Here is a 72,089-nt window from a genome sequence, read left to right as displayed (position 1 = left end):
ATTGTTTATAAACAATAATTGAAATACAATGTTTTTAAATTCATATCATCTCATTACACAGAAATTTTAATTTAAGATTATTTATTAATTTAATCAATAGATAAAGATCAATTTTATTACTTTCAATGGAAAAAATATTTCATTCTAAAAGAAATATATTATTTTAGATAAATTATTTAAAAAATTAATCCCGTATATATATCATTTGTAAACAGTAAATCAAATATAAAATGAATTCTTTGCAACGTATGTTCGTAAATCAGAATTATTTTTAATTCCTAGTAACGGTTTATCTAATATTGTATACTGAAGAAATAAATAAACTTTGATAATGATAATAAAAGTTTGAATATATGTTTCAAATAAACAAAAAAACAACAAAAAAATAATAAATTTTTTTGTCAAATTTCGCTGATTGCAAAAAGAAAATAACATTCTCATTATATACATATGTTCATATATATAAATTAAATATCATTTTTTCACTCGTTAAATTTAATTTCTTGAATTTTAAAATTTTTTCTAAAAAAAAATAGAATAAAAGTAATATATATATAGATATATTATGTTATATTAAAATTTAATATATATATTACCAAGAGGTTCACAACTTTTCTCCGGCTCATTTTCTTATAATTTGCTTTGTCTTTCCATATTGTTTAGGAACTCTTCAGTTTCAGATATGCTCATTCCATATATATTTTTTCTCTCGTCTAGAGTTATAGGCGGGATTTCATTCAGACTGTTCAGTGATCCTTCCTCTACCAATTCTTTACTTGGTGTTCTTGAAATACGTCTTTCTAAATTGGAATTATCTTTCTTGAAGCGTTTATACCACACACCAAATGTACTTAAAGATATAATATCTATTCTATGTATATATATATATATATAAACTAAATATCATTATTCCATTCTTTAAATTTCATTTTTTATTTTTAGAATTTAAAAAAAAAAGAAGAAACATTAAAATATATATATATATATATTCATTATATTATAGTAATACTTAATATATTATATTACTTTTAAGCATAGAACTTGGCTCCAGCCCTTTTTCTTTTAATTTGTTTTGTCTTTCCATATTGTTTAAGACCTCTTCAGTTTCAGATATGCTCATTTCATATATACTTCTTCTCTCGTCTGCAGTTATAGGCGGGATTTCATTCCGACTATTCAGTGATTCTTCCTCTTCCAATTCTGTATGTTGTCTTTTTAAAGTAGTTCTTTCTAAGTTAAAATAAACCGATTTGTAGCGTTTATATTATCCACAAAATTTACTTAAGGATTTCATATCCTATATATATTTGAGTGGGTCAAAAAAATCAAATATTTTTCTTTTACTAAATTAGATGCTGAAAATCGGTTGATGAATATTTTTTAATCGCTTAACTTAATCGCCAAAAAATAATGAACTATTTTTATAGAACAGTTAATTTCCTACAAAAATTTGAATTGTGCACTTTTTAATAGTCATTTATTGTCGAGTTTTAAAATTCATAAACAAAAATGAAATTTGTCTTAAGATAATTCAAATTAAATCTTCAATATCATTCAAATGGTGCGATTTACGGAAAAGTTATAAGATATTTTCTTTGTAGAGCATTAAATTTTCTAAAAGATTCCTTTAAAACATTTTTCTGTACAATTAATTAATGATAAGGTATAAATTTTAATCTATTGGACTGAAAAAAAATAAAAATCTGCGATGCGGAGGATTTTTCCATTAAAATTAAGAGCTCATATCTGGTGAGAAATTTTTTAAGGTGTCTAGCAACCAATTTTTCAGTGTTTCTTGTAAAAAAAAAAATAATTGATATTTTGGACCCACCCTAATTTATATATATAAAATAAATTTAATTTTTTTAATTTTACAATTTTTTCTGAAAAATAAATAGAAGACAAAATATATATGTATTGTATTTTGTTAAAATTTTATATATTACCATGAGGTATAGAACTTTGGTCCTGCTGTAGTTTTTTTAACTCGTTTTGATATTCCTGACTTTTTTCGAATCGGCAAACTGTCACATTACTTGTTCCAACTTTTGCTGCCATCATTCTTTGAGACATACTCGGGTCTTCAAGTCTCAAACGCACTAATTCTTTAATTATACGTTCTTTATTTAGGTTTCTTGTAGTACGTTTGTGAATATTGAAATCACCTTTCTCGAAGCTTTTATACCAATTCCGACATGTTTTATAGGATATAATATCGTTGCCATAAGCGTGTACGAGCATTCGGTGAGCATCAGAAGCGGATTCGTAACTATTAAAATAATAAAGTAACACTTCTCGCAAATGACGGATTGTTGGCTCATAAACTGACATTTTCAATTTGAAATAACTTTATGATATAAAACCCAATAACCTACTGATACTACCAGCTTATCTTCACAAAATGGTAAACAATATTTCAAGCTGTCTTATATGTATGTATTCAACATCTACTTGTCGCTAATGCCATCTACAAAAAGCTTTATATCAACCATTTATTTTGAAAGTGTTTTAAGTCTAGTTTCTCTTGTTTCGAGAAAATTAAAGACTTGCATATCAAAGAATACGCATTTTTCTTTACCGACCACATTTATATTGTACAAAACATATGGCCTTTATATGAAATTAAATATTAACTACTAATATATAAAAAGTTGACATTAAAATAAATAACGTTATATCTTTTTTTTTTTTTTTAAATGGACATACACAACTTTCTAAAGAAACGTTCCATATATATGTGTATACATAATATATATTACTACTATATTTATATAATATATAGGTGAGTTTACGAAACGTTGAACAGCACCAAGCTACTGCTAATCGTATATTTTAAAAAATAATAATAAAAAACGGTTAATGGTAGTGCAGGGTCATACGAACTAATTAATCCAGTAAAACTAAAGACAACATCAGGAGCGGTCGATTTCTGTTTTCAGCAGGAAAACCCTGCATCGTCAAAGATTTAAATAAGTGTTAAAGCCACATTACTGTGCTTAGGTCAATGTGGTATTTGTTCATCTAAAAAAGGCTCAATTATTATTTGTTGCATATTAATTTTTCTGCTAATTTAGAAAACGGATTAGGTATTGATCACGTAATGTTTTTATTATCCTGTCCCATTGTACAAAACAGAAATACTCCTTTACGCTGTACAGTCAAATCTAAATTCAAAATAGGGAAAGAAAAAAAAAAAGATAAATATTTATATACACAATGAGTAACAGAATTTTCTGTATATCATTACTGATAAAGTTTATAAACAATAATCGATACCCAATGTTTTCAAATTCAAATTCATTTCAAACTTATATCATTTTAATAAACGGAAAATCTATTTTAAATTTATTTATTCTTTAATGAATAAATTCAGATCAGTTTCATTACTTTCAAAAAAAAATTTATTCTAGAAGAAAAATATTATTTCAGATAAATGATAAAAATGAAGTATTTATGTATATTGTATAATTTGTATAAAGAACGTCAAATTTAAAATGAATTCTATGGAACGAATATTCGTAAATAAATATTATTTGTTATACCTAGTATTACGGTTTATGAAATATTATATACTGAAGAAATAAATCATAAATAAACTTTAATAATGATCATAAAAGCTTTAAAATATTTTTCAAACAAACAAACAAAAAAACGAGAAAATAATAAAATTTTTTTTTATATTCCTCCGATTTCAAAAACAAAGTAATATTTTTATTATATATCTATATTACTATTAGATATAGAACTTTGCTTACGTCTTTTTACTTTTTATTTGTTTAATTTTTTCATACAGTTTATGAACGTTTGAGCTATAGATATGCTTAATTTACTTTCTTCTGCTAACTCGTCTGGAGTTAGATGCGGGAATTTATCTATATTATGCACTAATTCTTCATTTTCCGACTCTGTGCCTGGTGTTCTTGAAATACGCCTTTCTAAGTTGAAATTACATCATTTGAAGCGTTTATACTATACACAACATATACTTAAGGACTTAATATATATATATATATATATATATATATATATATATATCAATAATATATTTTTTTCTCAATCGTTAAATTTAATTTCTTGAATTTTACAATTTTTTCAAAAAAGAAAAAAATAGAAGAAAAAAAATATATATATACATTATATTATAGTAATATTTATTTTATTATATTACTTTTAGGTATAGTACTTGGCTCCAACCCTTTTTCTTTTAAGTCGTTTTGTATTTCCTGAGTGTTCACGCCTTTTAACACTAGATTTACGAATTGAGCCAATTTGACTCATTGAACATTTGATTATTTTATATATTTATAAAATTTAAATACTATTTTTTGAAAACTTATTGGTTTTTAGTTACGTAATGAAATATACGTAAATATTAGTTCAATTCCTTTACTCAATCCTTTATTCAAACAATGTTATTACGTCATTAAAAAATAATGAACAAAACATCCGTAAATCTAGTGTTAAAGCTGTAGGTAGGCTCATTTCCAATTGCTTTGCTAACTTATCTTTACTCATGCGAGGGTTTTCAGGAATCAAACGAACCAATTTTTCATGTTCCAATTCTCTATGTTGTCTTTTTAAAGTAGTTCTTTCTGAGTAAAAATAACCCGACTTGTAGCGTTTATACCATGCACAATATATACTTAAGGATATAATATCTATTCTATATATATGTATACATAAACTAAATATATTTTTTTCGATCGTTCAATTTCATTTCTTGAATTTTACAGTTTTTTTCCGAAAAATAAATAGAAGACAAAATATATATATCGTATAATATAAAAATTTTATGTATTTATTACCATAAGGTATAGAACTTTGGTTCCGCTGTAGTTTTTTTAATTCCTTTTTATACTCCTGACTGCTTTCGTATCTGGAAACTGTGTTTTTACTTATTCCCACTTTTGCTGCCATCTCTACTCGAGTCATACACGGGTATTCAAGTTTTAAACGAACTAATTCTCCAATTACACGTTCTTTATTTATTCTTTTCCTCATAGTTCTGTTTAAGTTGAAATCACCGCTCTTGAAGCGCCCAAAATTTCTTTCACATGTAGTTATGGATATAATACCCTTGCCATAAGCGTGTACGAGCATTCGGTGAGCCTCAGAAGCGGATTTGTTACTATTAAAATAGTAAACTAATACCTCCCGCAAATGACGCATTGTTGGCTTGTAAACTGACATTTCTAATTTGAAATTAGTATAAGATGTAAACACAAGCTAACAACTGATACTACCAAGTTATCTTCACAAAATGTGAAAGAATATTCCAAGCTGTCTTATATATATGTATTCGACGTCTACTTGTCGCTAATGCCATCTACAAAAAGCTTTATATCAACCGTTTATTTTGAAATTGTTTAAAGTCTCGTTTCTTTTGTTTTAAGAAAAATATATATTTTCATATCAAAGACTAGTCATTATTCTTTGCCGACCAAATTTATATTGTACAAGACATATGCTCTTTATATGAAAATAAATATTTACTAGTAATCTATAAAAAGTTTACATTAAAATAAACATAAATTACGTTATATCTCTTTTTTAAAAAATTATTTAGGGTTATGAACAAGATATCTAATAGAACAACATTAATGTTTAAAATAATTTATATTTTGAATATATATAAAATAAAGTTTATTGATAAAACAGTCAAGAAATTACTTAAATAATATTACAATTTAGAAAATAAATTTACAATAAATATTATAAGTTTATGTTTGTCTAAAGATTTTATGATAAGCATATCTAAATCGAGGTACATTTAAATTTGCGGTTAAATTTTCTGGAACCCTGACAAATATCAAGGAATTATTTTATTATTATACGTAAAAATATTTCTACAGTAGGTGAATCTTCTTTAATTTTGATAAAATTTCTTTTATCAGCAGGAAAACACTGCATCGTCTAAGATTCAAGTAGGTTTTACAGCTACATTTCTGTGCTTAGGTCAATGTGGTATTTGCTCATTTTTAAGAAGCCCCATTATTATACGTTATATATGAATTGCTCGTTTATTTTCAAAACGGATTTGTTATATATCACGTATTGTCGATATTATCCTGTCCCCTAGTACGAAACATAAGTAGTCCTTTAAAGCTGTTCAGTGAGATCTACATTCAAAATAACAAAAGAAAAAAATAAGATAAGTATTTATATACACAATAAGTCAAAGAGTTATTTTATATTTCATTGTATATAAACAATATTTGATACACAATGTTTTCATATTTATTTACATAGTTAATCTATTTAAAAACTATTTATTCGTTTAATGAATAAATTGATGTCAATTTTATTACTTTTGAAAGAATATTTTATTCCAGAAGAAATCTATAATTTTAGATAAATAATGAAAAAAAAGAAAATAGATATATTAAATCATTTGTATAAAGTACGTCAAAAATAAGGAATTCTGCGAAACGCGAATATTTGTAAATCAATATTATTTGTACTGTCTAGTAACGGTTTCTATGATATTATATACTGAAGAAAAAAAATCATAAAAAAACTTTGACAATTATAATAAAAGTGTCAAAATAGGTTTAAAACAAACAAAAAAATTAAACTTTTTTTAAATTCCTTCCATTTTATACTGACTGATGTTCCAAAGCTGTCAATAAGAAAATAACATTTTCATTATATACGTACATATATGCATTATATAATATTAACATTTAATATATATATTACTTTTAGGTATAGAACTTTCCTCCTGCATTCTTTCTTTTAATTTGTTTTGTATTTCCGGACTGTTTATGCGAGTTGGAAGTGTAGTTTGGCTTATTCCCAATTGTATTGCCAACTCCCTGTGAGGTATATCCGGGTTTTCATAGAGCAAACGCACTAATTCTCCATCTTCCCATTCTCTACGTGATCTTCTTGAAGTAGGTCTTACTGAGATGAAATCACTTTTTTTGATACGTTTATAGAACAAAACATGTACTTAAAGATAAAAAATCCTGTATATGTATATATCTATTATATATAATTTTTCCTGTCGTTTAATATTATTTCTTAATTTTCATAATTATTTCAAACAAAAAAAAATAGAAGAAACAAAATATGGATATTATATAATATTAAAGATATATATTTATACTTTCTATTATATTATTTATGTTACTATTACATATATATTAGTTATAGAACTTAGCTTACGCCTTTTATCTTTTAATAAGCTTTGTATTTCTTGAGTGCGTACACGCTTTGAAACTGTACGTCTGCTCATTCCCAATTTTTTTGCGATGTCCCCATGAGATATACCAGGATTCTCATGGATCAAACACACTAATTCTTCATCTTCCCATTCTCTACATAGTGTTCTTGAAGTAGGTCTTTCTAAGTTTAAATTACATTTCGTGAAGCGTTTTTACCACACACAACATTTACATAAAGATATAATTTCTTATATATATATATATAATACACATGATATTATAGTAATATTTAATATTTTATATTACTTTTAGGTTGAGAACCTGACTCCAGCTTGTTTTCTACACACTTTTTGAGTCCTTCTGCTTTAGATATGCTTAATTCATGTTCTTTTGCTATCTCGTCATTAGTTATAGGCGGAATTTCATCCAGAATGTTCAGGGATTCTTCCTCTTCCAATTCTCTATGTTTTCTTTTTAAAGTAGTTCTTTCTAAGTTAAAATAAGCCGACTTATAGCGTTTATACAATCCACAAAATTTACTTAAGGATTTCATATCGTATATATATATAGTAGGTTAGGTCCAAAAAATCAATTTTTTTTTTCTACAAGTCATACTAAAAAATTTGTTGCTGTAAATCGGATGATGAATATTTTTTAAGCGCTTAACTTAATCGCCAAAAAATAATAAACCATTTTTATAGAGCAGTTAATTTCTTACAAAAATTTTTATTCCGCTTTATATAATAGTCATTTATTGTGAAGATACAAAATTCATAAACAAAAATGAAATTTGTCTTATTATAATTAAACTTAAATCTTCAATATCATTCAAAGTGTGAGATTTACGGAAAAATTATAAGATACCTTTTTGTAGAGCATTAAATTTCCAAAAGATTCTTACCAAACATTTTTCTGTACAATTAATTAATGATGAGGTATGAATTTTAATTTATTGGACTGAGAAAAAAAATAAAAATCTGCGATGCGAACGACCTTCCTATTAATATTAAGAGCTCATATGTGGTGAGAATTTTTTTAAGGTTTCTAGCAACTAATTTTTCAGTGTGTCTTGTAAAAAAAAATAATTGATTTTTCGACCAACCCTAATTTATATATATATATTATTGTACATAAATTAAATTTCATTTCATAAATTTTGTAATTTTTTCCGAAAAAAATAATAGAAGACAAAATATATATATTGTATTATATTAAAATTTTATATATATATATATTACCAGAAGGTATAGAACTTTGGTCCTGCTGTAGTTTTTTTAACTCGTTTTGATATTCCTGACTTCTTTGGTAATTGTAAACTGTTCTTGTAGTCACTCCTATTTTTGCTGCCATCTCTGCTTTAGTCATACTCGGGTTTTCAAGTCTTAAACGCACTAATTCTTCAACTGTCAGTTTTCTTTTTAGTGCGCTTGAAGTAAGTCTTTCTAAGTAGAATTCACATCTCTTGAAGCGTTTATACAACACACACATGTACTTAAAAATATAATATCCTATGTATATATAAAAATGATACATAATTGATATATATATATTACCAAGAGGTATAGAGCTTTGATCCTGCTGTAGTTTTTTTAACTCGTTTTGATATTCCTGACTTTTTTGGTAAGTGTAAACTGTCTTTATACTTTTTCCAACTTTTGTTGCCATCTCTGCTTGAGTCATACCCGGGTCTTCAAGTCTCAAACGCACTAATTCTTTAACTGTCCGTTTTCTTTTTAGTGCGCTTGAAGTAGGTCTTTCTAAGTAGAAATCACATCTCTTGAAGCGTTTATACAACACACACATGTACTTAAAAATATAATATCCTATGTATATATAAAAATGATACATAATTGATATATATATATTACCAAGAGGTATAGAGCTTTGATCCTGCTGTAGTTTTTTTAACTTGTTTTGATATTCCTGACTTTTTTGGTAAGTGTAAACTGTCTTTATACTTTTTCCAACTTTTGTTGCCATCTCTGCTTGAGTCATACTCGGGTCTTCAATTCTCAAACGCACTAATTCTTCAATTAACCGTTCTTTATCTTCTGGTTTATTAGTAGGTCTTTTTAAGTTGAAATCACCGCTCTTGAAGCGCCCAAAATTTCTTTCACATGTAGTTATGGATATAATACCCTTGCCATAAGCGTGTACGAGCATTCGGTGAGCCTCAGCAGCGGATTCTTTACTATTAAAATAGTAAAGTAATACCTCCCGCAAATGACGCATTGTTGGCTTATAAACTGTCATTTCTAATTTGAAATTAGTATAAGATGTAAACACAAGCTAACAACTGATACTACCAAGTTATCTTCACAAAATGTGAAAGAATATTCCAAGCTGTCTTATATATATGTATTCGACGTCTACTTGTCGCTAATGCCATCTACAAAAAGCTTTATATCAACCGTTTATTTTGAAATTGTTTAAAGTCTCGTTTCTTTTGTTTTAAGAAAATTATATATTTTCATATCAAAGACTAGTCATTATCCTTTACCGACCAAATTTATATTATACAAGACATGCTCTTTTTATGAAATTAAATATTTACTAGTAATCTATAAAAAGTTTACATTAAAATAAACATAAATTACGTTATATCTCTTTTTTAAAAAATTATTTAGGGTTATGAACAAGATATTTAATAGAACTACAGTAATGTTTAAAATAATTTATATTTTAGATATATATAAAATAAAGTTTATTGATAAAACAGTCAAGAAATTACTTAAATAATATTACAATTTAGAAAATAAATTTACAATAAATAATATAATATTATGTTTCTCTAAAGATTTAATGATAAGCATATTTATATTTGAGGTACATTTAAATTTGCACTTAACTTTTTTCGAAACCCTGTCAAGTATCAAGGAATTATTTTATTATTACTTGACGTAAAAATATTTCTACCGTAAGTTAATCTTCTACAATGATACTTTAACGATACGGAAACGGTTAATGTGTTCATTAGATAGGTAAAATACGGAAAACTCTTGGTACCACACATAAAAGAAATAAATCATATAATCTTTTGAGTTTTCCCCAAACTTCAACTGCACATATATCTCAAATAATAATAATCAAAAAAGGTGAAAGGGGGCAGGGTCATACAATCCAGTTTATCTAGGGACGCTGATGGTAGCATCGGTCGATTCGTTTATCAGCAGGAAAACATTGCATCGTCTATGGTTTCGGTAAGTGCTACAGCAACATTTCTGTGCTTTAGTCAATATAGTATTTGTTCATCTAAAAGAAGCCCCATATAATACGTTATATATGGATTGTTCTTTTATTTTCAAAACGGATTTTGTATATATCACGTATTGTCGATATTATCCTGTCCCCTAGGACCAAATAGATATAGACCTTTAAAGCTGTTCAGTTAGACCTACATTCAAAATAGCAAAAGAAAAAAGAATAAGATAAATATTTATATACACAATGAGTCACAGAGTTATTTTATATTTCATTGTTTATAAACAATAATTGATGTACAATATTTTCAAACTCATATATACAGTAAATCAAATTTTAAAATAATTTATTCATTTAACGAATAAATTAATATCAATTTTATTACTCTCTAAAGAATATTTTACTCTATATAAATATATTATTTCAGATAAATGATAAAATAAAAGAAATTTGGTATATTATATCATATGTATCTAGTACTTGAAATATAAAATGAATTCTTTGAAACGAATGTTCGTAAATCAGTATTATTTATAATACCTAGTAACGGCTTATATAATATTATATACAGAAGGAATAAATCATAAATATGTTTTGACAAAGATCTTAAAAGATTCAAAAAATGTTTAAAATAAAAAAAATAAATCTTTTATATAAATTTTTCTCATTTTAAACTGACCCATGAGCTCTTCAGTTTCAGATATGCTCATTCCATATATATTTTTTCTCTCGTCTGGAGTTATAGGCGGGATTTCATTCAGACTGTTCAGTGATCCTTCCTCTTCCAATTCTTTACTTGGTGTTATTAAAATACGTCTTTCTAAATTGGAATTATCTTGCTTAAAGCGTTTATACCACACACAAAATGTACTTAAAAATATAATATTTATTCTATGTATATATATATATATATATATATATATATATATATATAAACTAAATATCATTATTCCAATCTTTAAATTTCATTTTTTTATTTTTAGAATTTAAAAAAAAAAGAAGAATCCTTAAAATATATATATATATATATATTCATTATATTATAGTAATACTTAATATATTATATTACTTTTAGGCATAGAACTTGGCTCCAGCCCTTTTTCTTTTAATTTGTTTTGTCTTTCCATATTGTTTATGACCTCTTCAGTTTCAGATATGCTCATTTCATATATACTTCTTCTCTCGTCTGGAGTTATAGGCGGGATTTCATTCCGACTATTCAGTGATTCTTCCTCTTCCAATTCTGTATGTTGTCTTTTTAAAGTAGTTCTTTCTAAGTTAAAATAAACCGATTTGTAGCGTTTATATTATCCACAAAATTTACTTAAGGATTTCATATCCTATATATATTTGAGTGGGTCAAAAAAATCAAATATTTTTTTTCTACTAAATTCGATGCTGAAAATCAGATGATCAATATTATTTAATCGCTTAACTTAATCGCCAAAAAATAAAAAACTATTTTTATAGAGCAGTTAATTTCCTACAATAATTTGTATTGTGCACTTTTTAATAGTCATTTATTGTCGAGTTTTAAAATTCATAAACAAAAATGAAATTTGTCTTAAAATAATTCAAATTAAATCTTCAATTTCATTCAAATGGTGCAATTTACGGAAAAGTTATAAGATATTTTCTTTGTAGAGCATTAAAAATTTTCTAAAAGATTCCTTTAAAACATTTTTCTGTACAATTAATTAATAATAAGGTATGAATTTTAATCTATATGACTGAAAAAAAATAAAAATCTGGGATGCGGAGGATCTTCCTATTAAAATTAAGAGCTCATATCTGGTGAGAAATTTTTTAAGGTGTCTAGCAACCAATGTTCCAGTGTTTCTTGTAAAAAAAAAAAATAATTGATATTTTGGACCCTCCCTAATTTATATATATAAAATAAATTTAATTTTCTTAATTTTACAATTTTTTCCGAAAAATAAATAGAAGAAAAAAATATATATGTATATTGTATTTTGTTAAAATTTTATATATTACCATGAGGTATAGAACTTTTGTCCTGCTGTAGTTTTTTTAACTCGTTTTGATATTCATGACTTCTCTCGTATTTGGAAACTGTGTCTTGACTTATTCCCACTTTTGCTGCCATCATCCTTTGAGACATAATCGGGTCTTCAAGTCTCAAACGCACTAATTCTTGAATTATCCGTTCTTTATTTAGTCGTTTTTTAGCACGTCTGTTTAAGTTAAAATCACCTCTCCTGAAACGCCTAAAGTTATCTCGACATGTAGATTGAGATATAATATCCTCGCCATAAGCGTGTACGAGCCTTTGATGAGCCTTATAAGCAGATTCCCTACTATTAAAATAGTAAAGTAACACCTCCCGCAAATGATACATTGTTGGCTTAGAAACCGACATTTCTAATTTAAAATAACTTTATCATATAAACACTAATAACCTACTGATACTAACAACTTATCTTCACAAAATGTTAAACAGTAATTCAAGCTGTCTTATTTATATGTATTCGACGTCTACTTGTCGCTAATGCCATCTACAGAAAAACTATATATATGTGTATACAAAATATATTACTACTATATTTATTATATAGGGGGAGTTCACGTAACGTTGAACGACAGTTAGCGTCAGCCCACTCATATATCACAAAACATAATAATTATAAACGGGAAAAGGGTTGCAGGGAATATACGATCCAGTTTATCAGTGAAGCTGAAGGCAACATAGGAAGAGGTCAATTTTTGTATTTAAGTCTTTAATATATCTACTAATTTATAAAGGACTGATTATTATTCGTTATATGAATTTTTTTGTTGATTTTCAAAATTTATTGGGTATAGATCATATAATATTAGTACTATCCTTTCCTCTTGTACATTTTTTATGTTTATGAGTTTTTAACTCGTCAAGCAACGTTCTCGAAAGATAAAAGGAAAGAAAGAAAAAAGGGGGAAGTATCTAAAGACGAGTATCGATTAGCGTAATTTTTTTATTCTAAAAAGGTAGAAAATGAGTGTGTGAAGAAAAAGAGAGATAGAGGGAAAGAGAGAAGTAGAGGAAGAGAGATCAATGCACTGGTATAAAAAAAGAAAGAGATAGAAGATTGTTAAAAAAAAAGTTTAATCAGTTCATTGGGCTTATTATTAAAAATAAAATAATTATTTAAAAAATACATTTGTATGTATTTATAATAATATTACACTTTAATAATATAATCTTTATATAATATTATTTTTAATAATATAATCTTTAAACATTATTATTCTTTTAGTTGCGAAAATGTTGAATTAAAGTTCCAGTAAACAAATTATTATCAATTTATGATTACATATATTTAAATAATTTTGTAATAATAATTTCTATACATTATTATTCTTTAAATTGCAAAAATATTGAACCCAAATATCAATAAGCAAATTATTTAAAAAATTATATTTACATATATTTATACAATTATTTATATAATATAAATTATATATATATATACACACACACACACATTATTGTTATTTTAATTTCAAAAATGTTGAAGCCAAGTTCAATGAAGAAACCCTGACGCAACCCAGATACAACCCTAGTTTTAATAAGCAAATAATTTTTTACAATTATATTTACATATATTTACTTAATTATTAATAATATAATTTCTATATATATTATTGTTGGAATAGTTTTAATTACAAAAAATATTGAACCAAAATTTCAATAAGCAAATAATTTTAAAATTAATTATATTTTATATATATAATTATATTTATATTTACATCAATATATATTAATTAATAGTATAAGTATAATATACTTACTAATATACTACATACTTACTATATACTACATAAGTATATTAATGTAATATATTATAATATTATTATAAAAATAAAAAAATAAATTATTATAAATTAATTAATTATTTAATTTATTAATATAAATTTTAATATATATATATATTATTATATTATTATTTATATTATTATGTATATTATATTACCTATATATTATTATAACTATATAATTAACTATATAATACTAATGTAACTAATATAAATCAATACCTATATAATTTTAAATAAAATAGTATATCTGTGTATAATTATAAATAAAATAAAAATAATACATATATAAATATAAATACAATATATCAAATTACAAATCGTGCAATATTTAAATATACACAATTAAATATTGACGAAACAAATAATCAAAAGTATTGCATGATTCAATGAATACATTCTTATCTCTGTTGCTAAATTCGTTATCTCTTTTTAACACTTCAATATATACACTTTAATGCTCGTGTGTATTATATATACGTGTCTGTATTTATATATGTGTGAGTATTCTCGTTCACAGGCACGAGTAAGCGCGTGCACCGATATCACCCACTCGCCTGTTTGAATTATTCCCACCTTCTTAAAGCGCAAGCCTGAATTCATGAATGGAAAGGCTCGTCGGGGAACACCTTCCCGCATGCGGTCAACCCCCCCTCCCCACCCCCACCCCTCTGCGTTCCCGTCCCAACGTTTAACTACGAAAGTTCGCGGAAGAGAAAGTTCTCGAATCTGTTGATGACATCATCCCATACCATGGTCATGGTCTTTCAATCAAAAGTGCAACCTCGAATTAAGAGGATTTGACGATGACGATCATGATGATGACGATGACGATCTTTAGATCATCGTTCTAATGGAAAATAATTAGTTCAATGTTATTTTTTTTTTTTTTTTTTTTTTTTTTTTTTTTTTATGATAACACCAACGTTGACGTCATTTTTGGCTGAACTTTTTTGTTTTAAGTTCACAGAATTTTTTCAAGTATCGTTCTCTAATTAAATCGAATTAGAGGTTAGTGTGTAACCTTTATAGGTGTTTATCAATAAATTTTATGAAAAATATCTCTGTTAGATATTATCTTATGATATTATCTGACATTTATAATGTTATGGAAAATAATAATACGATCGAAAAATGATTTTAAACAATTAATTGGATAATTTATTTCATCAAACAAAAATAATAATAATAATGTACTATTAAATATTATTTTTTATATATTATATTTTATTATTACAGTTAAATATTAATAATTAAATATAAGTATTTATTATATTTAATTATTAATATTTAATATTTTTATATTTAATTTATAATCTTTTTTAAATATATAAATTATAATTTTTATATTAGATTATTAATATATAATAATTAATATAATATATTATAATTATAATAATAATTAATTTAATTAAATTTGTAAATAAATATATATTTATATAATATAAATAATCTTAAAAATAATGTAATATTTAGTATACGTATTAAACTATCCTTTTAAGTTTTGTCATATAAAAATTATATTAAGCAATCTAATTAATAATATCAATTTATTGACAATAGTTACATTAATAATAAATTATTTAATATTCAAAGGTTGAAAAAAAATAGAACATAAAAACTAATTTTATTTCTAATGAAACATAATGCAATTTATAAATGACACATATGCAATTTGTTTCACAATTAATAACACACACCCACGCTTTTACGACACGAGTTTATTTCAATCAATAAGCTTACTGTATAATGAATCAATGGTTTACTTTAAAACTGCAATGGATTTATTCGAAAGATAAAAAATTGATAATTGTTCGATTGTAAGGTTTTATCGTCCTGCTATAATAATTCTAGGATAACTCTCGTCCTTTTTGTCTTCTAAAGAAAACACGACGACTTACCTTCTGCCAAGTAGAAGGAACGCTTTTTAAAACCAATCTGAGGGGAAGAAAGAGAAAGAACTTCTTCGAATACCCTACCTGGAAATGGCTAACTACTTATTGTCACCTTTAACGAGACCGCGATAAAAACCGAGCTATTTGCAGGTGGGAATGCCGTAACAACTTATGAAAGTATCAATTACCTTCTACGTCGAGTTCCCTAATGAGGGGAACCGAACCTAACCGAACCCTTTTCTTCCCCACTCCTCCCTTCCTTTACTTCAGAGATCAATTGAAATTTTTTAAACAATCGTATAACAATTTCAAGCTTTTTCATTATCTTCTATTTATTTTATATACAATCTAATTGTAATTTCAAATAAAATCATTATATTTAATGTTTATTCATTTTTAGGTATATATGTTATTTTGTATTTAATTTTAAAAATTATTAAATGGTAGTATGATCGTATATTTTGTTTGTAAAATAAAATATTCATTGATTTATTAAGTGAATGAATTATTTTACGATTTGATGGATAATAGTGTCAGGTGAATCAATGATTAAGCATAGTTATTACATAAATGCTTAAAATCCTATATTAAAAACCATAGAAGGTTTTACATATATAATATTTTGTATTTATTATTAAAAAATAATAGAGCATGATACATTTTTAATTTGGTGTATAAAATAAAATATTTATAAGTTGATTGAATAAATAAATTATTTTAGGATCATGTGAATCAATGATTGATCATAGTTATCACATAAATGTTTCAAATCCTACATTAAAAACCATAGAAGATTTTACATATACTATATTTTGTATTTAATATTGTATTAAATAAATAATAGAGAGAACACAATAGATCGTAAAGTTTATTTATAAAATAAAATTCATAAAATACATATATATACATATACAATCATATATTACATTTATTGATTGAACAAATTATTTTGGGATTTGATGGTACATGGCCAGGTGAATCAATGATCAAGTATAGTTATCATTTAGATGAGTAAAATCGTAAAATCCCATATTGAAAACCATAGAAGGTTCTTAGCTCTTAGCTCTACAATGACGTCACTTTCTCTCTCGGTACCTCATTGTTCGCGAACAGGCGTATATCGTTTACTTATATACATACATATGTTAGATAAAGAGAAGGTACAGACAGACGAGTGTCGTTGAAGTTCAAACGATAGACCGGTAGGTTCCTGCGGAGGAGTATAGGGTAGGTAGGTTCTCGTTTCCTGTCTCGGTCACCTGGCTAATCACCGTGCATAGAAAATTATCGACGTAAGAGACGCGACAATAGACACGTGTTGGTTCTGTTTAAGCAACAACAATTATCAACTTCTAACGCGGTTTAAATTCTTATAGGCTTTATACTTTCCTCTTTCTTTATTTTCTTTTTTTTTTGGGACAACATAAGTTCTAATTTAATTCCTGAATACCATAAGAATTAATTGTCGTATGTTATTAATAAAATAAAATACACACACGCACGTATGTTACAATAAAATCAGAACTCGTACTTTGTGGTGTTAAATCTGTGATTGCAATTATTTTTATTTATTTTCTTTTTTATTCTATTTAATTTTATTACTATTCATTTCTCTTTATTATTTTTATTTTATTAAAATATTATTCGTTATATAGATATACTAGGGGTGCCCTAGGGGTCACAATCAGTCCGATACACTTTTAAGTCTTTTAAGTCAACGAATTACCTTATACTGCCATCTGTTAGAATCTTATCGAACTAACAGAGATAATCATGATACTTTGTTAATAAACAAATAATTCGCAATAAAATAATATTGTGATTATAAATTGAGATATAAACTATCCTAACCTTCAAGTTGGATGAAACTGCACACAGTGTGCAAAATTTTATTAAAATCAGTTCAGTAGTTTAGAAATCCATTGCGAACAAACAACGTGACACGTAATTTATATATATATATATATATATATATATATATATATATATATATATATATATATATATATATATATATTAAGATATATGTATGTATATTAGAGTTCGTGGGTTTATTGTGTTGAAACTTTACTTTGAAACAGCAAAATTTATATACATTATACAAATATAATAATTATAAATTAAATTAACTACAACTTTAACCAAACGCATATATGCGTTCCTAGTAATTAAAAAAATTAATTAACATTGGATATGACCGAACAAATACTACAAAAAAAAATACCTAACACATGCAATACTACAACTAAATTAATTAAAAAAAAAAACCCTAAATAACGAAAGAAAAAAATAATTACACGATATGTTCTACATGATCACATGATCATCAAATATATCTCGATAAAAATTTGTCCCAATAAATCCTAAGAAAAAAAAAACAAAATAAATACACACGTACAGTCACCCCTCTCTCCCTACTTTCGATGAAGGATCCAATCCAATTATGTAAGTCACTGACGCGTAGTTGAAAACACACACACATACATACATACATAAATACATACATACTATATGCAAGTATGAATACGTGCGAGAGTTTACAAATTAGACGCGGTTACGAACTACCTTGCTACGTGTGGTTGTGCCAACCGAGTGTCGGCGAAACGCTAATCACAGTGATTGCATTTAAGTAGGGGGGAAAAAGGGAAATGGAAGGGGAAAGGGGAGAGGAGAGAGAGAAAGGGTAGTGCAAATCGTCGGAAGGATAATATTCCGCGTAATTGGTTCAGCCCCTGTCAAGCTGTCTAGCTGGTGAGCCGATGTCTTAACCCGACAGCTCCCTAAGGCCTTTCTCCCCACCCCCCACCCCTTGGCCACTTCTTTCTCTTTCTCTTTCAGCGTTTTCTTCACCGATGAAGAAAAAGAGTAGGGATAAATACCTTTAGCCGTAGGTCTTACTTACCTCGGTGTGTTAGCTCCGAGGTATGAGGCAAAACTCACGCATTTTCGCATGCACCATGCAGTCAGCCAAGCAACCAGTAGCAAACTACTATAAGGACCCTAACGTGTCTACCACCATGTGTCCGTCATCTACATCCGTTCGTAGAATCCATTACATGATACCCAGATCGTATCTTTAAAGAGAAATTGAATCCCGCGATACGACCGTAGGACGAGCATGAAAGTATTATATGTAATACATGTTGAAACGTGTTATGATGTTAAGTTTTTTTATCTTTTACCTTTTATAATTGCTCTAGGATTGTGTATTTAGCGTTGAGTCAGGTTATATTTGAAGTATTTTAAATGTAGATGATGTTTTTTGGTTATTGTAATTGGTAATTAGGGAAATTTGTTTATAGTTTTGTATTTGTAGATAACAGACAGAGTAAAATGTTTGATAAGATTGTTTTAGGATTGTGCATTCAGGGTTATGTCAGGTTAAGTTTGGAGTATTGGCAATGTAGATGATTTTGTTTTTTGTTTATTGTAATTGGTAATTAATTTATTTGGGAAATTTGTTCATAGTTTTGTCTATTGTATTTTTAGATATTAAGCAGAGTAAAATGTTTGATAGGATTGTTCTAGAATTGTGCATCCAGGGTTGCATCAGGGTTTGTAGATTTGAGATTTTGTTTTATATTCTTTTAACAATTTTTTTTTCGTAATAAGTAATTTATTAATTTGGGAAATTTGTTTATAATATCATATTTGTTATTGTAAAATATCTAAATTAATTAAAAGTTTGATACAATTGTTGCAAATTTATGCATTCAGTTGTTTGAATTAGGATAAGTTTCGAGTTTTATGATTTAATTCTAATTTATTTTTTATATTTTTCAACAAATTTTTTTGGTAATAGGTAATTAATTAGTTATCATAATTTGTTAATAATATTATATTTTTTATTTTGGAATATCTAAATTAATAAAATATTTAATATGATTGTGTCGTAGAGCTGCATTTTCAAGGTTTGCTACATTTTGTTAAATTAAGATTACTTTTTTTTTTTAATAATTTTTTGTTGTAGCAGGTAATTAATTAATTATGAAAATTTGTTAATAATATTATATTTTTTATTGTAGAGTATTTAAATTAATTAAATGTTTAATATAATTGTCGTAGGATTATGCATTCAGGTTTGCATCAGGTTAACTTTCGAGTGCTATAATTTGTTTCAAATTTATTTTTTATATTTTTTAAACAATTTTTTTGTTTTATGTAATAGGTAATTTATTAATTATCAGAATTTGTTAATAACATTACATTTTTCGTAATAGAATATCTGATAAGAATAAAATAATTTCACCCTATAATTCACATTTGAATACTTCGTAAATATTACCGTTACTTATAAAGTAGACTATTTTTATTATTTTTCTTTTAACCTGTCAAATATTTTACATTCTTCTATACTAATACACGCCTACTCGTCTTTACAAAAAGAAAATAATTCTATCTCTAGATCTTACTTTAAAAATGTTTATTATCATCCCTAGAGGAAACATTTCCCTTTTCATCCTCTTTTCTTATTATCCCATTTTTAGCAAACAATCGTCATATCGTTACCAATCAATTTCTATTCGTAAGAATAAAGATAGAAAACTATAAAAAGGGCTTCTTCTTTGTACAATTGGGTTCGATCTTAAAAAAGAAAAAAAAATAGAAAAAGAAAGAAAAAGTAACTGACCGACGAAAAGATTAAGATAGAAAAAGGGATAAAGCAAAAGTGGACAAGTTAAAAAAAAAAAAAAAAAGAAGAAAAAAAAAGCTACAAAAAGAGATGACTTCTTCCCACCGGATATTAATAAGTTATAGGCTAAGGTAGTAGGTAGAGAAAGGTACACGAGTAACAACAATGGAACCCGAAGGGCTCTCTCACATGGGCACAACGGGGGGTAAAGATACCAAATTCTTCTTCTTCTTCTTCTTCTTCGAGAGGAGATTTGCTTTTGGGATAGAATTTGACAACGTGAAGTTCACTGTGAATTTGTGTGTGTGTGTCCCCTTTTATTATATATTCCCATAGCATGACCATAGAACCAATGCTGAACCAAAATCAGATAAGAGTGGATGGCGTTTGAGAGAAACCGACAAACCAAGCGTTTACCTTCATCTTTCGATTCGCACGTATTTTTCTTTTATATTAGTATAAGTGTTTGGTACTTCTTTAACCAATCAAAATTCACTTTCATCTTTCCTATCTTTTTCTAATATATCTATGTGTTATACATATGTCAGTTCATATATATTTTATTTTATTTTCTTTTTTTTTTTTTTCGTTTATGTTTCTTATGGGAAGTTTTTACTCAAAAATCAGATCTAACGGGAGTGAAAAGAATGAACGAAGGAAGAAGAATAAGAAAATAATATTTGTTTTATGGTTTTGTTTTATTATTGATTTATTTATTACAGTTGTTAATAAAGATTTAGGTAAACAAAATTGGGATAAAATTTGGGAAAAAATTTATTTAATAAATTTATTAATTTATTTATTTATTATTTTTTTGCACAGAAACAATCAGAAATTTTTCATAAAATACAACGTTATTATATTTCAATAAAAAAAAAATAATAATAATAAATTCTGTTCTTTATAACACCAATTTTTAAACAAATCATTCAAATGTGCAATCTACGAATTAAATTCGAAATGAAACCTGTACCGAGTGATAATAAAATCCTCGATAACTACTTAATTATTATTATTAGATTAATATAAGTCAAAAGTGACGTAACGTTGTATTTTTAACTATAAATATCTCAAGACATTCCTTATCTATGAAATATTCAACATTAATTCAATCACTTTACTCGTTAACAGATTTTCATTTCCATTTTCATTCCTATTGAAATTCAAATATCATTTTTTCTATTTTTTTTTTTTATCAATATAAACAATTTTTATTAAACTATCGACATAATAATATGCTAATTATTAAAGAGACATTTAAAATAATATCGTTCAAAAGCATATAGGATTTAATTATTATCGACAACATTTGTGATACGTGCAATTCAACGTTTATCATTTCCGCATTTAATTTATGATCTCTTGTTTAAACTGAGAACTTAAAAAAAAAAAATAAATAAATAAATAAAAATAAAAATAATAAAAGAATATTATAAAACTGTCCTCAGAACGTGTTCATTAAAACTGGATACATATTCAAATGTCTATCTATTTTTATACACGTGCATGCATACGTGTGTGCATATATTATGCACCGTTATTTAACATATCGTATTAACGAATTATGTCATATCATTATTTGTCATCTTAAAGTTTCTCTAAATAAAATTAAAAAAACAAAAACAAAAAAAGATTACATAAATAGATTTTTGTCTAGTGCGAATTATTCAATAACTTATAAGTGTACAAGAACAGACACACACACACACACACACATATGAGTTTCAAAGTTCGATCAAGATGTTTCGTTTCGTTGCACGAGACCACTCGTAATATCGTTATCACTATACGTGATCGATGACGTATTCCAAAGCGTTGACTCGTACAGACATTTTTCTAACTAGCAGAACACTGTGTTAGTTTTACTAAGCATGATCGGTGATGTAATTGATAGAAAAAGAGAGAATCAAGTATAGAAAAGAAGTAAAAAAAGTAGAAGATGAAGAGAATAGACACAAACAAACAAACGAACACACAACACATAAACAAACTCATACACATACGAATAGGGAAGTAAAAGAATGAAGGATAGAAAGAGACAGATATATTTGTACATAGAATTACTGGAAATACGTAATCATACGACACAACCAACGACGTTGTACTATGATTCACGCGAGATTAGATCGCAACGACGACGATGCAAAAAAAAAAATTTAGCAGCTCTCGTTGCGTGTGAGGGTGGTTGCTCTCTTTTTCTATCACATGGAAGAAAGAAAAAAAAAGAAAATTTCACGATAATCAGAAATTGTCCCCACGAGAGGAGAGGCTGAAAAACGTGTACGTCACGTCGTCTGCACACGATGTATGTGTATGTGTGTGTGTGTGTGTACGTATAATATACTGATAAAAAAAGATTTTACGGTTAGATTAGCACGTCATTTCGTCGAATACTTTGTAATCATTGGTCTCTAGGTGGAAAGACAAGAATAAGAAAAGAAGAAGAAGAAGAAGAAGAAAAAAAAAAGGAAAGCAAAAAGTGGGTGTGGATTGAAAACACGGAAGAACTTCAGGAATTGGTTTCTGTAAAGTTCTGTAAGATTCTTATGGTATATGGGGGTTTTCCTATTTTTTTTTCCTTTTGTTTGATCTCAGACGAGTGTAAAAATGATTGGTCAAAGTAGGAAAAAGGACACGTTTTAAAATAGAAGATAAAAGGAAGACAAAAACATAGGTTTTCTAAGGAAAGGTTTTCAGGACCAATAAAATTTGGGGTTAAAGGTGGGGGAGAGTTAAGTTAAAAAAAAAAAAAAAAAGGTAGTATCCTGTAGAAGCACGTTCTCATAATCCGGGGACGTAACCGTATTAGACCACGTGCAAGCTAACCGGGAATGATTCTGATTGGTCGAGACCGAGAGAAAGAGCAGCCGGCAGACGCCCACAATGTGCACGTTTATATAGTACTACTGCTATGCGAGAGTTCATTCATAGTTCTACGCCGGTGTCTAGTCATTCATTAATCCGGCATACGCACGAGACGAGTACGATCACAACTTCTTTCATCGTCACAAAACAAAAATTCATATCTATCATAGGAAAAAATTCAAAGTTAACTTAGTAGTACTAAGAAACAAATATAAAAATAACTAAGAAAGGTGCACTTTTTTTTTTTATTTAACGTGTTTTACAAAAAATATTTTATAAATACACGAGAGATAAAAATAAAAAAAAATAATAAAGGAATAAACCTTTATCGTTCATCGATCATTTTATTTAACTTTTTTTTTGTTGTTGCTGTTACCTATTATCATACTACTCGCTAGTGTTGACCTGATTTTTCGAGTTAGCAAGTTTGAACGCGCATGTGCGACCCCTTCTATCATTCTACTACTACTACGTGTGGATTTCATCCTAAGAAAGAAAAGGACACTTTCACAACAAGGGATTATTATTGTTATTACTGGTTATCAGTAATCTCTTGGAATTCATCTGTAATAAACAAAATGCAATTAGGTAAGGCCAATGACTTTTTTATATTCTTTTATCTCATTTTATATTTTTGCATTACCTTTTCTTTTTTTTTTTTTTTTTTAATTAAATATAACATTTACATTTTAAATCTGACTATAAAAATGCATCGTTGATTCCGTGTTATTTAAAAAATATATATATATATATATATATAATTTTCCTATTCGTATTCGTATTTTAGATTTTATGATACGAAGTATTTGCGAACAGGTGGATTAAAGGAGAACTAACGTTTTTAACGAGCACACTACTCTTCTTTTTCTTTCTTTTTAAACCCCCGTATAATCGAGAGAACCTTTCATCGATTTTTTTTTACTCTCCAACACCTATTTTCTATCCACGAGAGCCATCGTCCGCGGATAAAATTAACTCGAACACTCTTCTCATGGTGTTAACCAACCTAAGGGGACACATATCATTATTTACACCTTTTCGTTTTATTGAGAATCTCACCTTTTTTATCCACATTTTTCCTTTAAATGTTCCGAAGTACTCGAAAGGTAGATTTTTTTTCAGGGTTGTATACTTGATTCCAATTTTTATTAACGTAACTAATAGATTTTCAAAATGGAAGCTTTTGTTGTTGTTCGTTTTATTTTTTCGTTCATTCGTGTCACTCGACCACTTTAATGAAGATTGACGCGTTATTCTACCTTACTAAGGGTGAATCATAAAAAAAACCGATTACACCATAGTTTTTATCCCTTGTGAAAAGAAAACATTTAAAGAGAAGCACGGTTTACATAATAAAGATAAAAAACAGCTTTTCTTATCGATTAGTATCATTCTAACCTTACAAATTACGCGAATAGTGCAACAAATATGATGTCAGTTACCTTAAAGAAGAAAACAAGTATAGTCAATCACAAAATAGAAAGAAGATCATGTAATGAAACTAAAATAATCATTCAAACCTTAAAAAATTTTGCGAATTGTGCAACAAATGATGTCAATTACCTAAACGAAAGAAACAAAACATAAAAATAGTAGAGTTAATTACAAAATATAATGAAGATCATGTAATGGAACTCAAAATCGTCATTCTTACCTTAAAAATTATGCAAATAGTGCAACGAATGATGGCAGTTACCTTAAAGAAAAGATAAAACATAATAATAGTATAATAAATTACAAAATAAAAAGAATATCATGTAATAAAAATAAAATGGCTATTCTAACCTTAAAAATTGCAAGAAGAAATTAAAAAAGTTCAACGAATAATGTCAGTTACGTTAAACTAACAAAACAAAACAAAAATTAGCATATTAAATAACAAAATAAAAAGAAGATAATATAATGAAATTAAAATCGTCATTCTAACTTCACAAATTCCACAAATATTGCAACGAATGATATCAATTACCTTAAACTAACAAAACCAAACAAAAATTAACATATTTAATCGCAAAATAAAAAGAGGATCATGTAACGAAACTAAAATCATCATTCTAACCTCACAAATTACCCAAACGATGTAACAAATGATATCAATTACCTAAACTAACGAAACAAAACAAGAAATTAGTATATTAAATCACGAAATAAAAAAGAGTATCATGTAATGAAACTAAAATCGATGATTTCATAAGAAAACAATTGTCTCGAGAGGTAATAAAGTTATCTGTATGATTCATCTACGTGGCGCCCAGTTGATGCCACTTAGTTCTTACTAATCTTAGAAAATAATCTTTCTTATCTACTTGCAATGACTGTTTTCTTTTTTCTTATTTTTTCTCTTTCAAATCGTTGACAACGGAAGAACTGGATTTGTTCGCGAAAGACAAGAAGCTTGCGTGGGTGTTTAAGGAGTGAACACGTACCCACACACACGTATCAGACACACACATACTATTACACGTACGCAAAACGGGGTGCTAAGTTAATTAAGTTCGCCTACTCGTTATGGAAAAACGTCAATCGTGATTCTGCGTATCGAAAAGAAAAATAAACAAAAAACAAACAAACAAACACAAGTTAGTAGAAATCTAGGGGAAGGGATTTCACACGAAAAAGATCGTTTAATTAAAATAACTTAAGGAAATCGTTTAGAAATGGCATGACTGAGTTAAAACAAAAAAGAATGTATATAAAAACCAAATGTGAATTAAATGGGTCAATGAGGGGAACTAGGGGTGCGGTGGGGGTACGAGGAATAACGGAATTCTGATGACTAAAAGGATGTTAACATTAGCGGGGAAAAAAAAGGAATATTCAGGAAATCCAAAAAGATTTGGTTTATTACTAATCGGAACTTCCGTCTGTAAAGATTCATAGTCATCGTAAGTGAGACTATCCTAACGTTGTAGTAGTAGTCAGTCTAGCGTGACGTACGTTAGAAGATTTTCTATTTTCTTACTGCTTACTCGCATCACCAATCTTTGCACCTTTAAACAACAACAATCTTTCGTTTTACGTAATCCGATCGACGAAAACTACAGCGAGAGGGATTCCCCCTTGTGTGAGGGAAACCACCGATGATATTTTTTTTTCCTTTTTTCTTCTTCTTCTTCGTTTTTCTTCTTCTACCGGATCAAGATTCTTATCGGAAAACCTCGAGTCACTGTATGCATTTAATTCCGAGAATAGAAGTTTCCGAATATAGACAGGCTTCTATAACTTTTCTTTTTTTTTTTTTTTAAACATTACGTTTATATCAAAGATTTTTTTTTACGAAGAATAAATAATTCTTACGCGTTAGATTACTCAAACATTTTTATAAATAACGAGATGATTATTATTACAAGATAATAAATGTTAAAAAGTTTTGTAGGTTAGGGTGTCGGTTAGCAAACGAGATGATTCGCATTTTGAACGCTTTCCGAAGATTGGCCAGGTTTGGGTATGGGTTTGGGTAGCGTGCGGCAGAGCAAGGTGGGTTAATTAACGACGTGACGTCGTAATTGGCGGGGGTAATTCGATACCCTTAGCGGGAGAACGTCGGCTCGCGCACGTCGTTAAATTAAAATCGTGTAGGGGCTAAAGGTGGGAAGAGAATCGTGGCAACCTGTCGACCGTGTTGCTGCTGCTGCTTCTGCTGATGCTGGATCCTGGATCCTTAAGCTGAGACACGAGCAAGCTTCCAATTTGTAAACGCATAATATTCGTATAATTTGCTCAACGCTAATGGGAATTACACCGGGTAACCATCGTTAAACTAATGTCCCTATCACTGGACTCCTCATCTGCTTTTATTTTTTTGTTTTTTTTTTTTAATATATAACTTATTCAATAATTTTTTGACAAAAAACGATATCCGTGAATGGCACACACCTAAAGATTACCATACATAAATTATATTGAATTGATAAACGCATATATGAGCCCTTAAGTCACACGGATTGGTACTTTAAAGAAGTTTGATCAAAACCCTTTTAACGATCATGATGAATCGTTAAATTAATGTTCCAATTACTACACTCCCGATACTTTTATTTGTTTAAATTAATTTTTTTAATACATACCGTACTAAATAACTTTTGACAGAAACGATCCTCGTGAGAGGCACACACCTAACGATTGCGATTACTGATGATTGAATACTTTTTTTTGTTAACGTAGACTATATCGAATTGATAAAAGCATCTTAAATCACTCTGATTGGTGCTTTAACGAAGTACGATCGTACCGATGATCGTTCTGACGAAACAAACGTCAGTCTTTTGACTGGTATGCGTTATCTCGATTCGTAATAATATCTTATCAGTGACGTATCCCGACGTTCAATGATATTATTTGTTAATTTCTTTCTAGCGTGTAGATGATAAAACTTCAGTATCGCTTCAAAGAGAAATATATCCGTTCGATTGTTTGCAAACAATTTGATTATCGTTTCTTTTGTTTAACCCTTTGAGTGAACCTGCCTAACAATTGCAATTTTGCCGACAATGTTGAACTATTTTGATAAAAACAAAAGAACAAAGAGTAAAACAATTCTCAAACGAAGGATTCTAAAAAAATTTGAAGAGCGTATATATGCGTGTTTAGCCTGCACAGATCATTAAAGTTGGGCGCATATATGCGCCCATATCGTTCAAAAGGTTAAACCATCAGAAAATCATCACTGAATACACCCACGTATCGGAAGCAACGAAGGGTGGTTACAATAACAGGTGGGGGAAGGAAAAAGTGGGGGTACAAAAAGGGACTAACATCGGGAGCACTGTTCGATAAAAAGAAATAAAAGACTATGTCGATTTCCGACTACGACACAACCAAGAAGAAGAAGAAGAAGAAGAAGAAGGAAGGTAGACAGGCTGGCTCGTCGAGGCGCGGCACAAAGTAAAGCGGAGAGGAAAGGAAGAGGAGAAGTTCGTAGAGTAGTAGAGTGGTGTGTGGTGGTGCGTCAGGTAGAGTGGGCTGCTGGTGGAGAGGTGGCCTGCCGAGGAGAGGAAGAAGGAAAGAGAGGAGGAGGTGGTGGTACCACTGATGTGAGTCGAGTCGAGGCGCGGCAAGGTGCTAGAGAGAGTGAGAGAGAGTGTGAGAGAGAGAACGAGAGAAGCAGCTAGCAGCTAGTCTCTCAAGTAACTGGGAGTTGCGAGTCCGGGGGAACTCAGTCAGCACGAGATCGGCAAGCCGAATGGTCAACCGCGCCGATACCCTCCCGGGGCTTGGAAGAAAGTACGCGCGAGACAACTAGAAACAAAAAAAAAAGGACACATAGATCAAAACATTCAGAATTAAGGAAAACTAAGAGATCATTGAAAAAGAAAAGGACAGGAAAAAATTTTAAGGGTGGTCAAAAGATCGTGAGCGCAAAAAAAAAAAAAATAATAACAGGGCGCCTCGAATGTCAACTGAGTTTTTAATTCGCGTCGACCGCGTCGCGACGCCTAATAATTTTATCGACGACGTTCATAAAAACGTTGTTGTTATTATTGCTGCTGCTACTGTTATTGTTGCTGCTGCTGTTGTTGTTGTTATTGGTACTGTTATTGGTACTGCTGTTACTACTACATCGTTATTATTGTTTATATTGTTATCGGTGACAATAGATTTGGCGCGAGAGATTCGCGCTGACATGTGGAGATTCCTGGTACAATGTTACGTCACCTTGACGTCCATTTGACGCATCATTGATCCAACGATCGATCGTGTTAATTATCAGTTTTTTTTTGTTTCTTAGTTTTATCTTATTCATTAATTTCGTTCTTTCTTTTTTCATTTTTTTTTCTTTCATTATTCAAATTGCATTTTTGTACTCGTTTGATCGTAAAAAATACGCGTGAAAGACTTTTCGGATTGATTGAGAAGACAACGAAATAAGAAGAGGCTTTTGTTTGCCTGTTCAAACCACCCCAACTCGATTAAGGGAAGCGGAAGTGCGCGAGTGGTGGATGAGGACGAGTTCAAACGGCCTGGAGAACCCGAAGAGGAAATTCTTCTGCAAGAGGACCAGGAAGAGATGATCTTCGAGCTGTTAATGGCCTCACCGTTGTTCGCCCTCGCCACACTAAGGCGGTGTGTGTACATTGCTAGATCCTTTTGTTTATCATATTTTAAATATTGTCCTTTATTTATATTTGATTGTGAATTTTTCTGTTTTTTTTTTTTTTTTTTTTTTTTTTTTTTGTAAATTATCATCCAACTTATAGGACTGATACGTCATTTTCATTGCAATTGCAACTGGTATCAACAATTTATAGTTGATAATAGTATTGTTATGTCAACTTGGATAAAATGTTAGAAGTAATAGTAATCCTTCGTTGTTAAAAGGGAATAATAATAATCGGTTTTATTTGCTCGTGTTCTTTTTGATCGGCACACTTTGCGAGCTGCTGTTAACGGTGAGAGAAAAAGAAAAAAAAATGAATAAGAAAAAGCGACGAATCACGTGTACGTATCGTTACAGATCGTCTTCTTAGAAATAATATAAATAAAAATAAAGTAAGGTAGCAATCGTGTTCAGTCGATCGGTAGCAGAACGTTTCGTCGGGAACGTCGTACTTTTTAATGACGCAATGACACGTGAGGATTCCATGCGACGGGTTCCATGCGTGTACCGTTTTCCCCCTTTATCCCTCTACATACCCCCATCGAGATTTCCATTGATCGAATTCTTTGAATTAATTGATCGTTCCTTTCGAGATCTTGTGGAAAATGATCACAAATTCATTCTTTGTTAAATGATATATGAAATTTATGAAGATTTTTCTTTATTAGATACGTCAAATGATAAAATCAACAAAGTTTCTTTTTGATGGGAGCAGAAGAAACCTAAAAGAAATGCAATTGCGATCGGTTTAGATCAGTCAAGTCAAGTTTAAATCTTAAAGTATCATCTTGGGTGGGTGTCATTAATTCGAAAATGTGACTTTAGTTGTTCCCCCTCCCCCCGGTGTAAGAGATAGCAACAAGTATATATCGTTATGTTTATTTTTCATTGGGATAGGATCGACGGTCATTCGTCTAGACGTCCACCCTTCGGCGTTGTTGGGTCCGTTTGAAAACGTTCTTCGTTTGATCAAGGATCGGAGTTCTCGACTTCCTAGATTGTAATTATACGATAATCTTGTTGACTAAACGTACCCGTCGGTTACGAACATCCAAATAATTTATTATCTCGCGACATTTTATCTTTTGCGTTCACTGTAATCATACGTGTGTGCAGCCGTTAGAGGTTAGTTAGGTTAGTTGGTTGGTTAACTCGCGAAAAGTAATCAAGCTAATATTCCGTATAATTTGTTTACGTGTGCAACACACTCTGTTATTTGTCAATTCGTAATGGATGAAAAAGATAAAGAAAAAAAAAAATAGGAAACAATGTTAGAAAAATATAATCGAGTTACGTTTTAAAACACGTACGTTGATATTTTCTATCTTTGTCGCGGTTAAAATGTGACACAACGTGATAGTTATATTTAAAAAAAAAAAGAAAAAAAACTTACGTTCGAATAGAAAAAAAAAAGAAAATCATCGTTGATTATATCCGTACGATAAAACAGCTCGAGCATTCGGGCTATCATCATAATCGATGACATCATAATCTCGGTACGCGAACGTTTTGTGTCAGTGATGTCAGAATAATTTGAAATATTTCGTTAGATTATTGGTAACAATAATTTTATGAATACGTGTTACTTCGAATAAATTCATCATACATTTCACTAATTTGTTTATTAAAAAAAAAAAAGTAATCAAAAAGATGTACAACCAATATTACCCCCACTCCGAAAGTTCGGTAATAAAATTACAACAATTTGGAAATACCCCATTGTTTCGTGAAAAATTACAACTTAGTATAGTTGATTTATATAATGGAACGTTTATATAGGAAAATAATTAGCAATAGAATGACTAAGCAATAAACTGAGTCAGTGTTGTTGGAGGTGGGCTCTTAGATAGCACGCTTCGTGTGTTTATTTGGCTTCACTCCTAAGAACCCAGAGTGGGTGGGTAAGATCAAGATCGTCTAAGATTTCCCCTTAACTTTATATATGTTCGATATAATTTGATTTTGTTGTGACTCTATGGTGTTTCCCCCTTAATCCCATCCCACCTTCTTCTTCCTTATACCTTCTTTCATTTTCTCGCATGTCATTGTCGTTTGAAATGTATCCTAAACGTTTCATGTAAAAGAGTTTTGTTTCAAATTATTTCAAACAAAAAATGTCCATGTTGCTTTTCAACGAATCAGATTATCGATTAGAAAAATAGAATACGAGTATTTTAAACGATAGATACACGAAACGTTGAAGTAACCTAAACACAAGTATGGTGAATCTAATCGCGAGATGTGGACCATAGTTGACAGGAAGGAGATGAATTAACCCGTTGAGGAACACAGTTTCTAACCGTTGTTAGATCTTTTGAATAAGATAAGAGAACTGAACTATGAAAGGATAGGGACAATGAAATAGCCTAATGAAAAGTATCCTTCTTATCGAATCTATCCGTCGGATAACGTGACAAATACATTGCTAGTAAGAGTTAGTTAACACGGTACATACGATTGGATAAGAAACTTACTTCTAATCCAGTTTGCATGCTTTCTTCTTTTCTTTTTATTCGTCATTCCATTCATTTGAAATTGCAACATAAAAAAAGGTTCGAAAGTTAAACACGTTATCATTGAAGGTATTGAAATGTTTGATTTGTGATTAAATGAATATTTCTGAGTATATAACCTATCATGTTAGGTGTTAGGGAAAAATTTTGAGTAAAGGGAATATTACTAGAACATTAATTAATTATTTCGTGACATTATTTTACAATAATTTAGTTTTGTAAATTTGTTAAGCAACCACACAGTTTATTTAACATATTTTATTTCTAATTGTTAGTGTAGGTCAAATCCTATAACAGGGTAAAAAGGTTACTAGAAAATGTGTTGTGTAAAACCGTGTTATATGAAACCCAAAGTTCATTATTTTAAATTAATTTAATTTTGTAAATACATTAAGCAATTATTGGATTATATATATATAAATTAATTTATTTAACAAATTCTGTTTCTAATTGCTAATACAAGTAACCCTTCTAAAATACGATAGAAAAGTTACTAGAAAATATTCTGTTAAGTGAAACCGTGTTATATGAGACCCAAAGTTAATTATTTTAAACTAATTTAATTTAAATATGTCAAACAAAAATCATATTATCCACTTACAAAGGTTCGTTCCAATTTTCCAATAGTCTTATAACAAAACCATATTCTAAAGAAATTACCCATAACTTAAACCAATTATTACCAATCGTATTGGTTCAAAGATAATGAGAGTAAAGTTCCAACCTAACAATTCGTAGTTAAAGATGAACAAGTAGGTGTATAATAAATAAAATTAACGTGAACCTCAAAAGTACGAACATTTTCCATCACGTTCCATCAATCGTTGGGTTCGTCGCGGGTCGCAGAAAGAAAGTCGTGCGTCGTGCATGCGTGCGTGCGCCTTGTTGGTCCGGGACACACATGGACTATTTGCTATGGGGGTACCATCGCGGATCCCGTTTTTTTTTCTTGTTCATTTTTTTATTTCTGGTCTCTCGAGTCACAACACTAGTAAAGTTACAAAAGCCAAAGTCAAACACAGATCCGGGGACGGGCCTTAACCGGTTTATCAAACACACTCGTTGTGCCCACCACCCGATGGTGGTCTCTGTCTGTCTGTCCGTCTGTCTTCCGCTGAAACCACACTAAAGACCAAGAAAATCAAAGAGAATTTAGTTAGATGACAACTTTTGTCACTCTATCTTCACTTTTCGTGATCTTTCTCTTTTGAGTTTGAGTTTGAAAAGGAAAGAAAAAAAAACCTCACCCAACCCCACTCCCTTTCCCTTCCCACCCCTTCCCTTCTTGTGGATGATACGTTCACGCGAAGGCGGAGAGGTGTAGAAGAAGGTGGAGTCAAACACTGAGCCCGGACAAACCTTCATCTTTTGTTGTCCTCCTTTTTCTTCATCTTTACTTATGGTGTATATATATATATATATATATATATATATATATATATATATATATATATATATATATATATGTATACTCGGTGAAACTCCTTGTTATATTCTTTTTTTTCGGTCAAGATCGTTAACACCTTACTCTCAGTATAATAACCCCCATAATACAAATTCGGATTCATTAATATTGGGTTGTTCGAAAAGTTCGTGCCAATTTTGACAGAAGATTGAAATTTAAGTATTTTTTATGGTACATATTTATTAAATTATATACAAATATATATAAGTGCCATTTTGTTACACAACCTCTTCTTCATATTTGAGGGTAACTTCAAAATTTCGTCTTTCCAGAACTTTTCAGATTTTTCTAACAAAAACACTTTACGCCATCTACCGCAAATTTGCACAAACTATTCTGAACGACCCAATATTTTTTCTTACCGGTCTAACTCATTATGGGGACGAAGGGTAGAGGGATTGGAGGATCAACGCGTGCGATGTGGGTTTTGAAAAATTAAAAAGAAAATGAACAACGGCATTTTCTTACGAGCAGGTCGATAAACGAAACCAGACTCCGATTATGAAGGTAATACCCCGGCAGGTTGAGGATGATTAATCGTTCTCTAGTAGGGCTTCGCGAAGAACTAAGGTAAGAGAGGGCTCGATATATACTGAGAAATAATGTATGCCGTGGGAAATGATAAACCGTGCGACCCGAAAGTAACTTCGTTTAAATCTTCCTACGTTTCATATGTTCGTTTTACCTTAACCAAAGAATAAAAAGAGAATAAGTTTACAAATTTATCAGAAGAAGGGGAGAAAGTTGAAAAGAGCAATTTGGTGATACACAAAATTACATATCCGTGACGATTGAATTGCCTCGAAAGAAAATCGCGATCGAAAACGAGTCTTCGAAATTTGTAACGATTGCGAAAACCCGAAGAATTGGGGTCTCGTTTTTGTTTAACCCCGTTTCACTTCTGTTTCTGATTCCTACAAGTTTTCATTAAGATGTAAAACCATCGATAGTATCAATTACAACAATTTCAATAGAATATGATTTAGATTCGTTCTAATTGCTTATATTATTCGTTTAAACCTTATGGGCTCTTATATGCGTCCAACGAAAACAACATGAAAAAGTTTCAGTCTGATTGATTAGATTGATTCGATGAAAGTTTTGATTTTGATACATTCTATTCGTGTATATTAAGCCGTTTACACGTTATGGGCGCTTATATGCGTCCAATGATACAAAATAAAAGTTACGATCTGATTTATTGTACCGAATCGATGAAAGTTTTTGATTGCGGTACTTTCTAGTCGTGTGTATTAACCCTTAGCATGATATGAATCCAAATATACGCCCAACACAAAGATTCCAAGTGTACAAAGGACGCATATATGCGCTCATGAATTTTTTTTTCTACCAACCATCTTATTTTGGAATTTTTTTGTTTATTTCTATCAAAGTTGTTCATATTAGGTTCACATTGGTTTCAAATGATTGCAGTTGTTCTGCAAGGGTTAATTAGGTCTCAAAAGGTTAATCAACATTGAGAAAGAATACCAGTTACCTGTTTACAAATAAAATAATTGAAATGAAAGAAATTATTTTAGCAGGAGGACCTTTCGTAGGACGAAGTGCCGAGCCCTTTGACGTAGTCAAAGTTTAGTCCAAGAGGAGTAGGAGGAGGAGGGTTTCTTCTTCCTACGTCCCTTTTCGTTGTCGCCTGGGCTTGACTTACGTCCTACGTTCGCAAATAAAAAGTAGAAATAAAAATTGCAAAGTTTAAAATAAAAAAATCAGTAAAAAAAAACAGTCAAGTTGAAGGTGCACGCGTGTGCATTTACACACACACACACACACACACACACACATACACATTCACGTATCCATTCTCTTTCTTTCTCTTTTTGTCTGTGGTTTCGGGTTCAGCAGGGTTCACCGGACATATTATGGGACAGGCGTGCACTCCAGCGTGAAATGAAAATATTATGGCAGCGCCCATGAGAGTGGTGTCGGGCCCCGTGCCACACATCGAAGGATCTCGCGACGACGTTGTTGTTGCCCCCTTTGAAAGGGCGTCGACGAGAAAAGAACATTTTTCGAATCCTTTTTCTCGTACGAGTGTTCTAAAAGCGAACGTAATCGTTCACACGGTTTTTTTCTTTATTTTTTTTTATTTTTTGTTATTAGACTTCACACATGTTTCACGCCAAAGGTATATTGTTTCGAAACATTTTTTTCAAATGATGGTTTTTTTTTTTTCTTTTCTTTTCTTTTCGAAGAAAAACTTTTCCGTCTGACATTTCTCAAACAAAACTTTCCATTCCCCGATATATTATGATATTTCGAAATGTTTAACAACCTTCGGATCTTGGCTTATTAAACCGTACGGTTATATTGTTATCTCAAAAGGTTTTACCGTACCGGATACGTTATTCGCATACAAGCGTGGGATGAAAATATCAAGGCGATATTCGAAAGGTCGTACTTGAATCTTTTGAATTTTTTCTTTTTTCCAAAAATCTTCATCAATTTATAATATTTAACGTCAGTTTTGTTTCAATTAATTTCAATGAAAATATCGAGAAAATTCATTGAGTTATTTACTACGATTACGATCAATCAAAATGTCTTCATTGAATAAGTTTGATTTATAATATGAAAGGAAATGATATTATATTTCACGCAGAAACCTTTAGTGATTATTTAAATTCGTTACACTATACCTTCACAAAGTATGTCCTTCGTTTAATGCGTCAAAAGTTGCAACGTTAGACTATGAAAAAATATATTTGAGATATATTGAGATTGCCAACACCATTTAACATCCGTACTTCCCGTAATTAGATCACGCCATTGACGGATGGTTTTTTATCATTGTATCTCAACTATTTAACTCTCTCATGGATTTAACCGTTTCCCAAGCGGCATTATGGTTGTTGTTTGTCACCGTTCGATTTAGAAACTTTTTTTTTAAATGAACCGAGGACAGTTGACAGTTTCACGTGGATGATTTCACAAAAGTGTCTTGAACTAAACAACAAAAATATATATAAATATACTATGGTGTTTCAGTAATGTGTTGTAGTGCATTTGTTATGAAACAATTGATTTTAATGTAATTCAAAATTATTTAATGCAGTCAAATTATTATTTGATTTTTGGGAGTTCACATTAGGTTTAAAACAACATAGAATTTTTAATATATAAATAAAAACACATAAAATAATACCATAATTAGAATGGAATACAAAACAAAATAATACTCAAAAAAATATAAAAAGTAAGGTTAGGTTTTGTCATATATAAATCTGAAAAAAACGTGAAATAATTGAATTGTAATAGAACACCATCTATTGAAAATTTAAGGAACCTAGAGAGTTAGATAAAATGTTGATTTAATTTAATTCTAAACTATTATAGTAAATTATAACAACACACAAAATAATACCATAATTATAATGGAATACAAAACAAAATAATACTCAAAAAAATATAAAAAAGTAAGGTTAGGTTTTGTCATATATAAATCTAAAAAAAACGTGAAATAATTGAATTGTAATGCAGCACCATCTATTGAAAATTTACAAAACCTACAGACCTAGATAACCTCTAAATAATAAATCCTTAAATTAGCAATAAAAAATACAATGTAATCTCAACAAAAATTTACCTGCATTCTAAATTAAACAAAATTACACAAAGTAAACCAAAAATTTCATTAAAATCGGTTGATTAGTTTCGAACTTCTTTAAAAACGAACAATGTTACACTGAATTTTTATATAAAAAGATAAACATTATACTTTTGTCTTAGTAATCGTTGAATTTTGAAAAACTCTGACGAGATTTACAGAATGGGGGGATTGAAGAATGAGAAAAATCGATACGGCGTCAGACAACAACTTGTCCCACGACAACAACGAACGAGAAGGTTGAGAGAAACCTTGATGAACCATCAAGAGTTACTTTTTGCGCCAATTTGTTAATCGATGTCTACTACTACTAGTATCGAAGGAGAGAAAGATCCAATGTAAAGAGTAAAAAAAGAAAGAAATAAATAAATAAAACAGAGTGTACTCTGTAAATCGTTCACTCGTGCGAATGAAAGAAATAAAGTGGGACTTATTGTGAACTTGACGAGGCCCCCCCATAGTAAAACCTGCGACAGCAGATATATATAAATTCAGTTTCATACATTCCCGTCTGGTTTTCTGACGAGTTCTCTTGTAGTCGGAGGCTACCGGTTGCAGATACTTTCCGATCTTTCTCGATCGTTCGAATATTTAACCCTTTTGAATGTGAAACTTGCAAAAGAATTGCAATAACTCGAGTGTGACATGCATTTTTCTGTTGATGTTTAATTATTTTTATAAAGTAATTAAAACGAAAGAAATTTCGAGATAAGGATAGGTGAATAAATTTGATAAGCGCATATATGCGTCCTTGGTTAACTCTGATTGCTTTAGTTGAACTCATTTATGGGATTATAGAAATCAAAGGGTTTGGAAGTGTGAAAGTTGAAATATCTTTCGTTTTATTTGAGTTGATTTAATTAAATTAATTTATTTTAGTTTCAATATATTAAAATTTAATTAAAATTGTTAAATTCTAAATAATTAATTAGGTTATTAATTAAGTAATAATTATTTACCTAAATATATTTATTAAAATTCTAATATTAGAATTTAATTAAAATTGTTAAATTCAATATAATTATTTAGGTAATTAAATAAATAATTAATTAGGTAATTAATTAGATAAAAATTATTTAGGTGAATTTATTTATTAAAATTCTATTATATTAAAATTTAATTAAAATTGTTAAATTCTAAATAATTAATTAGGTAAAATAGTAAATAATTACTTATTAAATAAAATATTAATTTAGTTAGGTAATTAATTAGGTAATAATTATTTAGGTAAATTAATTTATTAAATTTCTAATATATTACAATTTAATTAAAATTAATTAATTTTAAATAATTCCTATGTTATTTAGGTAAATTAATTAATTAATTAATTTTTATTTAACCCTTATACGTTGTAAGTTGTAAGTGGTTTCGATAAATATGCAACAAAATTAATAAATATTCTAAAACTAACTTATTATTTATTTTTTTGAATAACAACCACAAAAAATATAAAAATAATAATTATTTAATTATTAATAACACATTTGTATACCTAAATCACTTTTAACATGACTTACAACCAATAAGATTTAAATAAAAAAAATTAAAATCGAGCTTACTTTTCCCATTTAAACATAAAATAATATTTCTAACCGAGAAACATCGTACACAAGATTACATTTTTTCTTTTTTATTTATTAACTATAACCGATCATCAAATAAATAAACGTAAAAAAAAAAAAAAAAACAAAATGAGGAAGATCGTTTTCGGTTCCTCTGTTTCGTTTCGGGCCATTACGTCGAAGGAGAAATACGAAATATCGATTGGTTGCCATTTACGAGGTATAAATACGAGATAAACTGATCGTAACGACATGTAGGGATTTATCGGAACGCTTGTAGTTATTAAAGGGCCATTAAACGATGTTACGCTTGTTCGCGGAACGTGCTCTCCAACTTCGTTGTTTCTTATTCTTATTTTTCATTTTATTTCTCTTTTCTCGCGGTTAAACCTAAGATAATATACGAACGTATTCTCGTTCTGCTGTTCACACACACACACACACACACACATACACACAAGTATCGATATCGTTGTAGGAATTGAACGAGATTGTACTCAAAATTCTTGCCGATTAATTCCTCAGTTGGTATGAAAATATTCGAAGTATCGCAATTTAGGATTACATTGCTTATTTTTTTATTTTTTTTATTTATTTCTAACGATTTGCTAATTGCTCTCGAATTTACGATCAACCAAACGATATCTTTGATATTTTATTTTACGGGATTAAAATCCCATTAAACATACACACACAAATATACACACAAAGATATATCATAATTTTGTTGAACTTTTCTACGAAATAATAATGATAGAGGGGGAAAAAAATGACTATCTAGTAACTTTTATTATTTTCTTTCAAGATTTGTACTATTATTACACGAGAGGGATATTTTTATGTTGTGTATTTTTGCATCCCACGGATTTTCTTAGGATCTACACTTGGATCTATTGAAATAATCTTACAAAGAACAACAAAGATTCTGTACGGGTTAGAAATATCGCAAGATCATTGTCGTAAAGTTAGACGAGATACTCGAATCGAGAGAAATCGAAACACTTTTCTCTCTCTCTCTCTCTCTCTCTCTCTCTCTTTTTCGTTTGAGATAAGAAAAAGAAAAAGAAAAAATAATAAGAAGAAGAAGAAGCCGACCAATCTTTCGTTGGTTTTATTATAGTTGGTTGTATGTTGTTCACCAGGTAGAATCGTGTATGTAAGTTGGTACACGGGTGGTACCCCTTTGCTAAAGTGAACCAATGTTTAAATTTCACGGTCCATAGTGAATCGAGCTTTACGACGAGTCCTGCACACCACGGTATTCCGTTGCACTCCACCTACGTTCTGCAATTACGGTGCCCCCAAGTAAACCGCAAGCACGCGGTTCGCGATGTCGCCTCTCGCGAACAGGATGACGCATAGCATACTTGATTTATGTTTCCAACTTGGAACCTATTCTTACTCGACTTGCCAATTCTCTTTTATATATATATATATAAATATAAATATGTGTGTGTATACTTGTACATATATAATATTCAAATTAGTTACAAATGAATTCATCGATTTTTCAATCGATGATAAATTGTTGTGCTCATTCGTTGTTTTTTATTTTGTTGTTGTTATTCTTCCTGTATATTATCATTATCAGGTATCCTCTGTATATTTTTATTTTTTTTATTCAACAAAATTTAAACAAACCAGAATGTAGTAATTTTTTTATGGTTTTTTTTTTCTTTTTTTTTATATATAATTATTGTCAGTATATTTATTTTAATTCTTTTTTTTTTTTTTTAATTTTACTTTATTTTATATTATTTTATTTTATTTTTTTTTATTTTTTTTATAGTGTTTCATTGTATTTTATTTTATTTTATTGTATTTTATTTTTTCTTATTTTATGTTATTTTATTTTATTTTATTTTTTCTTATTTTATGTTATTTTATTTATTTTATTTTATTTCATTTTATTTTATTTTATTTTATGTTATTTTATTTTATTTAAATTTATTTTATTGTATTTTATTGTATTTTATTTTATTTTATTTTATTTTATTTTATTTTAATTTTTTTTATTGTATTTTATTGTATTTTATTTTTTCTTATTTTATGTTGTTTTTTTTATTTTTTTTATTTTAATTTATTTAAGTTTCTTTTATTTTATTAAATATTGTTTTATTTCATTTTATTTTAGTTTGTTTTATTTTATTAAATCTAATTTTATTTTATTTTATTTCATTAAATCTTATTTTATTAAATTTTATTTTATATTATTTTAGTTTCCGTTATTAAATTTATTTAATTTAATTTAATTTGTTTTAATGTAATTTAATTCAATTATATTTTATTTTATTTTATTGAATAAAACTCAAACAAACCAGAGAGAGTAGTAGTTCACTAAACCTTTTTTTATTTTTTCTACATTACCATTATTATTATATTTATTTTATTTTATTTTATGTAACGAAACTTAAACATTCAGAAAGCAGTAGTTCCTTATATCATAGAATAATAATAAAATTGTATATAATAATATAAATATATATATTTACTAGAGGTGCCCCGCCACGCGTTGCTGTTGCTCACAATCAGTCCGATACACACGTCTTTAAGTCAACAAATTACCTTATACTGCCATCTGTTAGAATCTTATCGACTAACAGAGATAATCATGACTCTTTATTAATAAACAAATAATTCGCAATAAAATAATATTGCGATTATAAATCGAGATATAAACTATCCTATCGTTCAAGTTGGATGAAACTGCACACAGTGTGTAAAATTTTATTAAAATCAGTTCAGTAGTTTAGGAGTCCATTGCGGACAAACAACGTGACACGTAATTTATATATATTAAGAAGATATATAATAAAATTAAAATAAATAAATTTTAAATTAAATTATATATAATATATATATATGTAAATTTGATTAATATATCAGATAATAAAATATTATCTAATTATAATTAAAAATAAATAAACAATACACATTACGTTAAATAAAACCGATCAATCATTATCTATAAATTCTATTTAAATTTGAATAACATATTAGATAATAATATATTATCCAATTATAATAAATAATAATATATTACATTAAATAAAACTGATAAATCATCAATGAATTCTCTTGAAATCTCATTGATGCGTGAACATCGTATTCCAACTCCCTCCCCATCTATTTTATCAACGATAAATAAACGACTAGTTATATCTACTTGACTAGCACCTGATTTTCCTTCTTACAAGGGTTACTATAAAAGAAAATAAACAGAAAGATAGAAAGAGAAAGAAAGAAAGATTCGAGGGGGATCGATCGATCTCTGTGTATCAACCAGGGCCGTATATCACTATGTACCTCGTACGTTTAAACCTACACATACTTATACACCTACACACACACACACACATATATACACACACATAATATAGTATATACGCGTACGCACGTGCATCGGCATGAATGAACGCATCGTTCATTGCGCACGAGAGCCCCGAGGTAGAGAATAGCAATCGAGGTAAGGATGGATGGCGTCAGGTGGTCCAAAAAGAAATAAAAAAAAAACAAAAAAAGAAGATAAAAGATCATGCGCTCCTGGCTAAGTTCGGTAATTGGCCGAACGGCTTTTTAAAATCAACACACCTCAGGCTAAAAAAAGAATGATCCTTTTTTTTTTTTTTTTTTTACTATCGTGTAGGATTCTTTACTCGTTGAACGTATAACTGTTATGATTCTGATCATAATCATCGTTGTTATATCTTTCGATGTTTATTCGTTGTCGCGTTCTTAAAAAAAAAAAAAAATAATAAAAATAAAGGAGGAAATCTTTATTGGCATCGTCAAGGACGTACGAGTATATCGGTTTTCCGACACCTACGCGGAATTAATTCTCACCTTACACGGAATGATTTTTTTTATGGCACATGTTGTTGTCTGGATTTTGTTCAATAAAATCAAATTATGATTATGATAATGATTATATACAGAAAAAAAAGGGGAAAAAAATGATAGAATTAACTACTACTGTCTGCTTTGTCTGAGTTTTGTTCAAAAATATTAAATTAAATTAAATTAAATTAATTAAATAAAAGAAACTAAAATAAAATAAAATATATATTTAATAAAATTAAAATAATATATAATATATTTATTTAAAATAAACTCTATATTAAAATTATATATTATATAATTTATTTATTTAAATTTTTATATAATTATATATTTAAAAATATATATTCATAGATAATAAAATAAATATATTGATAGATAATTATTAGATAATGTAATTTATAGATAATATATATTCATAGATAATAAATAGAATATATATATTTAATAAGATTAAAATAATACATAATATATTTATTTAATATAAATTATATATTATATAATTTGTTTATTTAAATTTTTATATAATTATATATTTAAAAATATAAACTCATAGATAAAGAATGATCATATTAATTTTAACTAAATATACATTATTTATTTATTTCTAATACACTTTCACTTACTATTACATTTCTCTTGATAATACTTTATCTATAATTTATTAACTATTATTATTCTATCGACAAGTATCGCATGATATTTATCTATGATTATTTATTAACTATTGTACTTTCGTTCATCATCAATTAGATTTCAATAGAACTCATAGGTAATAATTGAACATTTTTATTTTAACTTAATATATTGAATTATTTCTAATATACTTACTTGCTATTAAATTTCATTTAATAATACTCTATCGATAATTTATTAACTATTATTATTCTATCGACAAGGATCAAAGTTCTATGCTTATTTATTAACTAGTTACATTCATTAATTAAAATATACATGTACGTATATATATATATACAAAACGTTTATTAGATTCTCATAATCTTATAATAGGTTAGTTACATCGTGGGAAAGTATGACTCGTTATGAACTTAACTTAAACTTAATGGGTTTTTTTACCTTTTTTCTTTCTTTTTTTTTTTTTTTTTTTTTTTTTTATATATAAAAGTCACGTATTTAAAATAGAGAGGAACCTTTTACCCCCTCGTTAGCAAAAGGTAAAGAACACGTCTATATAAATTCTGTATACGTGTTAAACTATGTAATGATTTTATTTTTTTCTACTTTTTTTTCTTTTTTAACAATTACGTATTTGGAGAGTTTAATGTCGTGTACGTTACAAGAAGGTCATGTAATTTAATTAATAAAGGTTTTGTTACGATGCGGATGAACGATTACAAATGTTAAAAAAGGTTCTTACGGTGAGATAAAATCAATTCGTTGCTTAATCATTTTTTAATTCGAATTAAAATATCCTAATCTTTACATCTTAACATTTGACTTACAAACTAAGTTAAATTTGACTCATTAAACATTTCATTACTATACTTAAATATTATTTTTTAACAAACATATGTTAACCAGTTAACTGTGACGTCCTCGTTTGAAGGCGCACACCGTTTAGTGTCGCCAGAATCGAGCCATGACTAATATACTCGTCAATACACTTCTTCATGACGAGTATACTCGTCAATCACAGTTAAACTGATTAAAAATTAGTCAGAAGTATGTGATCATTAAATAGCCAATGTTGACTAATGACGAGTATACTCGTCAATGCTTCTCCATGACGAGTATACACGTCAATCGCAGTTTAACTGGTTAATATTATTCGTGGTTTATTTTTTTAGATTTTTTATTATACACGATAGACATCTTCGATTTCGAACAAACTGGTTTTTACGAAGGTGTTGGCGAGTTAACCGTAACGTGTAAGAAAATCCAAGTGGAATAAATCGTTGCTGATAGGGTCAAGTCGATCGAGAGACACGATAGTTTCGCGTGTTGATAGAAAACTGGTAGATAAAAATAATAATAAAAAAGAAGAAGAGAAATGAAATGAAAATAAAATGAAATAAAAAATCAAATCAAGATCGTTGTAACGTATCGTTGGACTCCGTTCTACGTTACTAACACTTAGAAAATATTCATTTCTACGTATATTAAACACTTATAAAAGATCGTGGGTGTAGGTGGCCAGTTCTCATGGTGCCTGACCACCGACAACTTTGATTCAATACGATTGTGTTGCGAGCCGGTTCAACGATCTGTCTGACACGCGAATGTTGTTGTTGTGTTGTGGTGATAGTAGTGGTGGTGGTAGTGGTAGTAGTGGCCACGCAAAACACGCGTACGTTCTTACCGATCGCGTACGATCTTTTCCGAGACACCACGTGTTATGTGTGTCTCCCTGTCCCCTTCCCCACCCTCTTTAGGACCCTGTTATCTCATTTTTAATTTTGGGGGCTTTTTTTTTATCAATGTACAACTTTATCAGTATTACCAGTTCCAGTTACTTGTTAACATAATCTTTTAGATCGTTTCTATTGCAACGTGTTAGTTTGTAACACAATTCGTAACAAAAATTATTTTACCAATGATTTATTAATCTAATGTATTGTATTTTAAATTTTACAATACCAATAAATGTCTATACTCGATACAACCAATGTGATGGTAGTGGTGGTGGTGGTAGTGGCCATTCAAAACACGCGTATGATTTTTCCAAGACACCAAGTGTCATGTGTGTCTCCCCCCCCCCCCACCCAACTTTCTTTTAGAACTCTGTTATTTCATTTTTAATTTTTGGTGTTTTATTCTATCAATTTCCTTACAACTTTATCAGTATTACCAGTTTCAGTTCCTTGTTAACATAATCTTTTAGATCGTTTCTATTGCAACGTGTTACTTTGTAACACAATTCGTAACAAAAATTATTCTACAATGATTTATTAATCTAAACTATATAATATATATTTTATTATTTATATATAATATTATACTTTAAATTTACAATACCAAAATAAATATATAATTCAAACCAGAAGTAAAATCGTAGTGGTGGTAGTGGTAGTTGCAACGCAAAACAGGCGTACGATTTTTCTAAGACACCACGTGTTATGTATGTCTCCCCCTACTTTCTTTAGGGCCCTGTTATCTAATTTTTAATGTTTTTTGTTTTTTAAAAATATTATTCTATTAATTTCTTTTCTATTTTATCAGTATGACCAATTTCAGTTCCTTGTTAACGAAATCATTTAGATCGTTTCTATTGTAATGTGTTACTTTGTAATTCGTAACAAAAATTATTTTCCAATAATTTATTAATCTAAAGTATATATTATATTTTATTATTTATATATAATATTAAATTTTAAAATTCTAATACCAATAAATATATAATTCAAACCGGAAGCAAAATATCTTCACTAGGTAGAACCAATGTAATATTATTCGGTAAGCAATATCGTATTCGAATGTGAACTATCTTTTAACATATATATGTACATATATATAAATACATATGTATGTAAAAGGAAAGATAGATGGAATAAAGAAGAAGAGGAAAAGTACATGTAGGTAGGTGTGTATAGGGCGATGACAGAAACTCGGGTACTTTATTACCCCGAGGTCGAAGCCGTTATCGTGTTTCACAATGCAAGATAATCGTAAAGGGCCGAAAGGGACAACTACGACGACTACGACGACTACGACAAACGATGAAGAGAAGAGGCGTGGTACGAGACGAATCTTTCTTTCTTTATTTATTTATTCATCTTTATCTTTATCTTTATCTTTCTCTCTTTCTAACATCAATGATTCTCACAGCAGTGATGTCTCTGTATTATTCGTGTTACACGTTCGCGAAGATAGTCGTCGTAAAGGGCTTTATAAGCCGCGGCACGAGACTTCAATTTTATGTTTCTTTAGAGTATGGGTAGACAGACCTCCTGCCGTTGGTCGCACGATTTTCATACCATTCTGTACAAGACATAAAAAAAAAGCTTTTCTCTCATGGTCAGGTAAAATGGGGAGACGAGTTAGTTTTGCTTGTTAAAGTATTCCCCATGTGTTCAACTATATAACTAGTTTTAGTTTTATATAGATATATGTGTGTGTATATCTAAGGTTGTATCAGATCTTTATCTCAGTAAGATCTTAGTTTGTGAAAACGTAAAGGTGAGAAGAACTTTTGCTTACATATTTGTCGGAATTGAAGAAAGAGACATTTTAATATGCTAAAATGCTACCTTACAACATTATTATTCTTATCGTTCAATTTATCATTGGAAAATAATCGTTTTTAATATATTTCAATACTTTCTTATGTTAAGTAGTCTTGAAGTATCTATTTTGTTAAGATAAATTAACTTGATTATTCTTTTATTTTTTTGACTCCTATGGAAGCATATGTGAGTTTAGTTAAAGTTATTGGATGCATATAAATGTTTATTAATATTTTACTATTTAATTAATTAGTAAAATATTATAATGTTGGTTTAACTATTGCATTATTTTGTTTAAATTTGTTATCTTAATATATATAAATGACGTGTCACGTTGTTTGTCCGCAATGACCTTCTAAACTACTGAACGGATTTTAATAAAATTTTGCATACAGCTTGAAGTTTTATCCAACTTGAAAGATAGGACAGTTTATATCTCAATTTATAATCGCAATATTAGTTTATTAATCGCGAATTATTTGTTTATTTTCAAAGAGTCATGATTATCTCTGTTAGTTCGATAAGATTCTAACAGATGGCTGTATAAAGTAATAATTTATATGGCAAAACAACGTTTGCCGGGTCAGCTAGTATTAAAATTATATTAATAACTCAAAGTGTTATGGGTGCATGAGTTCTACGAAAGTAATTCGAGTTGACTCAATTTTTTTCTGCCTTCCTTAGCTAAAAATTCATTTACTTTGGTTTTTTATTTAATAAATATAATATAATATTAACAGAAAATAAATTTAATTCCATTAGTCAAAGTGAGCTCTTTATTTAAATGGGTAAAAAAAACAAAAACTTTAATTATTAGAATTTAATAAATAATATTAATTAAATTAAGAATGTTCAACACTTAAAGGTTTAAATTTGTATTTTTGATTTTAGTTAAAAATTACTTTGACAGTTTCAATTAATTGAAAAATTAAATAACCAAAAACATTAATAATTTAAATTAAATAAATAAATATTCAATTGAATATTCAACAAAGCATTCAATTCAATCAAGTTAAAAGTATTCAACACTGAATCGGTCTAAATCTTAATTTTTGATTCTAGTTCCAAATCACTTTGACAGTTTCCATTAATCAAAAAATTAATTTAAAAATAAAAACCCCCAAAATATTAATGAATTAAAATCAAATTAATAAGAATTCAATTTACTATTCAACAAAGTAATCAATTCAATTAATAAAAGTATTCAACACTGAATGGATGTAAAAATCTAAATTTTATATTCGAGTATAAAAATAATTTTGACCATATCGATTAATGAAATAATACCGTCCAAAAACCAGTAACCTTTTGCGAAGTCATTCGCCTTACGCTCACTAATGCAGGTATTTACCCCCGCATCCTTCGAAAGGCGTGTTCGCGTTCGCGAGAGATCGCTCGTCGCCAACAACCAGACCGATTGGAATGCGTATAATGAATAATGTATAATATACTGACCATTAATCACAATGCTCCTTTCATCCCGTTTTATTGCACCGAACGCGGTAATTTCACAATCGTTTGCATAATCTATTTTTCTCTCTGTTTTGTAAATACTATATCCATCTCATTCTATCTTTCTTTCATCCTTCCTTTTTTATTTTCTTATATCGTTCTTGATAGTATCTTCAAGTTATACGTAAATATCAATGACTATATACGTCCCTGTTCTTTATATTGGGTTGTCCTGAAAGTTCGTGACCAATTTTGACAGAAAATTGAAATGCAACCCAGGGTAACCTCAAACTTTCATCCTGCAAGAACTTTTCAGGTTTTTTTTTACCAAAAACACTTAACGCCATCTACCGAAAATCTTCACGAACTTTCCATAAAACCCAATAAAATATTATACACCTACAACGAACACAATTCATACTTAAAATATATGAACCAATTAACTGCGGCATCCTTGTTTGAGAGCATGCACTGTTTTGTGTTACCAGAATCGAGCTATGACGAGTATACTCGTTAATACACAAAATTGTGCTACTTATCCATAACGAGTATACTCATCAATCACAGTTAACAGGTTAAATATCTTATTCACTGAACCATGCGAAAAAGGGAAGAACGCCCTGAATTGGGAGAGATTGGGGGAGGTTGGGGAAGGTTGGGGGTAGTGGGGGAAATTTTACCGTACCAATCAATCGATTTCATTGTACGATAAAACGTATTTTACGAGCCCTTGTAGAAAGTATCAGTCTATGTATCTTAATTCACCTAAAATGAATTTGGTTAGTAGCTAAAAGGTTCATTGATTAAATAACAGATGTACCTAACCTACAAATTAGTTTCATTGAATGAACGTGTACGATACTCGCATTTATTGTATACAATAATAGAAACAAACCCGACCTATCTTTTCTCTGAATAATACAACATCGATTCAACCTCTCGAGGTCAGGCGCGTGCGAGAGAAAGCTCGATTATGGTTGCCGTGTTGAATCACCACCACCATCACCATTTCTCAGCCTTTTGATAGGCCATTCACCGATCTCCTTATATCCGTCATTCAAAACCCTTCCAATACATATATACAGATATAATTTTCCCTATAAGTAAAAAAAAAGGTGAATTAACCTTTTAGGCATTGCTGAATTGCTGAATTTTGGGCTGAACTGTTTCTCTGTACGGCAAAGTTGTAACAGAAAATTTTGTTCTTGAAACAAGTAGATTGAAATGAAGTATTTAATAATTAAATTATAATTATTTTTTAAAAATATATTACATATATTTACTCTAATAATTAATGATATAATTAGGTATGATATATTTTAAAACATGTTATCCACGTAAAAGCCATTATAATGGTGCGTCGTACTGCAAGATGGCACATATACATTAATTTTAATAATTTATAATACTTTAATAATTAGTAATACAATTAGGTATGATATATTAAGATGTCATCTACGTAAAAGCCACTATAGTGACGCGTCATACTGCAAGTACGACCATCACTATCATCCGCGATGTTCCACTATAATGGCACATACTGTTCCTAAGAGGTGAAACATTTGAAGAAACACATTTTATCTTATGCAAAATCTATCTAAAAGATAGATAGGATCTCATAGTTGGTTCGAACGAAAGGATCGAACTAACGTAATCGACGATGACATTGAACGCTACGTTACCGATCGTAAAGCGCATTCCTTTTTCCCTAGCACCTTCTTTCAACCTCCCCCCACTCCCCCTTCTCCTACTCCTCATTCTCCTTCTTCTTCTCTTCTTCCCTTTTTCTTCATAAAACTTGAATAGAATGAGATAGCAAGAGAAGTTGTCGTTAACGATCAATTCTTGCGCCGATGCCGACGGTAGGCTGTCACCTCTGGAAATATAAACGATGGTGATGACGTCAGTTATAATATGACATCAGTGATCCATATCGTTTGTTACGGCTCGATGCCAACTTTCCACCGAGTTTCACCTCGAAACCATCAACTACTATTTACTACTACTACTACTACTACTACTACTACTAAGGGGTGAGAAATAGAAAATTTACGGTGAACGATTGAAAAAACTTTGTTCCTTTCCCTTACCCCTCCATATTCCTTGAACTTCTTTTTTTTGTTCTTCTTTTATTTATGTGAGTTAATGTGTGGTCATCGAAGAAGAAACTTGGGCAAAGTTCTAATCCTCGTGAGATCGGTTTGATCCGTCTGGTGGATTGACCCCTCTGTGACGTCATGGGCCACCAACGGTGAACATCTCTCAACGGAAGCGTTGAAGTCTCCGGTTAACGAAGTAAGAAATATCGATACGTTAAAGGTAGACGATATGCGATTTATTTTCTTGAATATTTGAATTCTATTTTTTTTATTTTAATATTATTTATCATCGAGATATGTTTTATTCATTTATATTGTTTTTACACAATTTTAATGATGGACAATGATTTTTAAGATCGTTGATACAATTTTATGATTTGGAAAGACAATACTTTTAATTCTAATTTTATTTATTTATTAAATTAAATTTAATTAATGTTTATTAATGTTTGTATGCATTTATGTTGTTTCATTATTTTTAGTACTGGACAATGATAATGATAATTATTTTAAAGTAACTTTGTTGATACGATTTTATGATTTATTGGAAGAATATTTTCCAATTTTGTTCAGTAATTTTTTATTTATTTATAATATAAATTATATAATATATATAATAAATAATTGAATTTACTTAATGATAACTTTTATAAAATATCTAATTAATATTTTAATTTATTTTATATTTTAATTTTATTAATATATTATATATTATATTTATATTTATATTTTATATATTAATATATACTATATTTATTATGATTTATTTTAATTTATTTAATAATAATTAATTTTTAAAATATTTAATATTTAATTACTATTTTGTTAAAATTTATTTTAATTTATTTAATAATAATTTTTAAAATATTTAATTAATTTAATATAATTTATTTTATATTTTAATTTAATTAATATATTATATATTATATTTATATTTATATTTTATATAATAATATATGTTATATTTAATTTAATATATTTTTATTTATTTAATAATAATTTCTAAAATACTTAATATTTAATTAATATTTTGTTTTAATTTATTTTATTATTATTACAATTAATGAAATTAATTTAACCAACATATTATCAAATTATATTTATCTAAAAAGTTGACAGTTCAAATAACATAGCAATTGATTTTGACAATTACACCCCCTATTCATAGTACATTTAGATTGGCAGTCACATTTTCTGAAACTTTGTCTAATATCAAATTAATTAACCTGTAGATTACCTAGATAATTAACATATTAACATTAACACATATACACAATGCCAAACAAAGCTGATTTTTTTCATTTTAAAAACAACTATTATAGATAAATCAAATAATTGGGTTAGCAACTCAGTCATTGCGGATTTTGTTTTACACCTAACTCAGTTTTTTTTATAACAATGATCAGAAATTTTCTGAACTTGGCATTATGACACTGCTTGACTGATGACAACATGACCGATGACATCAACAAAAATGAACAATACCTAATTGAATAAACATATATTTTTAAGCAAAGATTATTTAATTTTCATTCTTATAATCCGCAATCACTTAGTTGCCAACCCAATAGTAAGAAAATAAACAGATACGAGTGTAATATAGAAAGAAAAAGATTATTGAAAAAAGATTTGGAGAAAAGGGTTTCGTTTCGTTTCATTTCGTTTCGTTTCGTTTCGTTTCGTTTCGCAAAAAAATGTTCGTTCACGCATACCCTAAGGAAATCCACATTCGCTAACTATTTCCAAAATGACACACGGATCCGAATCACGCACTCTTTCTTACCAGTTCAGGTCCGTTTTACACGCACAAGGTACCCTCGTCAGTTGAATATATTTCCTTCTCTTATTCCGATTATTATTTTCATTTTTTTTTCTTTGTTTTTTTTTTCTTTCTTTTTGACGAAGGATACGAGTATACAAAGGTATGTGGGACGAGTTTTGTGCCACGTGACTACCGTCGTCTTTCACGCGAGTGTATGAGTGTATTTGTGTCAGTGTGTGTGTGTTTCGCTTCTTCCACGCAAAACCAAAGAAGAAAACGTTGATAGAATGGACCATCCACCACCACCTCCACCTTTCTCTTTTTTTTCTTTTTTTCTTTTTTTTAGTTCGCACGAGCACACACACACATATACACAAGACACCTACGTTGACGCATTTATGCAAGAAGAAAAAGTTATCGATAAACTCGCGATGACCAGGAGGACCAATCCCGGAAGAATATAATCGAAAGGTGTCGGATATTTTTTTTTTTTTTTTTGTTAAATTGAATCACATGTTTTTTTTCTTCTTCCTTTTATTTTTATTTCATTCGATCAAACTTGAAAAAAAAAAAACATTTCGACGATTTTTGAATAAACGTGTTCGATAACTTTATTAGCATTGATTCGGAAAAATTGTAAGTTAAACGGAAGAATGTCAGAAGCCATGTTGATGTAATTTAGTAGGGTTCGATAAAACAGGTATAAAAATACAACAACATTATTAATGACATTTTTGAAAAATAGGAAACGGAAAGGAAGACAAAGAAATTTAACGACAAACGTGTTTCGATATTTTTTAAAAATCGTATCAAAGATATTTCATTAAAATAATTATTATTATACGATACTAAAAATAATTAAATAATTTTAACAAATAAAAATAATTACATGTAATAATTATTATTATATTATAAAATATAAATGTAATATATAATACACTGGGGGTGCCCTGCTACGCGTTGCTGTGGCTCACAATCAGTCCGATACACACGTCTTTTAAGTCAACGAATTACCTTATACTGCCATCTGTTAGAATCTTATCGAACTAACAAAGATAATCATGATACTTTGTTAATAAACAAATAATTCGCAAGAAAATAATATTGTGATTATAAATTGAGATATAAACTATCCTATCGTTCAAGTTGGATAAAACTGCACACAGTGTGCAAAATTTTATTAAAATCGGTTCAGTTGTTTAGGAGTCTATTGCGGACAAACAACTATTAGCAACATTATTAATTAAATATTAAATTTTATAAAAATTATTATCAAATAAATTAAAATAAATTATAACAATATATTAATTAAATATTAAATATTTTAAAAATTATTACTAAATAAATTAAAATAAATTTATAAATTAAAATAAATATTTTAAAATTTATCAATTATTAAATAAATTAAAATAATTAGTATTAAATATAATATATATTAATATATAAAATATAAATATAATATATAATATATTAATAAAATTAAAATATAAAATAAATGAAAATATTAATTAAATATTTTAAAAATCATTATTAATTTAATTAAAATAATTATTAACATATTATTAATTAATAAATAAATTAAATATTATATTCTACCATTACATTCTATCTATCATAGTTATCATAGTCTTATAATTAATCTACAATCTATCAACTAATTTGAAACCTTGCTTTTATTCAAACAAAGATTTTATTTTTACTTTAACTAATAACTGCTAGATAATTCTATACAAATTATCTAGATAATTTGGAAAATAACTAATTTCTGATAAATAATAACAGTGTTTTTTTCTCAACGTTCGTAAAACAATACAAATAATAAAGATTGATGTTAATAAGCTCTCACACACGAGTACATTGAATAATTTTCATCTTTCAAAAAACTAACCAAAGGCTGTGGTTAAACACCACACAATTGGTTGCTACTATTGGTGTGGCCAGTAATCCGGATTTCTTCTCAGAAAGCAAATTTACCAGGAGACCCCTCAAGCTATCAATGAGAACGAATTCAAAACCAACAATCTTCTACCTCTCGTTCCAAAAAAAAAAAAAATACAAAAATGAACAAATGATTTCAACCTTTGTTCTTGTTGCTTCACCTTCTTCTTCTTCTTCTTCTTCTTCTTCTTCTTCTTCTTCAAATATTTCAAACAAACTCTGTACTAATCCACATGTAACAAAAAAATATACAAACAAGTCTAACTTGTTGTAATAAATTGTTCAGAATTTTTCTATCAGTGTAACGAAATGTGACAAATCCCTATGACCCAGTTTCAGTCTGTTTATTTGTCTGTCTGACTGTCTGTTAATTTTTTCTTAATTCAACCAAGTGAACAGTGAGTCAACTATAAAGAGGTATAGGTTGGTTAAAACCAAAAGTAACGAGACTTTCCACACACACACACACACACACACACACACACACCGGGAGCAGACGAATTTCGTAACACGTGACAGACACTGTGTTATACGATTAACGTTGCAATACTGCAATAACTTCTCTATCGGTGGCCAAGAGTACTTAGGTGCAACAGATACCTTAGCTAAGTCCGGTGGATGACGTTTCGTAGAACCTAACAAGATAGAAAGAGATAGAACAACAAAAAGAGTGGGAGAGAAGAAGAAGAAGAAGAAGAAGAAGAGGAAGAAGGAAGATAAAAAAAAAATATCTGAGTGGGGTTAGTGGCGGTGTAAATTGATACAGTCGAGAATCGAACCATGCATACGATATAGTGAGGGTACCTTTGGTGTCCGGACACTTACCGCATGCGTACACGCCCACGTATACTGTCCCGTTTACATTAGTTTACAATGTGTATCATTCTGTTTTACCTTGGTGTTAGTTTATACTATATTTGTATATACATACTTATATATATATGTTTAAATACATAGCCAAGAAGCATGACAATGCAGTACAATCTGACATCTGAAAGAGATAGAAAGAGTAAGAAGAAGGCGTGAAGGTTTCGATAAGATACACCCGTGTGAAACGACCGGCTTCCCTTAAGGATTTGGCTCCTGAGATCGGCTTAATCGAATCGTGAGTTATTGCTAGGTTGAAAGATTTACTAAAGTTGCTTTGAAAATATTCGAAAGATGAGAGTTCGAGATCCTCTTCTGCCACCCAGTTTAGTCGATGATTTCATTTTTAGATAATTATACCTTTTTTTTCATGAATATTTTATAGTTTTTTTCTTTTAAATAAAATGTTATTCAAATTTTATTACCTTTTTATAAATTAATTAATTAGTATAGAACTAGTGAAGTTGAAAGTTCAATGTTTTGTTAATTATATTTTTTTATTTGGAGAATATTTTATATCTTAAATTAAAATATATTAAATTAATCTACGATCAGTGAATTTCAGGATTCTATGTTTTGAGAATTATATTTTTCATTAAAAAATATTTTATATCTTGTTTTATAAAAAGATAGGTTATTTAAATTAAATTATATTTATATAAATTTATATTATTATTATTATTATTTAATAGATTAGTCTACCATCTGCAAAGTTAAAGATTCAATATAATATATTTCAATAATTACACTATTTTAAACAAATATTTTATATTTTATCTAATTAAAATAAATTATTCAAACTATATAATATTTTATAAATTAATTTCTACAATTATTATTTATACAATTATTTTAATAATTTATATGATATTAATATAATAAAGCTTAATCTATTACCAATGAAGTTGAATATTTAATATTTGGAAAACTATATTTATTTTAAAAAATATTTCATATATTTTTTAATAAAATTAAATTATTTAAACTATATAATAATTTATAAATAAATTTCTATAATTATAATTTATATAATTATTCTAATAATTTATATAATAAATAGATTAATCTCTATTATCAATGAAGTTGAATATTGAATATTACAATAACTACATTTATTACAAAAATATTTCATATCTTTTATAATAAAAATAAATTATTTAAACTATATAATCATTTACAAATAAATTTCTATAATTATTATTTTCATAATTATGTTAATAATTTATACAATATCAATCTTACAGATTAATCAATTACCAATGATTTCATTAAATATTCAACATTACAATAATTGCATTTACTTCTTTACTTCAAAACTATTTCACATACAATAAATTGGTAAATATCATATATATATAACATATAAAAATATTTTAATATCGAATAAATAAAATATGAAAATATCTATTTCATTTTCTACTCAAGAATCATCTAACATAAAACGAATAGATGCATGTTCATTGACGCGTGACCAATATGTGAAACACATGCACAAACCATATCGAATCTCATCTAACTACGACTTCGTTTTACACCAATAAGATCGAGAATTAACACGCATTTACTCGAGCACGCGGCTAACCAATTAACATTCGTTAATTATCAAGACACAATCTTTTCCAATCTGACACTCTCTTTCTCTCTCTTTCTACTACATACACACATGCATGTGCATACACTTACGCATACACATTTATATATGTGTACTCGGAATTCCTACGAGCTGACGACTAGTAAAACGCTTATGCAGTGTCATTGTTTAGAGAGAGTTAACTCAAGATTAAGTTTACACTAGCATAAGGGTTCTCAATTTATCAATAATATCAAATATTTTATTAACAAATGACATTTATAGTTTATTTTAACAATCCCAGCTCATTGCACAGATTTTTATAACATTTATAACATTCAACATGTTGTTTGTAAACTGTTGAGAAAATATTTATGAGCAAACTTTCTGCCATTTTGTTCACTTACTGTAAAAAAAACCATAAGAGACTAACTTAAAGTATTAAACAAAAAAAAACCAAAAAATTGTTGAACGTACGAGAAGAGCAGGACTTTTGGACTTTTGTTTTACAGCTGGGGGCATGAAAGTTTTCATCGGTAAAGGATATATAACGAAGCCAAAATAATGGTTAAGGGAAGCAAAGGGCTCAGGTTAGCTGAGATTACCCTCCAGGGGAAGGGGAAAGGGTAAGAGGACGCGAAATCACGAAGGGAAGTCGTAACGCAAGACGTTTAATTGCGCAATAAATTGTGATTCTCCGATTTGCAACCCATTTCCTACTGCGGGGGCGACGATTGGTCGCTGTTAAATTGGCGCGTAGGTGCGATGGTTGGTACCTACGTGGTTGGTGTAGGCACGCATGCCGTGAAAGTCGGAAGTACCACCTCCCATCCTTCTCTTTCTTTCTTTCTTACTTTAAACTCGTCTTCTTCTTCTTCTTATTATTATTATTATTATTTTTCTACTATCGTCTTTTCGTTTTGTTCAAATACGCCATTTACATTTGTCACTTTCTCAATGATTTATTATTAATTATACATTTTTTTTGTTTAATACAAATTTATATTAATTTATAATTAACACTTTGACGGTCGAAGAAACGTAATCGTGAGTTCACAAGCAAGCAGTTATCGGCTGACAAAAAGCAATCTTGATGCAACCGTGACGTAACCCTGACAAAATATGCCGGCGGCAACCATAACGCAACCCTAACGAAACCCTGACAAAATGTGTTAGCGGCAAACCTGACACAACACTGACACAACCCTGACACAACCATGACTACCTTGGAAAGTATTGACGAAACCCAAATCCTACTATCAAATCAAGTCATTCCTGACATCAATCCACTCCGTGAACTCAACAAAGGTGTATTCAGCGTCATCTACGTACCCTGAAGCAATCCTGACGCAACCCTGACGATACCCTTTTTTTTTTCTTTCGTCAGGATAAAAAACCTTCATAGGCCCCTCAGGCCCGATACCAGCGGGAGTCTTAAATTCAATCCGCCTGAGGATATACCCCAAGATCAGGTTGCCTACCAACTAAACCCTGACGCAACCCCTGATACAAAGCTGACAAAATGTGCTGTCTGCAAGCGCAACTTTTTGTTTCCGAAACGTGTGGCCTTCAAAGTTTTAATAATGTCCTATCATTTTACTTTTGATTAATAATTTATCATGCTATGTTTGAAGGTAGAATTTTTTTTTTTTTATTAATTATGACAAATTCCGATAGATCGTATTAAGATTTATTAAACGTTGACAGTCGATTTGTTAACCGACTCGATCGATCATTATGTAAATCAGTGTAACTTGTCAACAAGTTTTTAATCGTATATTAGTAATAATTAAATGCTAAGAAAAACTATCATGTGATTATCTAGTTTTTTTTTTTTAAAAAGGTATCTACAGTGACTCAGTAAAGTATTTGAACATTTAAAGTGAAATATTCTATTTATTATAATAAATATATTATTAATATTGAATGTTGGTATGAGTATTTAAATTATATAGTTTTAAACAAATCCAAATATGTATATACAATAATTATAAAATTAATGTCACCAAAAGTTAATAAAAAATATGCATAATTGTTTACAAAATGTTATTCATGCAAAAGATGGTTTTACTAATTATTAAAATCTTCAAAATTATTTGTTTAGATACTTTACATTTTTTAAAAGTAAATTATAACACACTTACAGCCAATGTTAATAAATATATATCATCAATATAAATATATTCCAAATAAAATGTATTACTTTTGCATATTATTCCATACATTGCATAGTATTGCATATTACTGCATATGCATACAAATCTTCAAATAATTCAGTACTCAAGAGGTTAATAAAATATTTCATGGTAAATGCTCAAATAGACTTTTTTGAGTCACTGTACATAATAATTGAAATGTTATTTTATTATTATCATATTATTATGATCAGTAGTCTCGACGTAGAAATGTTTTGACTCTTGCAGATTCGCTGGTACAGACGGTTATTCTGACGAGCCGTACATTATTCCTAATTTCCGGACTGATCAGTACAGTTTCCGGAGCACCGTTTGGTTACGGTCTCAACACCGATATTACGGAATCTAAAAGTGAAATGGAACCTTGGTTGCAACCATGCGGTACTCCAATAACGGAACCAACAATACAACCAATCGTACGTCACAGTGTTCACAGACAATTGAAGAGGATACAAACACAAATAAGGATTGCTCACAATCACTATAAAGAATATAGAAATGATATTCGTGAGATTTACAGTAAGGTAAATATTATTTATTAAATAGAACATTAATTGTTTAATAATTAATTTGCATTATAACGAGAATTAGTTTTCCTTGTTCAAACATTCAACTTATGAATGACCCAGTATCACAGATAGAAAAACAAATGATTCTTAAGGTTTCGGTACCATAAAGGACAACCGGTAGGATGATGGTCCTGTATATTCTGATTTTTTTTTGAAGCACCTAGAGACATCAACCGCGAGCTGAGTAATTTATTGACCTACCTATACTTACATTAACTAATTAAAACGATACGGAATAATTTATGTCGTTGTACTGAGATCGGCCAATTAGGCTTGGTACGTTTCTGACGAAGGCCAGAGAGTAATACTTACTCATTCGTAATTAATCATTCGCGAGAACTCGGGGTTAAGATTACGCGTGGGCGGTCTCGAGGCAATGCACGGACAACCAACACCCGGAGGAGTTCGCATCGCACGTGCGGTACAATGCCGACAACACAAAGTCCTACTTTTCCGTGAGCTACGACGATTTGCATTAGTTACGCGTGTACCCCGTCGTCGTTCCAACTGATGCAGACTCGATTTTCTCGTTGACTATCTTACGAGATCGTTTAGATGCAAAGTCTAATGAATGGGGCACCGTACCAGTGACGACTTACCTTTACTATTCAGTTTCTTCGTATTAAAACGTGCACACTAGTTTCTCATAAGTGAAATAGTATATATTTTCTACCCACCCTCTCTATTTCTTTCTTGCTAAGAAATTACTAATCTTTTTTGCCCAACCCGTGAAGTAATCGAATGCAATAACAAAAATTCGCGTTAAATCATAAATATCGTATTTGCGGATAAAATGTCTACGTTCGTTTCTATTTTTTTTTTTTTTTATTAGTATAGCATAAATTTATTGATCGATCGAAAGGTTTCCTTTCCAAAGACCCCGGAGGACATTTTGCCATAAATCGAGTTATGGAATTCAATTTTTCTTTTGGAATTTATTTCATTCCCGTAATTTTTTCTTTTCTTTTTTACTTACCACTACTTAAATAAATTGAAAGTAACAACACGTGCACGATCTTCCTCGAAACCAACGTCAAAGACTAAACACAACTCGGACGTATCATTTTTCTTTCGCAGGTGGATAAAGCGCTGAAAGGGCAGTACAGTTTAAATTGGCTTCCTGACAATACATTCGCATGGTACGAAGGGGAAATTTGGTGTCTAGAAAAGGGTAAAAAGCTGAACGTGTACTTCCCCTTCTTCACGATGGCCTTCAAAGGTTCGCCATTACTTTCCTAAATCTACGAAAGTTCGAACTCAAATCGGAAATCAATGCCGATCTTAGAATAAGCAAACGAAACGAGATCATGGATACCATGTTAACCGAAACACTTCGAGTAAGTTTTTTTTTTTATTATTATTAATCCAAAGTTCGTGCATTTTTTTGTATTTCACTTGCATTTGAAGTCATTTTGATTAACTTCAAACAAAAAGATTGCAGTTGAACGCACAACGAACTCAAAGTTCGTGCATATTTTGTATTTCAGTCGCATGTAAAATAATTTTGATTAACTTCAAATAAAAAGATTGCAGTTGAACGCACAACGAACCCAAAGTTCGTGCATTTTTTTGTATTTCACTTGCATGTGAAGTCATTTTGATTAACTTCAAATAAAAAGATTGCAGTTGAACGCACAACGAACTCAAAGTTCGTACATATTTTGTATTTCAGTCGTATGTAAAATAATTTTGATTGATTTCAAAGAAAAAGATTGCAGTTAAACGCACGATGAACCTAAAGTTTGTGCATTTTGTTCATTTCAGTTGCATGTGAAGTAATTTTGATTGATTTCAAAGATAAAATTGCAGTTATCTGAACGCACGAAATTTGGATTCATTTTATATTGGTTTACTTCAATCATTTGTATACAATTTCTTTTTTCTTGTTTAGATACTTTGCGAAGTAGAAACAATGATGACCAATCTAGGATTAGAAATTCCAACCTCGCACAAAGCAGTCATAGTTACGGAAAATCGTGACTGGTCTAAAGAAGGTGACTTAACATTATTACTCATACAAGATTGGGGTATACTGAGATTGTTCAAAGTATTTTTGAGCGATTGGAAAAGTGCATTTCGTAATGCAACAATGAGAGGACCAGGTACCTGCGTTACCACAGCACCAAAACCACCAATGTTACGACCAAAAAAAAACGATGATACTATAAAAAGGAAGAACAAGAAGAACCCATGTCCTAAAAAGAAGAAAATGAAGAAAATCAAGAAAGATAAGGTCAACAAAAAATTGACAGATAGTGTGCGTCAAAATTTGAATCAAACTGAAACTTTGATACGAGGTACAAGACTATGTCCAAGGAAAAGACTGACAAGGAAGAAACAAATTACTATGCAAACTAGCACGACGCAATCAGCAACGACTATTCATGATTTCGAGTGATTTATTTTTAACAAATACATTTTTTCTATTTTTAGTATAAAATGATAATCACACATTCGATGTCGAGCACTCGCAAAAAGGAAAGAATGTCTTCTCTTGCACAAGATCATCAACGAAAATGATCGATGTATAATTCATAAGCACACACGTCATAGGACACACACATCATCATCAACCATACGTTCTTTTTATTTATTGCATCTTTCGCCACAAATCATTTATTTGTCTTGTCGCGTTTATATTTTTTAATTCTTCTTTCTCGATCTTACATCAAAGAAAGGAATTTTAATCCCATTACTCACCCCCCACTTCTTTCAAAAAATTCGTACCCGCGAATTTTTTATTTTACTTTATTTTTTTCTTCTAAAAGAAAACGAACGATAAATTATTTTCTATCTCTCTTTCTCTCTTCCTTTCTCTCTCTCTCTCTCTTTCTGTTTTTTTTTTTTTTTTATATATTTTTTGTACGTATCGATTTATAAACGTAAGGCTTGCTTTTAAATTGAAAGCCAATTATTTTTGTCACTACTAGAAGACCAGTATTAAAAGATTAACTTCGAAACAGTATTATAACTAATGTAATAAATAATAATAATAATAATAATAATAATAATAATAATAGAGGTTATAATTAATAATTTTTGATGCACAGAGAGACTTATCGATCGATGTTAAATAAAAGATTTTTTAAATTAACACGATCGATCGGGATGTAGCGTCGAGAAGGCACTCACCTGGGAATCACCTAGCCATTTGTATATATATATATATACACATTTACATATATGTATATATATGTATACACTTTTCTCTTTTTTTTTTTCTTTTTCTTCTTCTTCTTTCCTTTCTCGTTTTTTATTCTATTTTATTTTTTTTTTTTTTTTTTTTTTTTTTATATATAATCACGAGAGAGCACACGTACGTTCAACAAGAAAAACACTCGTCGCGAAATTTTACTGAAAGATGCGTTGAGAATTGAAAAAAGAACATTGGAATCTGAAGAGACTTGTCCTTTGAGAAATATTTTAGGAGTTTTTTTTCTTATCTTTCTTTCTTTCTTAAGTATTATTTGTCTCCTCATGTTAAAATAATGGAAATGAATTATTAAAAATTAATCGAGTATAATTATTGAATATTAATTCGATAAAATACAAGCACACATTTACAACAAATCATCAGGAATATTCGTAATTATTTATTAATTAACAGACATTTTTTCTACAAATTATTTTAACATAGAATTCATATTTTATTTAAATTTCGAATCCATTGAAATTTGATTTGCAAAAAAAATTACAGAAATATAATTGTACATAAGTGATCACAATATTGATTACACATATCTAAACAAAATGTAATCAAAATTACAATAATTATTTTGTTAGGGAATATTTTTGTTAGATCAAAGTATAAAACATGTTAGTCATAAATCACATACAAAAATTAATTTAAACAATTATATTAAATAATATTTCTTTAACACTGTTAATACGTTCATTTCAATTAACAACAAATATAATTAGAAAATTCAAATATGGACTGAATGGACTGAAGGGACCAAAAAGTAATCCAAATTTTTCTTTGCTGGCAAAAAACATTTATTTATTAACCCTTTGAATGCTAAATACCTTCAACTAAAATGTTTTGTAGGAAAAGAATAATTTATTATTAACTAAATTCTAATAATAAATTAAATTTAATAATTACACTTTTTCTTTTTGTAAATATAATTTAATTAATTAATATAAACATTACATTATTTTACATTAATATTACCAAACAGGTATATACGTCGATAGACCACTTTAGTAATTTTTACCAAACGCATATATACGTCCATAGCACTCTAAGGGTTAATGAAATCCTTCAATTTTTCATTGACACAAACTTAATAACTTTAAACAAACTCATCTAAGAAATTTTGATTACTTTTCAGTCCCCCTATATAATTATCTCTATAAAAATATTAAAACACTGCATTTCAATTGCAAATCTTAATTGATTTAAACATAAACTACAAATGACGAATATTTTCATGATTTAATTGTAAATGTGTTGAAATATTAAAACGCATCGTTCTCTCGCGATAAAAAAAATATATATATATTAAAAAAAAAAAAAAAAAAAAAAAAAACCCAAGTAAACTTATAATCCATATATTTCAATTTATGGAAAGAAAAAAAAAACAATGAAAAAAATAAAAAAAAAAAAAAATAAAATTAACTTTATTTATTGTAGCTTTAACGTCTGATGGGCGAAAGCTTGATGTTAGCTGTGATATCCCCGAGCGTACGCGGACAATGAACAGTTCCTACGTTGTATACATAGGTACATGTATATAAATATATCATCGTACATAGTCGAACGCGTACCATAAATATTTTACTTAAACTTTAGACTATGTACTCTTTCTTTTCTTTCCATCATTTATCATCTATTTTATTTTATTTTCTATTATTTTCTTCTCACATTCCACAATAGAATCTCTTTCTTCACTTTGCGAACATGACAACAAATTAATCTATTCATTTTTTTTATTTTTTTTTTTATTTATCTACATTTACTTTCGTCTTTCTTTTTCTTTACTTCTCTTACTCACTCTCTCTCTCTCTCTCTCTCTCTCTCTCTCTCTTTACTTTAATTTCTATATTTTTTAAATAATAATCTACGTATTAATTAATAGGTGATATATTGTATTGTACGAATCGAAAATTGATTCTTGAGAAAAGAAATGAAAAGAAAAAAAAGAAAAAGCAGAAGATTATGCTGAGTATTATTTTTCTGTTTTTTTTTTTTTTTTTTTTTTATTATTTGCATTTATCCTTTCTACCTGAACGCCTATGTAAAAGGTAGAAATGTACAACGTTTTTTTATTTTCAAAATTATTTCTTACTATTTCATTTCATAATTTCATACTATTCCTTACGACTATCACATTCGTACTTATTTTGTAATAATAAAACAAACAAACAAACAAACAAACAAAATGGCAAACCTTTTTTAAAGATCGATTTAAGCGAGGCTCGCATAGTGTAATTGATAAGAATTGTAGGAAAAGTATTTTCGTATTTTATTAATTAAATCAATTCTAATGCGAGACATACATTGATGACGGTTACGATTTACGCGTTAAAAATCATTTTTGGTCAAAATTTTGACGCGTTAATACCGTCACACAGGACTACATGTATTATTACTTTTAATGTACTTTTTATTTTTTTTTTCTATGTATTATGCATTATTTTGCTCCGTTATACATTATATCGAGTATACACGTGTACTTATATATATTTATTCGACGTACAAGCATACTTACATTAATGTCTTTAATCTATTATATTATTATCACGTTACCATCGCATATAATTATTTATTTGTCATCCTTCTCTTTATATATATATATATATATATATATATTTTATTTTCTTTCCTTCTTTAATTAATTATTTGTGTATAATCGTCTCGAATAAAATTTAATGTTTCTTTTTTTCTACTGTAAATTATAAACGAGTGAATTTTCTTCCTTTTTTGTTTTTTTGTTTTTGCAATTTAACTTTATTCTCTTTCATTCCCAAAACCCCAATTCCTTTCAATTACATTTTTAACATTTAGCCGACCGATCGAGGAGATCTCCCCGTTTCAATGTAGACAAATATATGAATGGGTTCGATCGTGCAGACCAATTATTAGTCTTACTATAATATTCTTCGAAAAAATCACGAAATGGGCAAAAAAAGCAGTGCTTTAATTTTTAAATGCTGCTTTTACAGTTCGCTGCAGCACGCGTAGTCGGCTAAGTGTTAAGTGTTATATAAATAAATAATAAATTGTGCCCATAATTATGAAATTGATCTAAGTCGAAATTAATAAAAAAATGAGTTTATCAGTTATTACGCATTACATTATTATAAACTAAATAAATTCAATGTAATTTTCACGATATTATCAAAAATGAATCGTTAGATAATGTTTGTTATTACAATATTGTATAGAATTCGTATAGTGTTCAAGTATAAATCTTTAAATATCTCGAAACTAGAGATATATATGACTTAGGCCACTTTCATAATTATGGGCCCAATTGAGATTTTATATACCAATTATTAAAAAAAACACACGTATTAAATATATAATTATTATTATTAATTGGCATTAATACTCAGAACGAAGAGGACAGTACTCCGATCATATACTTGGTGTTTTTAGTTAACAATGCACAATCCTTTCAAATAATTAACAATTGTTTTAATATTCTAATACAGTCTACTAACATTACAAAAAAATTTTACCCTCGAAGTCACAACTTTGCAGGAGCAATAAAATAATTGAGCCGTTCATTTTGAAAGTGGTCTATAACTCCATTTATGTTCGAATCGAGATATTGAACAGTTTGCGTTTCAATGCAATCAAAAATATACTAACGAGTCATACTGTTTAAGTGTACCTAAGGGTATTCAATTTACAGTTCCTATTAAAATAGTGCCAATTAATATGCGTTTTTTTAACAACAATGAAGTTAGGTTACTTTCAATATTAACAACCAGATTTATTATAAAATTTGAAGTAGCCCAAATTCATTCAATATAGTTTAAAATAGTAACACACACATATGAGATCGATGAGAGGTTAAATTTATCAAATTCAACTATTAATGACCACTTGAAAGGTTTAGGTTTTATCTCGAAGCAAAAATTGTCCTCATTTTTACAAAAGAAAAACGAAACGACTTTTTGTACTACCTAATATACCTATATTTTTAAAACACTTCAGAAACATAATTTATGCAATTCAATACATCTGTTAATTACATCAATTACAAAACAATTTACTGCTAATTTACATTTTGCGTATGTAAAATGGATTTGAAGCAATCATGATCTATGTCACAGTAGGTGCATTATGTTCTTGAATTTTGCTGTTGTAATTTGTCTGATATTTTCATACAGTGGTGTCAATATAATATTGTCGAAAATTCATGTCAATCAATAAATTCAAAATCTTCAAATTTTCATTCTCATTCATCAGTGTCTTATAGAAAATTTGATATGGTTCATTTCTGACAAAACGCATTCAAAATTTTCCATGATTTTTAATATATTATTAACAAATTGCTTCAGAATGAAAAGATCATGTAAAAATGTAACTATTACCTCATTTCGTTACTATGGACCACTATTCTGGCCCTCCATAAGATGCCACTGAGATATTACGGGCCACTATAGTGGCCCTCCATAAAATACCGCGTATTTTACATACGACGAACATATGCAGTTATAGCACTAAGTCAAATATCCCACACTGGACATGTAATTTTAGTGTTTTGTTTCTTTTGATTAAAAATCGTTAATATCAACAACAAAATTACTTAAAAATAAAGTGCAATTTCGATGCTGTTGAATTAGCTGATGCTGCACGTATTAGCAGCCAGTAGTAGAGTAGAAGTAGCACCGCGGAAAATACGCCCGTAGCTAAAAGGTCACACGATTTTTTTGGAAAATGGAGTTAAGCCACTTTCAAGATAAACGGCTCACACATATATTTTCTTTCTTTTTTTTTCATGCATGTATAGAAAACCATTGCAACATGCGTTTTCGTTTGTGAATCGAATTTTACCCGGAAAACATGAAATCTCTCTCGATTCGTTCGTTATCAATAACAAACGACTGAACCAACGATTGAACGAACAAATTGAACGTCGTCTGACCAAAACATGTAAGTTTAATCCGAGTTTCGCATGATCGTAGATGATGTTGCAATAAAATCGCGTAAGAGGCGTTCGTGCGTGAAAATAACGCGCCAGGTCTGTCATGTTTTAATAATAATAATAATAATAAGGTATATAATAATTACTAACACGTTTAAATGAATGTTTAAATAATCTTTAAACTATTTTTTTTTTTTTTAAAGAATGTCCTATAGTTTGACGCCTACTACGATGATCATCGTGTAGAACACGCATCCTAGGATACGTGTAGGCATAATGTCAAATTGAACTTTAAAACGATGGTACTGTAATTGAAAATTTTTATTTTTAAAGTTTCAACACACTTACTTAATAGTAAATTGTTCTTCGATCGTATTAAAATGATTAAACAATATCGATTTGAAAAACCATTTACAAGAGTACCGAAATAGTAATAGGAGTGCACGTTGTAACAGGAAGTAGATATTAACATTACTACGATGTCTGATACCTTGATTACGTTTAACAACATTTTTACAACAATTACAATTTGTAACAAACGAAAAAAAGAAATAATAATAAAAAATAAAAACAACAATAAATTCATCGATCGATTCACTACGACGCGTTAATATCGATAAGAATAAAATACTTTCATTTTCTTTTCTTTTTTTTTATCCGACGATATTGCACCACGGTATTATTAATCCATCTCCCTTTTTATTTTTTTATTTTTTTGTAAATTGAAAATACATTTTTTTTACAATGATCAAGATCAGATAAGATTGATAAAGATCTTACACCACTCCCAATTTTGTTCAAAAAATTTATCGCAATAATACTTATCTGTCATATTACGAATCATCAATGAAGAAGGATTTTCAACAAAAATTGCATTCAAATATACAAATTCAATCAACCAACAAATCAGACACGTGAAATTTCAATAAAAATATAATATGTCATACTAATAACAATATTTAGTTTATTTTTCCATGACCTTGATAAACAACCACGAATACGGGGAAATAACAAGACGCATTCCTCATTCTCTCTCTCTCTCTCTCTCTCTCTCTGTCTCTGTCACTCTTTCTCATTTTTTTCTCACATCTTGTGCTTAATCCGGCATGAGAGAATCTAATCTTAGTTCGGTGAATCTTCATAAGGATCTAATTATAGTATCTCCTTATATGGATCGTGTCAAACACGCTTAGTGTCAACGCGAGTTAGAACAACACTAAGCGTACTACGTACTTTAAGCTTACGTCGAACTTCATTCACAACTTTTTTTTACTCCCATATCGAGAAGTACTTTCATACAACCAAGGGGTAAAATTATTGACCATTTGACGTCAAGTTCTTTACAGTTAAAGGATATTTTTAATATTCAAAATCGTACTTCAAAACGCGTTTCTCGCATTATTGTTTATCAATAATGATAATAAACATTGGGGCCGATGTACGATAACAAATCTCAATAGATAAATAATAAATTTTACATAGAACCTCTAACGTCATTTCCTTTGGATCCTGTTTCCCCCTACCACTCCCTCCTCCTCCCTCCTCCTCCCCCCCCCTTCAGTGAACACACACACCTTTCTTGACTATTGCAAATTTTGAAAAGATAATAATAAATGTGTTGCTTCTGGTGTTATCCGCGATTATTCATGTTTATTATCAACCGTAAGAATTGTATTTTTGTGTTTTAATACGAGTATGAAAAAAGAAAAAAAATACCCTAGATTGCAAAAGACAACACGCATTTCGTAACTTTCCCCCTCTTCTCTAGAGTCTTAACATTTTTAAAAAAATTATTTTTGTTCTCTTTCACCATTTCGGATATCCAGATCACGATTGTGGTGGTGGTGGTAGTGGTGGTGGTTGGTTGGTGTCTCAGTGGTGACAACGAGTTTGGTCGGGGCGTTTCTTCTTCCGTGGCTTTCCCCATTTGAATCACAAAGTCAACAAATCGTTGTTTGCGTCTGCATAGTCTGACCGGACGAAAGATTTTTGTCGATACGTTGTAATATACTTTTGAAAGTATGATCCTAACTTATAACGTGTAAAACCCGTGACTGTAATAAGTTGATCGATGATTACTTTCGAAGAAAATCGATATGTCGTATAAAAACTGTTAACAAAATTTATTGGGTTACTAAGTCATTAAACTGATAAATTTGGATAACTGGACGTAAACCTTTTTCTCAACCATCATCCACAAAAGTAAAGTAAAACCATCATTTTATTATTCTAATCTAAATGCAACAGGTTTCTGTTACATTTATTCGTGTTCAGTAAGACAGAAAGGGTTTGACATTTCTTTCAATTCCAATTTGAAAAGTTTCAATCTTATTTATTAAATATACTTAAAAACAATTAAATATTAATAATTGTTATTTGCAATAAAGATTAAGTTGACCAATTAGCAATGATCCTTCCAAACATATGCCAATGTTACGAAGAAGATGTAAAGAAGAACTTGAACATCAGCGAAAAAGCAATGGACAAAAGATTTGCGGCCACCCTGACGAGTGCGGCCAGTTGGGCCGTACGAGACGTCAAACGTGCGTACGTACGTTCGATTGTTTACACAATCCCATATATAAGGAGTAAGAAGTAGGGTTTGACAATCTCAGTTGAAGATCTCACAGCAATCGTGAACATCGGTGTCAAGAGCTAACTTTACAAGTTAGTCCTTTTGACCAACACACTTCACAAAACCAAGAAATCTGTACATCGAAACGTTTAGCAAAAGTTGGAGAAAGATAACTAAACTTTTCTTCCTGTTGAATCATTCTATATACTATATATAGATAGTATAGATAATTACACTTAATAGAAAGAAACTGAACACCGAGTGTAAACCAAGCTAGAAAATACATTTATGTGATTCTATATATTAAGAGGAAATAGCAAATGAGATTTGGAAAATCGTGTCAATCTCACAAGTTGAAAATCTCATATCAATCGTGAACATTGGTGTCGAGTTAGACGAGCTAATTTTACAAGTATATATAGTATACACTATATATCTGTAGTCCTTTTAACCAACATACTTCACAAGAGATTAAGAAAAGAGTATAGATAGTTACACTTGGTAGAAAGATACAATTTGACAAAGTGTAAACCAACAACAGTAAATTGAACATTTTATCAATCGTTTGATTCTATATATTAAGAGGAAAGTGTGAAATAACAAATATGAGATTCGAAATATCGTGTCTACTCATTGCTCATTTAGCAGCAACAACAGTCATTGCTGCACCGAATAATAGAAACGTTAGAGACGTGACGGATATTCCTTCATGGTACCTGCCGTGTGGTGATGTTATCGAACAAGGATTTGACGGTGACTCTCAGCAGGAGTTGGACTCGATCTTGAGCCATTTAAAATTGATGCATAAGATCACGTTAGAGGAATATCTCTATCACGATTATGAGTATCTTTACAACCGTGTCAGAATCGGGGTTCAAGAACACCAGTATATTCCAAATTGGTTACCAGGAAAGAAGGATTCTAACTACATCAAGAGGCTTGGAAAAAGTAGTCAGCAAACGGTAATTATCATAATGAACAATTTAATCTAAATAAAAACAAATCTTGCTTCGTATTGATTAGCAAATTCGAAACAAATTTATTCTATACTTCTTAAATAGATCGTCTCGAGCTTATTTCATAAACACCAAATCGTATTAAAATCTAGAGTATCCATATTAATTACTTTCACGATAGGGAAATGCAATATGAAGATCGGTATGAAAGAGTAAAGGTAAAAAGGGTCGCGTAACTGATAAACGTGTTAGTTTACAATCATATCTTAGTTGTTGGTACACCGTGCAACACCAGACGTGCATTCTATTGCAATTGATTAACGCAACGTTAAATAACAAATTTTAATGAGACGGTAATTATTATAAAGTAGCAGGATAGCAGGAACGCGTGCTATCGTTTCACCGGTTTGTAATACTTGTGTATGTGTGTGTGTATTGCGCGCGCATAACGTAGAGAAACGTTGACGTCGACGACGACGACGACGACGACGACGACGACGACGATGACGACTGCAACTGTTTCTCATGTTAGCCGGGTCGAACTGCTCCGTAATCACGCTCGTCTGCTTCCTCGATGTGAGAGTACTGATAAAAGCCACAACTTAACCGATAATACGCTTACTACCCGTCTACGTGCTTATCCTTCCTCAGTTTATTGCATGTATGCAACTGTACATGTTTTCCTTTACCATTCCCCACCTTTCCTTTCTTCCAACACTGGTGCATTTAGAGTGCACCTCCTTCAACACCACCACCACAATTCCATTCCTTATCTTTAACGTACTCTTGAATACTTACAAAGCTTCATTCATCGATTCGTTTATCCAAGCTGCACCACGCGCTGAACTTTCGTGATAACAATGAAAGAAACCTGGTGGGGGAAAAAAGTATCAGCAAGCAAGAACGTTCTTATCTAAAATGCTGTATTGTTACATTCGTCATAATATCTAACTCGTTAATTTGTCTTCTATTACAGATCATTAATCATCTACCAAAGTTACACATGGACTTGCAAAAGTTTGCTGTTGCATTCGAAGAACTGGTACAAGACGAACCCATCTCTAAAACACATGATGCATTGAAAGCTACGCAATCTCAGATTCTTAGCATGTTGTGCGAAGTTGAGAGTACTATTGCAGATCTTCCAT

At 29.2% G+C, this 72,089-nt stretch overlaps 2 protein-coding genes across 2 annotated transcripts in view; both read left to right on the top strand.

Annotated features, from left to right (window-relative positions):
• The first annotated feature begins 28,667 nt into the window (after positions 1 to 28,667).
• On the top strand, positions 28,668 to 65,576 carry LOC107073280 (uncharacterized). The gene is given in 5 exon segments (XM_089171731.1): positions 28,668 to 29,638; positions 58,968 to 59,263; positions 60,386 to 60,485; positions 60,488 to 60,645; positions 61,200 to 65,576. Coding segments are annotated over 5 exon segments (1,119 nt in total). The 5' UTR covers positions 28,668 to 29,580; the 3' UTR covers positions 61,707 to 65,576.
• A 3,644-nt stretch (positions 65,577 to 69,220) lies between these two features.
• LOC107073278 (uncharacterized) overlaps positions 69,221 to 72,089 on the top strand; it is a 3,626-nt gene continuing 757 nt past the window's right edge. The window contains exons 1-2 of the mRNA XM_089171696.1: positions 69,221 to 70,947; positions 71,918 to 72,089. The exon at positions 71,918 to 72,089 is cut by the window's right edge and continues 757 nt beyond it. Of these exons, the coding sequence (XP_089027822.1) occupies positions 70,591 to 70,947; positions 71,918 to 72,089 (529 nt within the window). The 5' untranslated portion in view covers positions 69,221 to 70,590. The remainder of the gene's footprint in view (positions 70,948 to 71,917) is intronic.

Source organism: Polistes dominula, unplaced genomic scaffold (genome assembly GCF_049000335.1).
Source record: "Polistes dominula isolate Pdom_NZ unplaced genomic scaffold, Pdom_raw_medaka contig_84, whole genome shotgun sequence".
NCBI lineage: Eukaryota > Metazoa > Arthropoda > Insecta > Hymenoptera > Vespidae > Polistes > Polistes dominula.
Note: the sequence above shows the minus strand (reverse complement) of the source record. Positions and strands in the feature narration are given on the sequence as shown.